General features: G+C 34.1%; 6 protein-coding genes and 1 non-coding gene across 16 annotated transcripts; 3 read left to right on the top strand and 4 right to left on the bottom strand.

Annotated features, from left to right (window-relative positions):
- Positions 1 to 10,302: 10,302 nt before the first annotated feature.
- On the top strand, positions 10,303 to 20,982 carry LOC132294096 (E3 ubiquitin-protein ligase MBR2-like). 7 transcript variants are annotated; one of them, XM_059791822.1, is made up of 9 exons: positions 10,303 to 10,564; positions 13,733 to 13,807; positions 13,953 to 14,099; positions 14,527 to 14,635; positions 14,716 to 16,577; positions 19,040 to 19,090; positions 20,107 to 20,202; positions 20,281 to 20,424; positions 20,535 to 20,982. In XM_059791822.1, the coding sequence occupies exons 5-9, from the start codon at positions 14,814 to 14,816 to the stop codon at positions 20,664 to 20,666; spliced, it is 2,187 nt and encodes a 728-aa protein (XP_059647805.1). In that variant the 5' UTR covers positions 10,303 to 10,564; positions 13,733 to 13,807; positions 13,953 to 14,099; positions 14,527 to 14,635; positions 14,716 to 14,813; the 3' UTR covers positions 20,667 to 20,982. The 7 variants fall into 7 exon arrangements, with proteins under 7 accessions (XP_059647805.1, XP_059647810.1, XP_059647804.1 ...); XM_059791827.1 differs by lacking the exon at positions 13,953 to 14,099; XM_059791821.1 differs by lacking the exon at positions 14,527 to 14,635.
- A 5,443-nt stretch (positions 20,983 to 26,425) lies between these two features.
- On the top strand, positions 26,426 to 29,541 carry LOC132295778 (transcription factor bHLH95). The gene is made up of 4 exons (XM_059794063.1): positions 26,426 to 26,566; positions 26,612 to 26,794; positions 27,782 to 28,237; positions 29,446 to 29,541. The coding sequence occupies exons 1-4, from the start codon at positions 26,426 to 26,428 to the stop codon at positions 29,539 to 29,541; spliced, it is 876 nt and encodes a 291-aa protein (XP_059650046.1).
- Positions 29,542 to 34,960: 5,419 nt separating this feature from the next.
- Positions 34,961 to 36,724, bottom strand: LOC132294094 (U-box domain-containing protein 26-like). Its single transcript, XM_059791819.1, has one exon. It carries the CDS (start codon positions 36,533 to 36,535, stop codon positions 35,288 to 35,290), a length of 1,248 nt encoding a protein of 415 aa, XP_059647802.1. The 5' UTR covers positions 36,536 to 36,724; the 3' UTR covers positions 34,961 to 35,287.
- Positions 36,725 to 45,372: 8,648 nt separating this feature from the next.
- On the top strand, positions 45,373 to 55,507 carry LOC132294093 (probable receptor-like protein kinase At1g49730). 2 transcript variants are annotated; one of them, XM_059791818.1, is made up of 9 exons: positions 45,373 to 45,591; positions 47,661 to 48,212; positions 52,029 to 52,310; positions 52,421 to 52,682; positions 52,769 to 52,821; positions 53,978 to 54,045; positions 54,135 to 54,224; positions 54,580 to 54,664; positions 54,742 to 55,507. In XM_059791818.1, exons 1-9 carry the CDS (start codon positions 45,429 to 45,431, stop codon positions 55,284 to 55,286), a joined length of 2,100 nt encoding a protein of 699 aa, XP_059647801.1. In that variant the 5' UTR covers positions 45,373 to 45,428; the 3' UTR covers positions 55,287 to 55,507. The 2 variants fall into 2 exon arrangements, with proteins under 2 accessions (XP_059647801.1, XP_059647800.1); XM_059791817.1 differs by having other exon boundaries at positions 52,023 to 52,310.
- Positions 55,508 to 57,265: 1,758 nt separating this feature from the next.
- On the bottom strand, positions 57,266 to 64,838 carry LOC132294092 (uncharacterized). 3 transcript variants are annotated; one of them, XR_009477968.1, is made up of 3 exons: positions 64,450 to 64,838; positions 60,870 to 62,539; positions 57,266 to 58,921 (listed from the first exon to the last, which is right to left on the bottom strand). XR_009477968.1 is itself a non-coding variant. In XM_059791816.1 (2 exons), the coding sequence occupies exon 2, from the start codon at positions 62,444 to 62,446 to the stop codon at positions 60,935 to 60,937; it is 1,512 nt and encodes a 503-aa protein (XP_059647799.1). In that variant the 5' UTR covers positions 62,447 to 62,539; positions 64,450 to 64,838; the 3' UTR covers positions 60,605 to 60,934. The 3 variants fall into 3 exon arrangements, 1 of the variants encoding a protein (XP_059647799.1); XR_009477967.1 differs by having other exon boundaries at positions 57,266 to 58,844; XM_059791816.1 differs by lacking the exon at positions 57,266 to 58,921 and having other exon boundaries at positions 60,605 to 62,539.
- On the bottom strand, positions 64,812 to 64,884 carry TRNAR-UCU (transfer RNA arginine (anticodon UCU)). The gene has a single exon. It is a non-coding gene; the product is annotated as a tRNA-Arg (tRNA).
- A 389-nt stretch (positions 64,885 to 65,273) lies between these two features.
- On the bottom strand, positions 65,274 to 71,296 carry LOC132294091 (methylcrotonoyl-CoA carboxylase beta chain, mitochondrial). The gene is made up of 10 exons (XM_059791815.1): positions 70,947 to 71,296; positions 70,750 to 70,869; positions 69,290 to 69,724; positions 68,894 to 68,984; positions 67,875 to 68,116; positions 67,620 to 67,784; positions 67,136 to 67,210; positions 66,693 to 66,824; positions 66,113 to 66,169; positions 65,274 to 66,004 (listed from the first exon to the last, which is right to left on the bottom strand). Exons 1-10 carry the CDS (start codon positions 71,175 to 71,177, stop codon positions 65,801 to 65,803), a joined length of 1,752 nt encoding a protein of 583 aa, XP_059647798.1. The 5' UTR covers positions 71,178 to 71,296; the 3' UTR covers positions 65,274 to 65,800.
- Positions 71,297 to 72,089: the final 793 nt, after the last annotated feature.

The raw sequence follows: 72,089 nt of genomic DNA, 5'->3' as shown, positions 1-72,089 counted from the left end.
AAAATGATATAGTGATAAAATTATTATAATTAAAATAGTTTTTTCAATTTTTTTCCAAACATAATTACTATAATTTCATTTCTTTTTCCTTTCTTAATGACTATAAGTGAATCAAGTGATTCACACTATCTTCTCATTTATTTATTTATTTTTCTCTCTCGTAATTAATGTTATCATTTTTTTTTCTATTCCATAGTACTAAACATAGCCTAAGAGAAGATGGAATTTAAAAAAAAATTACAGCTACAATATCTATCAATATGTATAAAATTAAAGGATTCACAAATTAAAGATTGAATGGCCGATCCTACAAAAGCCTATATATAGATATATTAATCATGAATCAATACATATATTACATGGTGGGCAATCCAAGAATATATATATATATATTTGTTGTAAAAATAAAATACGTATATTTACAATATATATATATATATATATATATATATATATATATTTGGATTGCCCACCATGCCTGTGAAGATAAGGCACGCACCACAATATGACAATTTGTTATGGAAGTTACGTAATGGTTCACCCACCTGCATCATAGGTTACTTACAATTAGGAGTGGAAAATCGTGTTTGTATCGTGTAAATGTAAAAGTATTATATTAAATAAGTAAACTCAAACCCAACTTATTTAATAATGTGTCAAAATTTTTAACACTAACTCAACTCATTTATTAAACAGATAGACGTATTAACCCATTTAATGGCTTGTTTATTAATACGAGACATTTAATATTTAATTAAATATTAAATAATAATAAAAATTTGTCATAATTAACCCAAATATTCAAAATAAAAAGAAAAATCTCAAGGCATAGACATGATTTATGTTGAAATAACTTAAAGTAATTGAGTTTAAACAAGTAATATATTACATAAGTCATATTCACGATTATAACATATTGAGTTAAATGGGTCATAAACGTGTTACACGGGTTGAACTCATCAACCCTAATCCGATACGGTTAAATAAACGGGTTAATCATGTCGACCCTTTTATGATCCAAATCCATTTATGCCAAACTCAAACCCTTTTAACTCGTGTCGTGTTCGTATCGTGTTTTCGTGTCGTGTCTTAATTTGCCACCCCTATTTACAACCAACGACCTTAATTTCTCGCTTGTGACCAAGCCCATGCTACTAAGCTCTGCTTTATAACATATATCAATCGTACAATTTTTATAAATACCACTATAGAGATTAGATTTAAAGTTTTAAACAATTTCAATATAGAGAGGAAACTTTAATCGATAAAAAAAGCAACTTCAAAATATACTTGCTCCGATTAGTAAGTGCCCTGCTACAGTGATTTTACAAAATTTAAAACCAAAAACAAAAGCCACAACTTTGTTTTGACGATGTATAAATTATTAACAAAATGGCAATGTGTTTAGTGCTGCCGTTTCTAAATTTTTTTAAATTGCAACGAAAACACAAAACGAAGACGTTACCAAACAGAGTTTACACGATAACTTTACATTTCTATTGGAACTTGACAACATTTTTCAAAATTGGCTGATTCAATCACAAGACTCATGTAACCCAAGCATCCATCTTTTACATGTACTTAGCATTATCCCAAGCAAATATTGATTTGGGCCCATGAATTCTGATGAAGTATGATTTATGTTTCCAATTTAGCCCAAGCCCAATTATGGTGGGACATCATTGTCTCTTCACACAACAAAATTTTGTTTCGCCAACTTCTTCCCTAGATGTAAGATAAGTCTATACAATAATTAATTCACATAAATTTGCAAAAGAAAGTGATAGTTTACAGTGTTTTTTTTTTTTTTTTTACCAGATCAATTTACAGTGTTGAACATCCTAATCTTTGGCATGAATTGATTGGACAATGCTCTTTAGCTCAACAAAGGTGCTCTGTCTTATTATTTTTTTTCTTTTTGGAAGTGAGCAAATGCGCAAATGATAGTTTCTCATTTTTGGAAATCATTAGAAATTTGGAAGCTAGTCCACCTCATTGAAATTTCATAACCAAAAATCAAATTAAAACAAAATACAAAGATTTCATTCACCTTTAGCCACAAAAAAAACAATTCATAGATAGTGAAGATAAGAACCACATAGTAACTTTTATTTCAACAATTACTCTGTGGAATGAGAGACTGTATGTGCCCAATGTTATATTAAGAGGCCTAATATCACCATCCTTCAGAATCAAAAAAAAAAAACTGCTTTCGATGGTCAAGAAACGTGTAGATGCCTCGATAGCTCAATGAGTTAGTACCTTCACTAAATTTTGGAATGCCAAGTTTTGACTCTCTATATCTACTAATCTAAAAAAAAAGTCAACAATCGCGCCCATACACTTATAATATTGCCACTACCAAGATTATGTTATATTTCTCTTTGGGTAAGAGATCATGCTAATACCCATTGAAAGAAATATTATTAGTGTTAGATATCATGCAAAAATCATTCTTGATATACACTACAAAAACTTATTAGGAATCTAATAAACCAACACACCGCATGAATTTTGAGAATTAAAGCTATTTTTTTATATTTAAAAATGGTTTTGTTTTAAAAAAAAAAAAAATCAAGTTTATACAATTTCCTATAATTTTGCAATTAAAATTTTAGTGCACAAATCAACTTATGAATCATATGATAGCTGGTATCCTAATCTTATTTCAATTAAGGCGGTGTATATACCAAGTTGAGACTCTTAATTTCACAAATGTTATAAACACTTCAAAGATTATGTATTTAATTTTATTGATACACAAAAAGTAATATACCAATAAAATTTATAATATATTCAAGAGTAATTAATGATAGGGGAACCGAAAAGGAATTCCCGAATTAATATCGAATTTGACATAGTTGGTTATACTTATCTCGTGTTAAACAATTATTTTTTGAAAACTGTGTAAATAGATGAAATGGACAAAAACACGTCAGATTCGGGACTTATTCGGGAAAATCATTCGGTGATCCTATCATTTTCATGTAAACTATAATAATTCGTGTTAAGCCATTAATCACAAATTTACATGAATCTCATATCTTAGAACTTCATGATTTTCACATATCTATAATACATAAATAAATACTAGTTAGAAATAAATACCTCGATTTACGATATCAATTATTGTTGAGATTAAGTCCAACGTCCATATCCTTTGGTCACGAACTAATCTGCAACTCTGATCAACAGGAAAAGGTGGAAACTGGTTTCTCTCTCTTGGCCTTTTGCACCCATAAAACTTTTACGTGTTGTTTCATTAATTATACATAATTGATGGAGTATATGCACTTTTATAAAGGCAGAGAGAGAACCAGTACAATTCTACTTTCCATCAAAGTAAAGAATAAGAAAGGAAAACACTTCTCCAATACGTAATTACCAAAAAAGTAATTATAAGTTGACCAAATAATATAATATTAATTTGATACCTATTTACTTAACCATTAATTAATGAAATATATCACATGTCCAAAACATGTGGGCCATACAATTAATAAATAATCTTACATTCTCCCACTTGGCTCATATGATAACTTCTGTAGTGGTTTAGTAAAATAGTCATTAATGTGCACTATAAATCAGATTGACTCATTAAATTGATCATCATAAATACCATGGTAAATAAACTACCAATGCGAGTCATGGCGGTTATATGTCCTTAAATGACACAGTCCCTTCCATGTACCACAATACTAGTAATCTATTCAACATAGTCTATAAATGAGAAGTTTCAATAATTATCTAGCAATAATGTCTTTTCCAAGACTATTCCTATTACCATTTATTAAAGCAATACGTACATGTACATTAATTAATAAGAAATATCATAAACATATTTAATTAGCGCAAAATGTCAAATATATATAAACACTGTTAAACAATCCACAATTACAAATAATCATCATTGATTACATTCAAGATTCTTTCAACATGTTCCATAAATTGGTCTTGGGTGGTAGTTCATTCGTTAATGGATTGCAATCATAAATTCTGTGCTTATATATTCAATAGATATTCGTTGTTTCTGAATATCTTCTTTAATGATAAAGTATTTCAACTTTAGAGTACCTATCATTTTTCATACAAGAAGATCAACAATTGCAGCATAAATTTTTAGCAATTTAAAAATAGTACCCATAATTCCAAGTTCTGAAATAAATTCTGCAACAATAAATTGTAACCTCAAAGCATGCTACAAATTAAAATTTCATAATAGACAAAGTAATCATAAATTACTTTGCACTTTTCATAATATTGTTCCTACAACCAAATCTTCTAGAACTCTCTTAATATATGTTTTATGAGACAATTCTAAAAAAACAATCAATGTGATCTATTATGAAATATTTCTATTCCTATCAAGTATGATGCCTCATCCATATATTTCATTTCAAAGTTCTTAGAAATAACTTTTAGTCTCATATAATAAACTAAGATCACTACTAGCAAATAAAATATCATCAATATATAGAATCAGAAATATGAACTTACTCCCACTAACCTTCTAGTATATACACTGATTAACAGTATTTTTCTTAAAACTAAAAGAAATAATGGTATCATTAAACTTAATATACCATTGTTATAAAGCTTGTTTAAATTCATATATTGGCATCTTAAGTTTATAGACCATGAATTCTTTACCCTCTAATGTGAAGCCTTCAAGTTGTTCTATATGTACTTCCTCTTATAAACTCCTACTCATAAAAATTGTATTCACATCCATTTGATGTAACTCTAAAATTAAGTTACTAATGCCATGATATTTTAAAAGATTCCTTCTTAAATACTAGAGAGAAAGTTTCTTTATAATATTTTTATTCATGACACTAATCCATTTAGTAAAATCATTACTGTTAATGACTTGTGAATATGTAACCGGATCCGTATATATCTCACTATATATCAAAATTAGATTCTTACAGTTATATCACATAGTCATCCGGAATAGCAGATCTCCTTTCTTTTTTAGATCTTCTTAATGTTACTCCTTGTGATTCTTCTACAATCTTTTCATTGGTGACAATCTCATTATGGAGTTGTTGATCATTCAATTGTTTTTCGTTATTATACGGTTCAACAACTGAATGAACAATTATTTCCTTATAAGTTATGGGTAAAGAGATTTGTACCCTAACTTCTGGAATGATCAAATTCTTATTTTTATCACTCCCACTGATTTCACCATTCTCAATGAATCTGACATTACCGATTTCAATAATTATCGTACTATGTTTAGGATAGTAAAACTTATACCCTTTAGATTACTTAACATCCACAACATTATGAGTAATGAGGAATTACTTAACATACTCCTAACAAATTCCATAAGAGTACAATTACGCCTTACAGCTACACGCTTCTGCTGTAGCATGTATAGCAAAGTGTATTGAGCAGAAATGCCATATATTTCAAGGAGTTTAACAAACGGTTAGAGTATTAACCCATTTTATCATACTTTTCATAACATTCACCACCTTTATATGACCTTATGATTTTCACTTTTCTATCTAATTGTTTTTCAACCTCACTTATGTATACTTCAAGAGTACCCACTGCTTGAGATTTTTCATACAACAAATAGATATATCCATAATGTGAAAAATCAACTATAAAGACGATAAAATATTTTTCTCCTCCAAAAGATGGAACATCAGAATGTCTACAAATGTCTGTATGAATAATTTTAAGAACCTATGTACTTATTGTGGCTCATTTCTTTATGTATTTAGTTTATTTACCCTTAATACAATCCACACACACACCAAAATCAATAAAGTTTAGATTCAGAAGAATCACATCCTTTATTAATTTTCTTAACATTTCACTAGATATTGGCATAGTCTTTTATACCACAAGAAAGATAAATTTTTTATTAATTGAGCTATACTTAATTCTAACATTGTGATGTAAGATAAAAAAGTTTTTTTTAATAAATAAACCATCAAGTTTGAATTTACAGAAATCACATATCAACAATAATACCATAACTCACAAATTATAATTTCTTGAATAAATATCATTACTAAATTTAAATGAAAAACCATTAACATAAAGTTTTGAAATAAAATCAAATTATGGGAAATTGAATAAACATAAAAAATTTAAAATAATTTAAATAAAATCCATTGTCTAACATTAAACATAGTGTCACAATGGTTTCAATAAAACTTTTTCCCAATTATCATAAATAAGAAATTCTTATTTGAATTTGTGGTTTAGGCCATAAAAAATTCTTGCATCTATTAGAAATATAAATATTAATACTTAAATCAACCTATCATGTATTAAAAAGAATTTCAACAAGTAATTCGCAATATACAAAAGCCAAAAGCGTACTTTTCTTTTTCGAATCATTCTTTATATGTCATGTAATCTTTCTAAAAATGTTCAATACATTAATGACACTTTTTCATTATTACATTACTTTCTTTTAGTAGATTGACCTAAATCTTTTAATTTTTGGTGTTACTCACTTATTGCCTTTTCTGATTTATTCCCAAATTTCTTTCTAACTTCTTGAGTCATCAGATGAACATAATGATTACCTTACTACTTAAGTTTTGTCTCCTCATAAATTAACATAATGGTCAATTAAATCACTTTCCATTTGTCTTAATAGTGTTAATTCGAAATGACCCATACTGAATAGACAATAAATTGAGAATAAATTGAATAAGAAAATTCCCATTCACAATCATCCATAAGGTTTTCAATTTTACAGCAACAATAGTCATCTAAAAATACGATCATACACAGTACGAGTACCAACAAAAAATCTATAATAGTTATATCAATTAATAATTTTCATTTTAGATATTTATCTACAACACGAAAACATTCTTATAATCAAATATTCCTTAGCACTATCACTATGAGGAACAATTATTCGCATAACTATAATGCTTAATCTGTTCGATCTCTCCCAAGCTTTATAGAGAATCTTTTCTTTTTCACTGTTTTTATCAGTAATAACAGTAAGTTTCTCAATTTAAAATGTTAAATTAAGATTTAACACATCTAAATTTTGAACTCAACTTACTCATTTCATTATGAGAAGTTAGTCATATTGAGAATCAGAACAGATGTAGCATGCGCATTAAGTGATGTAATAAAACAAATATAATAAGATAAAATCTTAACAACAATGCTTTGAGTTAACAACATGTATGTATAACTTAAAAATATAAATACAATGTATAACTATAGTACCCCTTTGGATGACAACTATAAAATACTAATAATGATGCTTACATGTATTTATATGTATACCTTTATTGGTGATGCATTATTTAATTAAACAAATAAGTTACATTTGGATATCCTATATTTACCTAATTAAAAAAAAATACATACGACCCTTTAATTTTTATTTAATCACTTGAAAATCAATTCCCTTTGAGGAATTATTTCTCATAAATAAATAAAATCAATATTCACGAATATCACAAAAAATTATAAGCATCATAATTCATGAAATATTGCAATTATGTTTACTATTAAAATTAATATTCATCAACTATTATGGTTAGGCCACTTTGGTAGCTACCAACCTTTACATAATATGAATATTAAATTAAATAGCAACTAATTTATGATTAATTATATCTATTACAAAAATTAATATTCATCAATCATTATGATTGGGCCACTTTAGTAGCTACCAATCTTCACATAATATGAATATTAAATTAGACAGTAATTAATTCATCATTAAGTTATATTTACTACTAAAATTAATATTCATCGACCATTATGGTTAGACCACTTTGGTAACTACTAACCCACATATAATATGAATATTAAATTAACTAATAATTAATTAATTATTAATTTACCCATTTAACATTATACACACATACTCATAATTGTCGATTAAAGTTTAAGCAACTTCGATTTCAAAAACTTAATAGTCCGAAATTTCATAGAAAATATCTTTTTTATATACATAATAAAATATATTATTTTATTTTCGGACTTAAAGATCATAATTGAATCAATTTAAAATTGATTCTACAATATGTATGTATGTTTGGGTACGAAACAACAAGTTATTTGCATGTCTAATTTATTAGATTAAATTTCTAAACTCACAAATTATTCTAGAAATTCAAATTCCTAAAATAAATAAATCAATACATATATTTTATGTATTCAATAACTTTAATTTTAATTTATTTTAAATTAAAATCAGAATCTTCAAATCATTGGACAAATACTTATAACAATAATTTAAACCTCTTTAATAAAATAAATAAATACACAAACTTAATGTATTTATTAATTTTTAAATAATAATAATAATGCGCCTTTATAATCCTTTCACAACTGACTGTTTCTATAAAACAATAGCAAGACAAATGCTATTATTATTATTATTATTATTATTTTAATTCAATGTTCTTTATTAGTCATGCACAAAAATCAGTAACCTAAAGTATTGAAGTTGTTTGTCTTACACACATTATGCATACGTTTGTACTATTACACATATGTAAACTATGTATCAGTAACCAACTTTCATAATTTAATTTTGGCTCGGAAATTGAGGTACCCATACCCAAAAACCACCCAGACTGATCTAAACATGCGATTCTAAAAGAATGGATTATACAATCATTTAATTTTAAATTTATACATATTATTTTATGCAACTTTAATGAAAAATAATGAGTTCCTAAACCGTTAACTTTGATACCACATGTAAACTATAATAATTCGTGTTGAGCCATTAATCACACATTTATATGAATCCCATATCTTAGAACTTCATGTTTTTCACATATCTGTAATGCATAAATAAATACTAGTTAGATATAAATACCTCGATTCACGATATCAATTCTTGTTGAGATTAAGTCCAACGTCCAGATTCTTTGGCCACGAACTAATCTGCAACTCTGATCAACAGACAAAGGTGGAAACTGGTTTTGCAACTTATTTGGTGTCCAAAACATTAATTAATGAAATATATCACATGTCTAAAATATGTGGGCCATACAATTAATAAATAATCTTACATTTCCTACGTTCAATAAAAAGAATAATACATCATTTTATTCATTGAGATAAAATGAGCAATACATTAATAAAAAATTGAGCAAGATATGAATAAAACAATATGCCGTATAATTTAAACAACACAATAGTCTTAGCCATTGAATAGTCTCAACCATAGAAAATTAATATAATAATAGAAATTAAAAGAAAAAACAATAATAGTAGAATAAGTAAGAAAATACTGGCATGACAGAGAAGGTTTGTTTAAACACATTTACCTAAATCTGATAGTCTTCCTCTCCATGCGAGTATTAGCGATTCAATACAATAGGCCTTTAAGATACAAACCATATCTGCTTATGGTCTTCTCTAATCACATTCAAAAAAAGACACAATTGAACTAGTCTTATCTTCAAAGTTGCCCCAAACACGATATAAAATACTCCCATAGAATCAGAGAAGTGGGTTTCTTAGAACAAACTCACAGTCTTATACACAAAAATGTCACTCTACAAAATTACAATATCCCAAATGAGAGTGGATGATTTTATATATAGAGTATGAATGCGGCAAAAATATAGTAATACTTATGTAATAATTGAAATAATACACTATAAATATAATTTAACTCATATAATAATATTCATTATTATAAATATCGTAAGTAATTCTGTTACATATTATTTATATTTTTACTACTAAAAATCCATCACAGAGACAAAGTGAGCTATGAAAAATCCATTTTTCTAGAAACATTAAAAAGAAAATTCAAAGATATACATTTTTAATACGGGATTAAATTTTTAAAAATGGACATCCTTGACACAAACTTGGATCACTTGATGGGCCAAATTAAACATGGATCACATGGTGGTCCAAAATCCAAATCAAAGAGATTGAGATAATCTTGGTGTAAATGTGTAACTAATGATAAATGCATATACATATAGGAGATATATATATATACACACACTGTATATAATAGCTGCATGTGAAAAAATTTAAGTATGTACTGACTTAACAAAGGTCAGCTAGCATTAGATTTTATCATCATTACTGTACTCAGACTTGTCTTTAAAAGGAGATTCACGTCCGCCAAGTCATCATGATGGACGATCTTGGACCATCTGATTTAACTAATTTAAGCATATCCCCATATTTCTCCAAAATTTAAAAGTGAAAAACAGATTCGAATAATCAGACGGTTCAAAATGGTTCTAGTCCTCATCATCAACGGCTTATGATAGTTGTACAGCATAGAAACTGTTTACACATTTTATACACAAACCCAGAATCTTAATCAGAGATTGCAAAGCTTAATCTCCTCTCAGCCTCTCTCTCTCTCTCTACAATCCTCACCATATTTCATTCATCTGCTCAGTGGCCTTGGTCGTGTATAGATTTTCTCTCAGAACAAAACGAAACCGTCAAATTTGGAGAGAGAAAGAGCTCAGATACTCTGAAACGTTTGTTACTATTCACCAACTGCTCTCCTGAATTTCGACCTTAAAACGATCGGTTGATTATTCGATCCTTATCTTCTGTATCAGTTTTTCAGGTACTTCTCTCAATCTGTTTAATTTACATCTCGAATTTAGTTCTGTGATAATCATTTTCTTGTATATTGTGGTTTGATTTTTTTTTTTTGGGACATATTTTTGATTTTTTGTTGATTCTTTTTCTGCTTGATGCAATTTTGAGACTGGAAATGGGGATCTGTTAATTTGGAGGTTTTGTATAAAAATATGTTTTTTTTTTTTTTTTTTTTTTTTTTTTTGGGTATGAATTTCTATCTGGGTCGGTTGTAGAATATGGTCTTGTTCATCGTTGATATCAAAGGATTTGATTACTGTTAGTGGGTTTTTTTTAGAAACAACACTGTTCAAAGATTGTTACTTCGGTGATTTTCACAAAGTTAGGGTCTTTTTTTAGGTAGTTTAATTTAATTTAATTTATTTTAAAAAGGTATTGGTATCTTAGAGTTTGTGCACCGAATAATGCAAATGTTTGCTCTTACATATATTGATGTTTATTTTTTTTAATTATTTTGTTTTGGGTTTTTAATGTATTCTACTAGGTTTTGGATTTACTTCTAGGGATTTAATATTATGTAAAGAGTTTGTGAAGTGAAAAAATAGCAAATGCTTACACTTTTTTGCGTGATGTGTATCTTCATCTATCATATAAAGTCCTCACCTTTGGATTTTTATGTGGTTTATTTATTGATAGACTAATTGGATTATGGTTTAGTTTCTGAAATTCGATGTTGAGTTTTATTGTTCTTCTAAATTGAGATAATTATACCTGTACAGCTAAGTCTGTGAGCTAGGGGGGGCCATTGCTTGGTGCAATGGTAAAAGCTTGGGCTTATGAGTGTGAGGATACAAAAAAATGTCAAATGTTAATGTGTGTTTCCAGTCTTTCCGATCGAGCACCGTACACAGGCGAAACTAATTCTCTGCAATGGCCTTTTTATGGGTATACCTTTGAGCTGAAGTTATAATTAGAAATATTGGATTCTACTTTGGTGATTTGATTACCGGAAGTGCACATATCTAGTATTGATTTGGCAATGGTCTGAACTTACTGTAGTTAGTTTCCTTGAAGTTGTGCAGTTTTGTATGCAATCTTGTTCCTGTGCAATATAACAGCAAGAGCTAACTTGATAAGCATTTTACTGCAACTATCAAGGCCTAGCCTAACAGTTAACAACTTGTCATGTACTAAAAAAGAGAACATGTAAACAGTTGAGGCAATTTCATTGCAGAGAGAAAGAACTAAGGATGCATTTACTAGAATCATTATAGAGCAGAAGATGCTCATGGTAAAATGAATGCTTGGGTTTGAATTTGAAATAATTGATTAGCTATGATATTTATGGTTACTGGTCAAGCTTAATCAAGTAAAATAGTATTAAGTTGGTACTGCATATGGATGGGTGAATATAATCGGATGGGATGTGGAAGGTTAAGATGTTCACGAATATCTTTTCTTTTTATTATTGTTGCAATAATGGTTGGGACAACAGTGAATTATGGGGTTACTCTTTTAGAGATTTTGCCTGTGGTTGTCTAATTGTTATAGGTATCTATAATGTATCTTCTATCATAAACTTTTTTTAACATCCTTGGATATAGGTAGAGGAAACAGGTTTTACTTTTTAGTCAAATGAAACACAAATATATTGCAAGAATGAAGCATTAGGAAAATGTACAACCAATAACAAAAACTATCTTCACAGGGGTAAGACATGTACTAATTTTATATCCAATAGATTTACTCAAATGAAACATAAATATATTGCAAGAATGAAGCATTAGGCCAATATCCAACTAGTAACAAAAACTATGTTCATAGGGGTAAGACGTACTAATTTTATTATCCAATATATAAAAAGATATGACGAATAAAGATACAATAGATTAAATGGGAAAAAAATGTAAAACATTTCATTGCATTAATATAACCCAAGATCTTCAAGAGAATCAGCATATCACCCCTCATGTTATTTTAAAAACCATGTATTCTAATATATATTTTTAAATTCAAAGATCCAGCTCAGCCCAGTTAAAGTGAATGGTGAACTACAAATATGTAGGCATGCTGGCCTTTGTTATTCCGTGATTTCTTTTTTAATTTCCTTTACTAACATATTAAAAGTTCCCTTCTCATCATGACTTTGGAGTTCTGTTAAAATTTTTATTCATCAAGCTCTCGGTTTTTTCTTGTCGAACCTCTTCCGGATTTTTTTCACTTGTGAGGACATTCTATCAGGTTCAATCTAGGTGGTGTTTTATTTGAATAATGCTACCACAATATTTCTAGCCACGACAGTTATACCTCATTTGCTATCTTGTATATTCACTACCATTGGCATTGTCACATGTGCAACTGTCCCAGATGCGATTGGTCACTCTTCGTTTTTAAGGGCAGAAAAAGAAAACAGTAGAAAACTATCTTAAAAAAATGTGAATTCTACCTCTAATGGCCAACCATGAGGATCTTCAAATTTATATGTCAAATGACTGCACTTTAGATGTAGACAGACATTGAAAGTGGAAACAAATGGGGTCGAATTTGGAATTGTTTTTAAGGGAAAGACCCCAAAAGTTCCTAACTCGTAAACTAGTGGAGGGTCCAAATAATAGTCTTATATTCTTACTCGTTGATAGAAGTACAAAATATAGATTCTTTGTTGTTTTGGGACAGCACCTGCCGTGGTCTACTGGTTTTATATATAAGGTTGGTATCTAGTTATCACAAAGTATTTTAGTATTGTGGGTGTGCGGTCTATCATGCGGTAAGATCGTACCATATGATTCAACGTTATGTGTCAAAATCCACAAAATACTGTTATATGTATGGTGCAGTAAGTATTGTGTATTGCATAGGCTTGACCACACTGCTCACTGACTTTTAATATTCTTGTGGTTTGATGTATGGGATTTTATGTTTATCTGCTAAAACTTGGAGGATTCATACCTTAAGATTTAAAGAAATTTGAGTATGTACCTTAATATAATTTCATTTTTACCCTTTTGGTTTTTTTAATGCATGAAATTCGTGTATGATGTGAAACCTGTTAGGTCTCTCTCTCTCTCTCTCTCTCTCTCTCTACGAATATATTGACGTGTTAAATTTATTTGCATGTTATAAATTGATGCCATTGTAAATGCTAAATATTTTTTTCTTTTCATATATTTTTTTTCCATTTTCTTTTTAATAGTATTTGATGAATAAGGTGAAGAAAAATTTGGAGGATCACAGTTGTGAGTTTATGGTGGATTACTATTGAACTCAGGTAAGACAGTAAACATCCTGGAAAAGTACTCGGAGCTCTTGATTGCATGCCATTTTTCTCCTTGTCATCCTTGCATATCCTTGTCTTATTCATGTTCCAACATTAACACCTAGTGCAACTAAAGATGGTTATTTTGAAGTTTCAGATGTTATTTACAGAGATAGTTTTGATTGAAAAACACATCCCAATCCTGTCAATTCTGTCTCAATTGTTCAAGTTGATTAAAGTGGGAGCTATTCTATTGTTCTAGCATACAAGGCTTGTCTACATTAGTGGGTGGAGTGTATGTCTGGTACGAATGGGCTTCCATCTTTCTTTCATCCTCTTTGTCTGTTTACGGCTTATCAAATTATTTCTAATATTTCTATACCACTTTTAAAAATTATAAACTGTAATTAAATATTTATTTATTATTTATTTTTTACAATAGAAGGCTTAGTATATCACTACTGTAACAGAAGCTTTAAGAAGATTATTTATAAACTTAAAAGGATTTTTCAAAATGCAAGCTTCTAAAAGTAAAGCAAAAATGGGTCCAAATTGAGGATATTTATAGGCTTTTGTGGGTGCCACACATTAAATCTTTGTAATGTTTTGAAACTCACTATTCATAAGAGGCCTATTTCCTAGGGTTTTTCAAAATTTTGGGGGTGCCATGGTTCCCCTTAGCCTGCACATAGTTTTGTCCCTCATCTTTTATGCCAACATCTGAATGACAGGGGCATTGCGAATGCACTGCATATGGAGTGCAGGAAGCAAAGAACGATGCAGATAGCAGGCCCTGTTATTGCTGATTTTATCCTTAATCATATTCGCCATTATCTGAAAGTAAATGACTTTTTTAAATTCTGAATGGCATTGCAGTTTTTCAGCTACCAGCTTGAGCTATTATGTATCCCTTTTTGCAGCTTTTTGTGAAATCAGTTCTGCCTGAACAGCATTCTGCGTGACCAAGTTAAAATATTGTTCAGCACCTTACTTTTCTTTGGGTATTACATTGGGCCTCATGCAACGGCAAAGGAGTGTCGTTGATTCTTTCCCTGAAACTGTTGATCTTAACCAAGGATCTGTTTCTAATAACACTGGTATGAATCAGTCAACTGCCTGGGATAGCATACCAAATCCAACAGAAAGCCGGTTGTTAAATTACATGCTTTCTTCTGGTGAGGGGAACTACACATGCACAAATCCTGTTAGCCATAATGTTCGGAGTTTTAGTGGCTGGGACTCAGGTGAATCTAGTTCTGGTGTGAATCTGAATAATCAAGTCATTGGTGATGGTTTAGAAATGGAACATGGTCGGTCTTCTGTGTTTGGTGCTTGTGCTGGGGTTGATACAAGATCAGTAGAAAGGCGATTTGAACAATCTAATATCCTTCCTCACCAGAGTGTTAATTCTGGGCCTAGTGGCAATCAGGCTGCAGCACCTTCAACTATGCAGTGTTCCAGTTCTAATAATAACAATTTGAATGTAAATTTAAATGCTGGATATGTGGATGTTGGTCATGATGAGCAGGCCATGGGAGCAGGTGCATGCCCAAATCTTTACAAGTTAAGTGGATCAAGGGCAGAGCAGATTTCATCTACTAGGGCATCTTGTGATGATGTTGGGACTTCCTCTGGTACTTCTGGTTACTTGGTGGAGAAAGATGGTGGAACAGATTCTCCTTTGGGCGGTTGGTCATCCTGCAAGAGAAAGGCCCTTGAAGTCAATTCTGGACAGTCTTATACAGGTGGGAGTTCAAGCTGTTTCTCCCAAGCTGAAAACATTGCACGACATTCTGTTCCTGTACGTCATAGTGCATCCAGCAGCTTAAGCATATCTTCACCCCCAATGAACTCTCCCAGTGCTGGTATTACAGAGCAGTTGAACCCAAGAATTGGGGTTGGTACGAGGGGAGCAATTTCTGATGTCTTTCCTCCTCTTAGTGTTGCTGAAAACTCCCCAAGAAATTTTGGTGCAACAGTAAACCAAGGGTATCATGAACCTATTCAGTTTAATATACCACCAGGGAATGCCACAAGGCATTCTAATGTTTGCCCCCCTCACCAATCATCTAGATCTCTCTCATTTACCGATTCTTTGGACTTTAGATCAACAGCTTCAGCGACGAACAATTCAAGCATTCATCGGAATCAGTTTCATTCAATCCATGTCCCTGAACTGTCAAGGAATGCTCTTCCTTTCCCTTGGAATGGGGCCCTTAACTCAAGAGGTGGAACTTCATCAACTTCTCTTATGCTTTCTGGAGAGAGAGGTGCTCCATTACGCGATGAAGCAAACTTCAGAAACAACCCGAGAAACAACACTGACCACCCCATGTTTGTTCCCGCAACTGAGATGAGAAATTTTGTGCAAGAACCAACTAATTGGAGTTTGGCCAGTGGAAATTCAAGCACTTCTAGAGGTGTTCCTTCTAGTTCGCAAATTGGCCCCAGTTCCATTGTATGTCCTCCCTCTACTACTTGGATGCCTCATTCCACTCCCCAAACACAAAATCAGCAAAGAAGATCAGAATTTTCTCCTTGGACTTTGTTTCCAACTTTCGACTCCGAGTCTGGAGGTCAGAGAAATAATTTTCCACCATTGCATGCGGGTCCTTCTTCTTCCTCAGAGGAAATATCGATGTCGCCTGGAGCTAGTAGCCGTGTTCATCATTCACCACATCCAAGGTCCGCATTGTTGATGGAATTACCAGGCGGCGATGATGTTAATGGTTGGCGTGTTTTAGCTGCTGACATTGAGGGGAGACAGAGGCTGGTAACTGAGGTTTGTGTTTTAAATGCTTTATTTATTTAGTTTTTTTTGGTCATATCCAGGTTTACTATTTCTTCATTTTTTAAATTTAAAGTTGAACTACTTTGCATTATATATATATATATATATATATAATGGCAGGTATATAATTTCTTTGTACTTAAAAATGGAATAACAGGATTGCTCATATTTTTGAATTCGAGATAACTGTTCATAGAAATAATCTTTCTGATTGCTCAATTTGAACAGAAGGACACATGGACATTGCTATATATTAAATTATTTTATTTTCTAGAGTAAAGTAATGTTTTTATCCAATATAGTGTTCAATATAGGCATTTAACTCATTTTAAAGTAATAATTTAATATAAATGAATGATTGAATATGCTTTTTAAATACGTGCCCAACCAAAAGTTTCGGACACATATCCCTTACCTCTGTCCGAGCAATATGTGTCCGACACGCCTTGTTGTGTTGATTTATGTCAGGCATCACATGTTCTTTCAAATATTATATGCATGATCAAATATTTCTTTCTTTTATTCGAATGACAAAAAAATATCGACCCATTGCCCTAGTGGTGCCGACCTGTCCACCATTGTGGGAGATTATGGCATTGAATTTTTTGGAGGCACTTCCCTTATGCTTAGTGGATGCTAATAGCTTCCTTACTTCACTGCTTTGAGATGCACTAAAATGAAAGGAGATTGAGAAGAAAGATTTAGCGTTAGATAAATTCAATTACGAGAAACTTAATCTACTGGAATTTATTCTTAACCTGACTCTCAAGTAAAGTTTTGAACTCAAATGCCTACAGGTGGCATTTTGTATGTGTATAAGATCCACTAATAGAGAAACTTAATCTACTGGAATTTATTCTTAACCTGACTCTCAAGTAAAGTTTTGAACTCAAATGCCTACAGGTGGCATTTTGTATGTGTATAAGATCCACTAATAGATGGGTAACCTAGGAATTTCTTTATGGTTAGTTCAGTGATGTGGACCATGCGACTGAAAATATCTTTGTCCTGAAATCCTTGAAAAGTTTACCCTTAGAATGGATTCAAATCAAATTGTACGAAACTTTTTGATGGTTTTCTGCAAAGAAAATTATTATTAGCCAGAAACCTATGTTTATTTCCTAGATTAGCCTAAGAAGAGAAATTGCCATTTGGAGGGATTTAACCTACTGATTTTAAGATAGAATAAAACTAAAAGAACATTTTTTATTAGCAAAATGTGTTCTGTTGATGGCTCAGTTTTTATTTTTTATCCCATTACTGTTATTATATCTGATGGGATGAAAGCTCTCAGCCTGTCGTTGCTCGATTGTTATATGTTTTTAGTGTTACAAGCATTACTTATTCAGAGGATTTACATCCCTGACAAGATCTAACATTTTGTACAAAGTAAAAATCACAGCAACAAAATTTTAACGCAACTTCTGGTTTTGAGAGTTTGCGTAGGTGTTTATTTGCTTGAGCGTGCTATGCACATGCATACCCCTCATTCCACGAGGATTCTGTTTGAGATTAAATAAACGAGCAGACTCTGGTCTACTTTTCTATAGAACGTGCAACTTTCATTTCAAGATGCTGAATTCTCCTGAAAGTACCAATTCCACTAAAACACAAACTTTTGTACTCTTTTGTTAGATTCCATACCATATTGGCTTTCCTTAGTGATTGACTGAATAGATCATGGTTATAGGTCACATTGTTGGTGTAACTGTTGCTACATAACAGTATCGGGTGCCCTGATATAGTTATAGGTCGCTTCACATATGTCATTATTGCCCACTACACCTTGAGATTGCATATAACTGATTGCAGTCAGCTCATGGTTATAGGTCACATTGTTGTGAGGTGTAACTGTTGCTACATAACAGTATCGAGTGCCCCTGATATAGTTATAGGACGCTTCACATATGTATTGAGTTGTATGACCAATATTTCCCACTTCACATTGTGATTGCATGCAACTGATTGTATATATAAAATAAAATCTACTAAAATCTGTTGGAATTCTATATATTTATATATTCAATTCTTCCCAAGTTTATTCTCAGGTTAGATGATTCATTTTTAACCTAAATCTACTCACATAAAGGTAGGAAATGAAGTACAGTTTTGTCCTGGGTTTGATTGGTGAACTAAGTTTGTAATATTCTTATTTGGGATGGATCATAATTACATGTACTTAAAAAATACTGAACTATCAATGAAAAAAATATTTATGTTTCTTTTTATAAAAATTGTATTCAGTTTTGAAATTTTAAGATAACTATAACATATATATTATACACAAATAACTGTGGAAGTGTAATAGCATTCACACAAGAACAAAAACCATTAATTATGTATTTATGTTGTTTTTTTTTTTTACAACAAAATTCTATTTCTGTTTGCATTTGTCTCAGTACTGAGAGATCTGTCACTTGTAAACTAATAATATTTGTCCTTCTATGTAACAGATACGTCAAGTTTTGAATGCCATGCGTAGAGGCGAGAATTTACGAGCTGAGGTTTGATTTTGACTTATAGCATGATTTACGATCAATTTGATGAAACTTAGGGTACCAGAAACAATTCTGGCCTGTTAATTGCAATAATGGAATACCTTACATATGTTGATATGGAGTCATTTGTTCTCGGTTGTTTGTGTGCACAAGCAACTGAAATCTTTTAAGATGGCAAAAAATTAGTAAACACTGTAAACTTGACTGCAAGTCTTCATATATTCTGTCACTAAAACCTTGGTTGAGTGGTCTGCCCTCCACCTTTCTAAAGGAGAGGATGAGGGTTCAATCCATAGTGAGGCCATGTGTTGAGAGTAAATTTACTAATGGGGGACGTGTTCATACATCTAGTTTTTGAAGAAAATTTTCCATTCACAAGATTTTTACTAAAATATCTTTTTACAAGATCGTTTACTTATCTTATATTGATAGCTTTGGCCAAAATTCAATGTGGCTCTTTGTTTTCTTCAAAATAAATGCCTCAAAAGATTTCAAATATTTTGTTGACATATGGTAGGTCATTTCTATATATTATCTGATTTATGGAGGCCATCCCTGCTGCTTGATTTAATAGCTAAAGCTTTGTATTGGTTACATTACGCTGCTTTTTGTGGGCTGTTTTTCCAAGTGTAGTCCATATTGGCACACCTTTATGTCTAGGGACCTCTCTGGGAGAAACTTATGGTTTGGATAGTCACGTTGTATTAACACGCACTGTGTTAAGGAGATTGCCAACATCCTGTTCCCCTAACTCCCACGTTTACAGACTGACTCGCTGCATTAACGTGGACTCTTTGTGATAACTGGGACTGTATGGTAAATGAAACCTCCACTCTCCTACAGTCCTACCTCAAAATGGAACCATCTTTTATTTTTTTGTTAGTGCAAAATTGAATAGCTCTCTTGGACAGGCACCTTGTTAGGCTGATGAAATGTTTTGTTCATCAAGAAACTGGAACTTGCTTATTCACATTAATGGTATGATTGTATGACATATTAACCTGGATTTGGTGATATGTCAGGATTATATGCTCTTTGATCCATTTATAAATGGTGTTGCCGAGTTGCATGATAGACACCGAGATATGAGGCTTGATGTTGATAACATGTCTTATGAGGTAAGTTGGGCAATTCTTTTCCTATCATCAGATTAACATTGGAGGTTATTCCCCTGACAGCATAGTTGGGATCCTCAGGAACTGTTGGCCTTGGAAGAACGCATAGGAAACGTGAACACAGGATTGAGTGAGGAAACCATCTTCCAGGCTATTCCACAGCGAAAACATCTCTCTATCGCAGAAGGACCCGTCCCAAATTTGGAGCCATGCTGTATATGTCGGGTAAGAGCCATCTCTCTCGATTTCATGGGGGGACAATGGTAGAATTGCTTTGTTTGGCAGTTTATTTTCCTATTTACCATCTTGACTTGTTTTCGTTACTGGAATGGCAGGAGGACTATTGTCTCGGAGATGATATTGGGACATTGGATTGCAACCACGACTTCCATGTCAATTGCATTAAACAGTGGCTAATACAGAAGAATCTATGCCCCATTTGCAAAATGAAGGCACTGGATGCTTGAGAGGGAACACCTCTAATCTCAGAGACCAAAAATATTTAAATTGTGAATGGACATTAAACCCGTTGATTCGGTTGATAATATAGTACTGTATCTCAATCCTTCTCTGAAACCACTTTTTTCTTACTTCTTCATGAACACTGCATGGGTTCATGAAAAGAAGAAAGAATTGTAAGTTACAGGAGATTGGAGCATGAGTATGGGATACTGTATACCCTCAATGGATAATTTAAAAGCTATCGAAATAATAGTACTGATGCTATCAAACTTTCAGAAATGCATTCTATGATAGTAATGTCGACAATTTCAAATTTTTTTATTTTCTTTCTCAAAACAAAAGTTGTATGCTTAGTTCTTGGATGATTTGGTGGGTAATAGGATTATAAATTTGTGGTGCATGCCACCATTTAGCCATGAAATCTTATTTTTGAAAAGATATAAACTGATATAAATTTATGTCAGTTGAGCATGTTTGGGAGTTTTTGACATGTGAATGGTAGATGTTGGCAATGTCTATCCTTCTGTTATCAGATTGGGTGGTGGATTTCAACACTTCTATTTTCTTTTATCACTGTACACACTTGAAAATAGCTAGCTCAATGGTGGTCAGTTTTGTTCTTTGAGCATTAAGAGTGGCTATGTACCACTCGTGGCGATGGTTATCTTCCTAACATATTTAGAGGGCCTCCAGATGGTTACTAAGAGTTAGCTTTCTTATTTCGAGTCCGGCCACAATAGAGTAATCTTATTGTTGTACCAGTAGATTGTTTAGTGAATAAAAATTATTATATAATCTGAAACGACATGGTTCTAGCCAATCACAAGACGACAGTTAAACAAATAAGTCTACTTTGTCAACTGGTGATTGGTCGGAACCGGATCGATCGATTGTTCAGTGTACTAGAGAGGATTGGAGTGGGGGAGTAAGGAAGAAGGAGACACCGCGTATGGACAGGAAATTGGCTGGAGGGAGATGAAAACGGAAACGCCAGCCTCAGCATAAGCTCAAGACTCAAGAGATATATGTGAGTATGTTTTGTATGTATGTATATATATATATATATATATATGTAAGTGTGGGGCAGTCTTAGCAAAGAAAGATTCTGGCAACGACAACATCAAAACTAAAAGCCATAACGTCACGACAACGACTCCTAATGATTTTTACTCAACACAAAAGGTCCGATAACGCATCCTTCTGGAACACTAATACCATCATTACTCCTCTTATCTCTATCTCAACTTTGTCTTTGTGATGCAGTCGTATATATGTGTTTATATATATATATATATATATATATATATTAACCAACTTGGCTGCATCAATTATATGAGTCAGATGTTGTTTTTCTCTTCTTATTTTCCTAAGAAAGTGTCACCAAATCAATTTTTGTACTATGTAGAAGCTTTTGAACAAATAAATTGTTAAGATGGACAGGAATTTCATAATTCATGGCAATTAGTGTACTGTGCTAGACTAATGTGGCTATTATCAATTTATCACACACCCAAAAAATCGAAACACCACACCTCTATATATTATACATATGTATATATATTATATTATATTGTGTATAAATGTAGAGAGAGAGAGAGAGAGAGAGAGAGAGAGAGAGGAAAATGATAATTAATTTAAAAAGCAAAAATGGACAAGGCAAGCCGCAGTTATGAGTGGGAGATTTTTTTTGTTGATAAATAACGGACGTTTCCTGCCTTGTACTGCTAATTTGATGACGTTTTTTCTTTGTTGAGTAATGGGTCTATGAGTCCCAGCCGCTTCTATGCCACGTGACCAATACTCATCTTTCTTTTCTGTGTCTCCAACTTTAAACCTCAACCAATTTACATAATACTACCATTAGCTTGAATAAAACATACACAATAAGACATTAATTACCAATGCAGCATATATATATCTTTCTTTTGGAACAACCACAAATTAATTAAGCAACAAACGCTTTAAAAGTGGGTTATAAATTGTTAAAATCAATAAATTGATATGAACCAAACTAAACCAAACATGCACTTTGGTTCAGTTTTAATTCTAAAATTTTGAAATTATTATCAAACAGTAAATATATATATATAGAAAAATTTTAAATTTGTCGAAAGTCCACAGTGGACCGAGAGACATAAAGAGTGGAATGCTGTGGTGAGTCCCACACCCAATAGCATAGTCACTTGTCATCAATCAACGCGAGGCACCATTCATAATAATAATATAATTATATAATACTTACAGTTATATAACACAAAGTTACATTTAATACTTTGTTTATACAACATTTAATTATAGCGCAAAACACAAAATTACTCTATTTTTTTTCAGAAGACATTTAAAATTAACAAAGTCAATTTCTTTGGAGAAACAATCTAAATGAATTTGAAGTTTAATTTTTTTTTTAATTACTTATTAATTATTATACAATGTTTCATGTCTGTTTGAGGAGTAAAATATTATTATATTATTGCATCGACAAGAAATAAATTATAAATTTGTATTTGCTTTCGTATTAGTATATGCCTATATGGCGAGTTTGTTTTCACTATATATGTATATATATATATTCAAAAAGTAAAAAAAATCGTGATTCGGATACAAATATGTGCCAATATTTTTAATTTTTGTTTCAATTTTCAAGAAACCGTCATAAAAAATTATTCAATTCTAATTTAGAGTGAAATGGACTAAACCGAATTGTATACACCATGGTAAAATTCTTGACTAACTGCATGGTCATAAACTTTGTAATATATATGGTACACTAAATATTCATAATCGAACAATTATTCCACAAACTTGACATGAGGCATTATATAATGAATTTTGGGTATATATATATATATATATATATATATATATATATATTTTTTTTTCTAAATAAATCTACCTCATTCACTTTCTAAGTTTCTACCTCATAAATAAAAGTAGTACTGTAGAGGAAGGTGATTATACAGATCAAACTTTCATCTAATGAGTAATGACTTATTTTATCCATGTTAGAAGTAATGTGCATAATGTATATTAAGGAGGTTTGCTTAATTTTGAAATGTAAAGAAAAAAAAATTTTATATTTTAAGGAAAATGATAAGAGAATCGAACCAAACAACTGAATAAAAGGTCGAATTTAACGTGGCCCAGTCACGTCAGATTATTTTCTAAAAAGATAACTCCTACCTCTTCCCTTCTCTCTCCTCTCTTCCTCCTGATTTTTCTTTTGTATTCAATCTTATCTTTGATTTTGGTTTTGTCTCTCTTTTGATTTCGTAAAATTGAAGATAAAATAAAAAAAAATTAAATTTCTTCATGTTTTGCAAATACAGAATCACAAAACCAAAACAGAACAAAAAAGAAAAAGAAAAAGAAAATAAAAGCTATAACTGTTGTTTTTCTCATTCAAATTTTGTATCCATAAAAATCAAATAGAAACTTTGAGAAGATTCATCCGTTTCTCTTCTCTGGATTAATGACAACTCTTGTGTGGATATATACTTACCAAAAAAAAAAAAAAAATTCTGCATAGTTTTCGTCTGGAATTGAAAAGATTTATTCTTGGAAGATTTATGAATAGAGAAAAGTAAGTAATCTTGAAAAAGGAGCCGAGGATAAAGAATTTTGGATCTTGTTTTTAGAATACTTCGGATATGTGTATCTTAAAAGAGGAGATGTATAAGAAGAATTGGTGAAGAACTAGACACAGAGAGGAGAAAGAACGAAGAGGAAGAGAAAGAAAAAGAAAAAACTGGGAAAGAAAAGATCGATGATAAGGAGTTCGTAATAAATTATTTGACGTGGACAAAGCCACGTAAGATTCGATGTTTATTTCGGTAGAAACGTTCGATTTCTCTATCACTGCTTATATTTTAATATAACATTTTATAATATCATATCTTTATTTTCATGAATGAATTTGATATATTATTCTAATTAAATGACTAGAATATTGGAAGAACTAAATAACTAGGAGTATTAATTTACGTTAATCTATTTATCATTTTTCTCAATTCTTGATAATCCATAAATGAACAATATAAATATCAAGATAACTACAATTTCAAAAACAACAACAACAACAGTAACAATTTAATTTTAACAATTTAATTTTTATTCTGTATTGTCTTCACAAAGTATCTGTTTGTGTTTGGGTTGATGGTACTGCATTTGAAATGATAGGAGGATAATATATTAATTATAAAAAATGTCACGTGATTAACCGACAAATTATAACAATCGAGCTGTCACGGTCTCGCGATTGTGGTTAACATCCCTCTTAAATAGAAAAATGACATATGTCACCTCCCGCCAAAAGAGGTACGGTACTTAGGCGACATGCGTTGGGTGGCATGTGTTTTGCATGAGAAGTGTAGAGAGGTATCGTATAGAGTTTTTCTGAATTGTGTGGAGGATTCTAGACTACTATAGAAGTGTGAAAAGTAGCGAATGACAGAGGTTGTATAGATTTTGGTAGAAAATACCATAGATTTACGATATAACTTAGCGATATATCAAATTAGATGTCTATAAATTGAATAGATGCGTCTTTTGTAACCAACAATTCCTAGAATTGCTAATAGAGTAGTGCTATAGCACCGCAAAAGTTGTAAAAGGTAAAACAAATTTATTCAAAAGAAGAAGAATGTAGAGGAGCGATCCAAATAATTGAGCCTAATAGGAGTAAAACCGAGCGGCACATAGAAGATGGGTGAGTGCTCTACTTGGATCAGATAGGAACATAATCAATGTTCCATTTTGCTTCCATTGAACACAAAATAATTTACCGTAACAATTCTACCATGCAATCTGAGTGAAAATTATACAGGTAAATTGCAGTAAAAATTGAAATTATATATGTTGTTTAATCCAAAAACTATTTATAAATGGTGAGAGATATATTTACATTATATTAGAAGGCCCAAATATCATTTATAAAATTTATGAATTATCCCGTTCAATTTGGACAAAAACCAAATCCATTCATAAGTGACAGAAACTACTACTAAAATGAAGACAAGACTGACTTTTGCACAAGAGATCTGCCATCCAAATAATATATAACACACTGGATTAGCACTCTTTCGAACCAAATACATGCACTTTATACATAGATGGTGATAAAGACATCTGTGACAACTAATCATTACATATGCATGTAACGCTCGCATATTACCCCTTAATAAATAGACAGTTAGCATAAGTCACAAGATAAGAACATATTTAATAAGGGAAACACTGTTCACTTCATAAAGCAAAAAAAAAAAACAATATTTTATAAGTATGAGAGAAAGAGAGCGCAAGAGAGAATGGTGACTGTAGTATCCATCCTCGTGAAGGACGAATATAGTTTTGACAACTGGCATTGTCAAATTCACATTTTGGAGCAGTCAATCTAAAGAATGACCACTGCATTTGGTATAATAGAGAATGGGCATTATGGTAAATTGGACACAAATGGTGTATTGTTTAGCCAGGTGGGACCATCATTATCGAGTGGGACCCAATTTTTGTACCACGCGCTTTGGCTATCCGTTTTTGTTTTGAAGCCAGTAACGGCATTTTGGCTTATGATTGTATTTTGGGTTCTTCCTAAGCCAAAGCGAATCATCTTTCTCTCTCACCATAACTTTGCCACCTTTATAAACGCCTCCAAAGTCCTAAGTCCTCCTCACCCTTCTCCCCCCTCTTCTTAATTCCCTCACATACACACACACACACTCTCTCTCTCTATATATAAATATATCTATCTTTCTCTTTCTAGCCAGCCATGTCTGATCAATTTGGAGGCATCCATGAAAGCTGCTTCTTGTGGGAAAATCAACCATGGGATTTCTCGAATTCGGATAACTCGGGCGGGAGCAATGAAAATTTGGTTAAAAAACTAGCCGATTCGAGTTCAAACAGCCCGGTGCTGACGCCAAAGGGGAAGGAAGTGATGGTGGCCTCCGGGAAGAAGCGAAGCAAGAATGGAAAGGGAATTAGTACTGGTGAGATGAATGAAGAAGGAAAGGGTGGTGGTGGTGGTGGTGGTGAGTCAGATCACGAGATACATATATGGACAGAGAGAGAGAGGAGGAAGAAGATGAGAAACATGTTCTCTAATCTTCATGCTTTGCTTCCTCAACTCCCTCCTAAGGTAATCCACAGATTCAAGATCGAGTTTGACATATATATGAGTGTGTTTATATATATAGATATGGTGCAGTAGTTGCTCATGCAAGGGAATTTTATATTTCTATCTGTTTATGTCCACCTTTCCTTTTTCCCTCCTTTTTGTTTGTCTTAGCATAATCACTCTCTTTCATATATATGACAGTTTTGGTAGACAAGTCACTTCTTCAAAAGAAAAAGGCATACCTTTTTATGAAAATGCCAAGGTTTTTTTAGCATCTCATTTTGTTGGTGATATTGATTTTTTATTTTTTTAAAAGGTTTTTTAGGGTTTTCTAAATTAAGTATGTAGACAAGGAGATTATCAGCTAATACAACTGATACGACACTTGGTTTTCCATGAAAATCAAGAATCTGACCTAGATTTATCATTTATATATTTCTATCAGTATATATATATATATAAATATATGAAGGTCTTACAAATATTAATTACTTACCAAGTTATGAGCCACCAAAGTCTCGTATTTAAGTGATGACATATTTAACAATTTTGTGCTTCTTTTGGAGGGTATATATGATTGACTACTACTAGTTGTATATATAAGAAATTCAACTAATATGCCGAAACCCTCTCTAGCTTCTCCTAGTGAGGGTTATGTGTGTCTTCAAGTATATATATCCTTTTATTTTACTCCCACCATTCACCAAGATTTCATTTGATTTCAGAATGCCAAAATGAGTATTCCATATAGTATTCCATATATATATATATATATATAAACACATATGTGATTTCAGCTCACATATGGTAACTATATTTGAGTTTCCAAATCTTATACTACATTTTGGACAATTTGACACAAGTTCCTTAATTAAAATCTACTTTTTAATAGCAATTTCACATTTATTATATTTTTAATCAACACAAACACACACACCCATTGCAGAAAAGTAAATGGTTTTACATACTTTTAATTAGTATATATCTTGAACAAAGAATATTGTACAGGCGGACAAATCCACAATTGTGGATGAAGCAGTGAACTACATAAAAACCCTACAACACACTCTACAGAAGCTTCAAAAACAAAAGCTAGAGAGACTCCAAGGTGTTGCGACTATGAATAATTTCGATACATCTATGATCACCCAACCAAAGCTTGCTATGGAGGTCACAAGGGAAGCATTCTTAGCTGATCAGGTATCTTCCAGCTGTGACAATATGGCTATGACTACAACAAACTCACTTTCGTTCTCTCGATTCGCTACCACCTTTCAAACATGGACTTCTTCCAATGTCATCCTGAATGTTTGTGGCGATCAAGCTCAAATTAGCGTGTGCTCGACGAAGAAGCCTGGCCTCCTAACCAGAATTTGCTTTGTGTTGGAGAAGTACAAACTAGAGGTGGTATCTGCTCATGTTTCATCAGATTATAATCGGTGTATGTACATGATTCAAGCCCGTGTAAGTTCATTACTCTTTGTTCTTCTTGGTCTCCATTAATTCTGATCATCAACACTTCTACTAATACTATATATACCTGTTTAATTATGTCATATACTTGTACCTAGAACATTGAACTATTTTTTTTTTTTTTTTTTTTTCGATAACTGAGATGCCTGGGGCTTTTGTCCCAACTAATCCACGGACCGTGCAAGGTGTCCACATGGATCGGGTAAAAGCTTGAACTAAACTAATGGTTCAACTAATGTTGGATGAATTTAAGTGGGTTTTTATTAGGGTTGCAAATGAACCAACCTGAGAGGAGATAAACTCTAGATGGGCTCGGTTTGAGGTCATGACGAGTTCAAACGTTAAGCTTGAAATTGGCTAGTTATGAATTTGAAAAGCTCAAGCACAGTTTGATCTCATATTTGTTCAGGCTCGGTTCAATCTCGATTTGAGCCCATAATCATAAAGTTGCTAATGAAAATTTTCAATTAGTTCACTTGCCAAGTTTGTTTATGAGTCTTTATTAGTACAGTCCCCTTCCATGGAACTTAAAGTACTGAATATACAATATATTTAATATTCCCATCGAATATATATAAGCCTTGAAAAATCATGTAAGGAACCACAACATATATGAGCTAGGCTCAATATTATTTGAGATCAGTTTGTTTGTTAAATGATCTAAAAAAATTGAGGTCGAGTTTGGCTTGTTTGATTAACAAATGAATCCAAACCAAATTTTAAATAAGCCGTATTCGCGTTGTTTATCACTTTAGCAGCTAGCCTAATTCATGCATGTCATTTAGATAGGTTCTCTAAAAAGAGGAATGTTGAATTAGGGTGACAACAATAGAAAATGCACATAGAGGGCCACTCCAAGTGTGACAATTTATGCATAAAATAAGTGCAGTTACTCGAGTTAACGTACTAATAAAGTCTTATATAATTAAATAAATACATATGTATTGATATAAATTCCAAACTTATATTTGGGGGAAAAAAAAAATTCTAAGATATAGTTTGTGTCTGCAATTTTGTGTATGCATGTTAAACTATTTCCGCTATGATAAAAATTAGGAAGAAATTAATATAAGAATAGAAAAGCACAATTAACTAGTACATCAATACACACACACACACACACACATGCTCATTGCAAATTATGTATTCTTTTCCTTAAATTAATTCTACATGGGATCGATGCATGTATTAATCTGCAGGCAAGTGGAGTTCCAGATCAGTTCCCGGAGACATTTCCAGTGGAAGAAATATACAAGCAAGCTGCAACAGATATAATGGCGTGGGTTTCTTGCTGATGATTCTGGAAATTCAATCCCAAAAATGCTGCTCTTGTGATGGAGAAAGCATGCTGAAGTTATTCCCCGAGCATAAATTCACAAAAAATTGTACTCGCTGTCACTGCCTATCGATTTTAGGATGGAAAGATCTCCTGTCCATCATCATTGCCTAGCTAGATTTCTTCTTCATAGTTTTGGCTATATAGTTTATGATTGCAATGGCAAACATATATATAGATCATGTGTTTTAGCCAGCCATAGCTGCCTGCGAGCTGAAACTTGTGAGTTCAATCATGTGCTTTTCAAAATATATAAGGTTTAGTAATTCAAGTATCTATATATGGTAGAGAAAGTGTCAAATATTACTACATACAAACCCTCTATATATCTTCAAGAATCTCTCTCTCCCTCTCTGCATGCATTCTTCTACCTTGCGTTGTAATTACTATGAACTAAGTTATTATTATTATTTTTGCTTTGTGTTCATTTATGATTTTATCTTTGGGAAATTGAAAAAAGAAAAATAAAATTCAAGAATAGAGAATAAAACAGTCTCTACAATAATCTTACAGGTTTTAGAAAATGAAGTGAATTTATTTGGAAGTGAACATCTGTATTAATTAAACTGACTGCCCGATCTCAATGTTGAGGGAATAATTGGACATCCTTCATATACCCTCGGCATAATCACAATTGTCTTCATAATTCATATATATATATATATATATATATATATATATACACTGATGTTTATGAGTGAGAAGAGGGTAAATCAAGATTTTCATCATTGAATTTTCGTACACTACCAACACAAGAAGCATGGATTGTCCAGTGATTTTTTAATTGCAATAGATAATTATATTACTAATAATGCTCTTCATTTGATTAAGATGAAGCTTGCCATTGGTTGAAGGAGCTAGCAAGAGTAGGGTTTTCTTAGTGTTCTTCCTCACTCACACCAATCATGTTTCACAATTGTTAGGGCCTGCTTTATTTAGTTTTCTAATTAAGAATAATTTTTTTATTTTTTGGGAACTGAAGTGCTTGATTGATAATTTCTGATCATACCTATTATTTGCAAAATAAGTGATAAAAAAATATATATATTTTCAAATAACTGTCTTCTATAATTTTCTAAAATCTTTTAATTGTCACATGCACACTTTAACTTATTTTTCTTAAAAAGGGGGAATAAAGTTATTTCTCATCCTTATTTAATGGAAAACTAATTGCTTTGATCAACCATCAACGATATGATAATCTGTTTTTTTGTCACTAATTTTATCTAAGCTTAAGCTCTCCGGAATAATGGTTGTAAACCGCTTTATTTATAATCAGTCACCAATGATATTGATAACTCTCTGCATAATTGTTGTAACTTGTAAACATATTTATCTATAATCAACCATTAATAATAAGATAACCTAACATTTACCAAAAACCAACCACCAATGATACGATAATCTGAACTGTTAATTGTCGCGATAACTGTACTGTTAATTTGTTCAGCCACCAATGATATGATAATCAGTTGCGGTAATTGTAGTAAAGAGCATGGGCTATTGTGCAATCTAGATGCCAAAACATAGTTTAAGAGGATTATGCATCGCATATATTAGCATGGGAAGGTTGGTTAATTATAAAGTTCAATTGAGTGAAAAGAAAAAAAGGTTTTTTATCATATTTTTCTTAGGCTCTAGAGATTGGAAGTTGAATTTTCCCCGAAATAGTTTATGGGAACCAAAAAGTAGTAAAAAGAAAAGAAAATGACTTGTAAATTTAAATAATACTCCTCTACTACTCAATTTTGTTAGAATAATTTCATTTGCACTAATAAGAGACACCGAAGTGCCAGAGTGGAGCTCATACATCCATTGGATGGTTGAGGTGGGATCCACAAACTTGCTCTCACTTGAAGCATCCAAGGAACCACAAACCAAATCCACAAATCAAATGGAGCATCCAGATTTTTGTGGGCCTTATGGCCTCCTAAGTGGCCCACTTAATGAGAAATTAGTGCCTGCCAGAGTAGCTGTCGTCTGTGCAGCAACACATATGGGCCCTCATATTCTATCAAATCAATAGGGCTGAGTGCCAAGCTCATCAACCGTGCACCAGCAGAAGACCCTTATTAAGCCCAATCCATTTATCACATGTCAGTATCCTGGCCCAAGAGTATCTGTTGGAAGGCCTTTACTAACCCAATATAGAAAGTGATTTATGCTCTTACAAGCAATACAAAATTCAATAGAGAGTGGAATATCTCATTTGTAAATTGTGGAGGGGAAATTTTTCTAATAATTTCCTGATGCACATGGAACATAAGTATTGGATGTGTCTGGTGGTGGATTGCTCGATAGTACAATATCGAGATAAAAAATTTAAAATATTCATGCATCACATTTCCCATGGCCCCATTTCATTAAGTTGTTCTAGCATTAGATAAGATTATAATATAAAAAAAAATCGAAAATTGAAGCGTGACATAATGGATAGACAAAACACCCATTGATATTTGAAGGAGTGATTGGTGGCATCCAAAGAATTCAACTATCCAAATATTCAAAAAAGTTGAAGACACACATCAATTGTTGGGTCCCAAATTGAAGCAATAATAGGGTTTGAAAAGAGGAATGGGGATTCCTATTTGGTCCAAATTGTGACCAATGAAGAGTTGAAACAGAGTTAGTGTTGGGGGCATGTGAGCACTAAATAGTAATAGCCATCACAATTCACACAACAAAAGCAAAATTAAGATTGTGACCAATGAAGAAGAGTTGGAATAGAGTTTGTGTTGGGCAAGTGAGCACTAAATAGCAGCCATCACAAATCTTGACACCACCAGAAGGAAAATTCTAAAATGGATAATGTATGATTCCATGAGTCACATTCCATAACCATGTGAATGTCTCAACACAAGTAGCTCTTTTTGGCTCACAATCTCCTTTTCCATTATGGGGTGGAAGCTTTGAGACCCCACTAGTGTTGGTAAACAAACATATCCCCCATTTTTCATTTCAACCATATGCATTTCATGTGCATGCGCCCACTTTACCTTCTTTTTTGGTCAAAGCAGTTGAACCATCAATTCACACCCAATATGACGCTCTATTCTCTCTCTCCAACCTTCTCATGGAGTAATCAACATAAATTATTACTGTAAAAATAATAGTAATAATAATGAACTTTTTAAAAATTAGGATATAGTACAGTAACACTTGTTGAAATTTGTCAAAAGAATACCCATATACAAGTTACCTACTTTTGGATAATAACACCCCCTTATAAGATTTGCAAGTCAAAAGTCTTAAAACATATAAAAAGTCAACTTTACCTTTCACTATTTTATTAATTTTAATTATAAAATATCAAAATAATTAAATGACCAAATTACCTTTTTCATCTTTCTCACTCTGTATATATATCCATATACACACACACACAACAGCTCTGTCACAGTGCCTATATACATATACACACACACACAACAACTCTGCCACAGTGCCACCGCCACCGCCACCGCCCATCTTCCCCTCCACAACCACCGCCCACCAATCTAAAACTACCAATATAGTACGAAAAAGAGAATACGAATTAGAGATGCACACCAAAGAAGAGCCGAAGAGGAGCTCTCTACCACCGCCACCGCCACCGCCACCTTCTCGTCGTTCCATTCGAGTCGCTCAGAGTTCATCGATTTAGGTTTGTTGATTTAGATCTCCTCGCCAGAATAGTACATCGATTTGGGTATGTTAAACTTTGTTTGTTTGGCCAACGATGATAAAGGTGTGATGATGATGTCGAGAGGTTGTCGGTGAGCATTAGGTCGAGAACTGGGGGTGTTGATGATGCGACGGCGGCGGGGGAGGCTGAGGTGTGGTAGAGGCGGTATATGTAGTGTGTGTAATATATATACATACATATATACATACAGAGAGAAATGAAGAGAGACTGAGGTATGATGATGATGATGATACGAAGGCGGTTGCGGCGACTGAGGTGTGATGATGATGCAGTGACGGTGGCGGAGGCAGAGGTAGTATATGTAGTGTGTGTGTTGCTCATATATATAAATATTTACATACAGAGAGAAAGGGAGAGAGGCTGGTTTGGGTTTGGGTTTGGGTTTGAATTAATCCAAGGATATTTAAGTTAATAAAATGTCAATTTGATATGGAAGGGTAATAAAGTCAATTCATTATTCTTGGAGTTTGTCCCAGAATAGGATAACTTGTATCTGGACAAACTCAAGTGGTTACTGTACTTTTCCCAAAAATTTAATAACATAATAAATAAACCATAGTTCACCATTAGGGATAGCAATGGAGCGGGGTGGGGCGGGGATCTCCTTCCCCATCTCCATCCTCGGTTAAATTTTTTACCCACATCCCCGCCCTCATACCCGTTTAAATTTCAACTCCCTCCCCCGTCCCTACTCCGCCCCGCCCCGCCCGCCACATTAACCCCTGTCCCCGCCCCACATAAATTTTTTTAAATTCCAATTTACGTTCAACAAAATCAACACAACTATAATATTTTTCAACAATAATTTAATAAAGTTTCAGCACAATTATAACAATTTAAAACTTATCATTTCAACCTGATCAAACTTATAGCAAAACTACATATAACATTTTTTGGAATAGTCTGAAAATTTTCAACATGATCAATCAAAACAAACAACGATTATGCTGTGAGGGAATAGATCTTGGGTTTCAGAAGTAAATATTATATATATATATATATATATATATATATATATATATATATATAGTTATGTAATTTAGTAATATTTTATAACAAGTAAGGAAAGTTTTGTAAAAATGCACTATTAACAGGGCAAGGAAGGGCGGGGTTATCCTCTCCCAGCCCCACCCTGTCCCCCGAGGGTTTCAAATACAATCCCCATTCCCTCCCCCATTTACATAAATAGGTCCCCAAACCCATCATAACAGGGGCGGGGACCCGCCGAGTACGGAGATTTTACCATCCGTATTCACCATCATCTAAAAATTTATGTATAACAAACTATGTTGGCAATCATGCCATAAGTTCTCAATAGTACACCAAATCCAAATAACAACACAAACACCTTAAAATAATAAGGTGAAGTAATAACAAATCGCCTAATTTGGAGGATATGAATGTACTCTTATTTTTTTTCCAAAAATGTGTATGATAGTGTATCTCACACATATTCATAATTATTTGTATTAAATAATTTTCAAATATTTGGTTGCACATAGTAGTATACATTTTCAAATATAATCTGATAAATAGAAAGAGATATACATCATGACTAATTTGATCCCTATATATATATATATATATATATATATAATTAGTATTAACTTGAGAAGAAATTATTATTATTTTTTATAAAAAAGAGAAACAAATTGAATAGTCACTTTTTTTTTTTTTACACAAAACACAGCTCTAAAAAGGCTAGCAAAACCCTTACTTTTCTCTCCAGTCCTTTCGCTCCTCATGTTTAAAACTAAATAGGAGATGAGGTCCTCATTATTATTATTATTATTGTTGTTATTTAAACTTAGTTTAAGTTTTTTTTTTTTCCACACAAATATCAAAAGTAATCCTTTTCCAAAGCTTTCCAACTTTCCTTAATTCCTTTTTTCAACAAAATTACATTATAATAATTCTCTATGTACCATTCTAAATTCTTAATTTATCCTTGTTCTTTTTCTATTTTTCTTCTCTTTCCCTACAATTACAAAAATAGAAATTCCAAGAAGATAATCAATGATCAAAACGGAACGACGTCGCTGAAAGCAAAATCATCAGAATATGCAATCGAATCCTCTGGCCATGAATCCCGCAGCAGCTTCAGCAACAACTGCGCTTTTCGCTTCGCTCGCTCCGTGCAATCGCTCTGAACCAGCAGAAGCAGCTGAGTCAACACGCCCGCCGCCACCGCGTCGCGCTGAGTCTGCTCCGAATCCGAGCAGAGCGAGAGGAGAGCTCCGGCGGCGTACTCCGTTGCTCGATCTGAGATCTTCAGTATTATCTTCACCAGGAGCGGGACGGTGAGCGCGTGGCCCGCAAACGCCGCGCATCCAGACGGAATCCGGCAGAGCAGCTCCACAGTCGCCAGCGTCCTCTCCGCGTCGCATTTCTCAAAATCCGCCAATCTGTCGATTAAAGCCTCCACGGCTCCGGCGGCAACCGCCTTTTGACGGTTCTGCTTCACCAAGCATAAAGCGAACAGCGCTTTGATTCCGACTTTCAGAGCTCGCGGATACGCCAATGGACAGTTGAGAATTTCGACTATTCCTTGAAAGATTTCATCGGCATTGGTGATTTTCGCTCGGATATCCGGCGATCTCGTTCCGGTAACGACGGTCTCAATCAGCGCCGCCGAGTTAACTCGGACCTCGATTGAAGAATGGAATAGAAGATCCACGAGGTAACCGAATCGTTCCGGATCGGAGGTAACAAACACACACTCCGATTCAGAAAGCGGAAACAAGGATAGAATAGCGAGAGACTCGTGATTCAACTCGGACGAGTCAGAACTTGTATTGGAGAAGATTATAGACAATAGGATTTCACGAGCATTGTGACCGGAGATCACGGATCGATTCTTCTCCGATTCACGAGCGAGTCCTTTCAGTCGTCGAAGCGCGGCGAGACGCGAGTGATTCGGAGTTGTCACGGACGAGGCTTGACTCAGTAGGGTCCGAACCGTGGCCGGGTCGGCGGGTTGTTTCGGAGTGGGAATGCGTTCGACGCCGAACGAGCGGTTGGCGACGCACCATTCCTGGATGAGCCGTCGGAGGGTGTGGTTCGGGATGAGGGTGAAGTCGGTGAGTGGCGCGCGCGTGACCGGGCACGTGACATTCCCCATGGCTACCCACGACTCGATGCTGGCCCGGTCGTAGGTCTGGCCGGTGCTGACCGTGACCGGATCGCGCATGAGCTCGAGCGAGATCGGACACCTGAAGTGGTATGGGATCTGAACCCCAACATCCAATGGCTCTAAGCTCCCAGGCATGTTTGCTTTCTCTCTCTCTATATGTATCTGTTTCTCTCTCTAGAAGTATACCATATCTAAGGTGTCTGCAAATTCTCTTACCACTCTGTTCCGCTTTGCTTTCTCTTATACGAATTGGAACAGAGGGATATACCAACAGGGCCATGGGATAGGACGACTCTCTCTGCCCTTATCTGACTATCCTCCACACGTGTGCTATTTGCTTAACCCATAACCCTTTACACATTATTCATAGTATAGTATGGTGGTCCTATGGTCGAGAGTGTTGAGCGACTAGCGGGTCCCACTTTTAGGTTACAAACTAATGACTGTTCACATCTAATTATTAATTGGTTGATTAATTGTTTGTAACAGTTTGAGGTTGATTGTTGCATTATAAATGAATTTGTTTAATGCTAATTTTGAATCAAATCAATTTTTATTGACTTCTTACAATCAAAATCCAAATTTAATTTCGATGCACGTACTACACTGAGTTCAAATGCACTCTTAAATTAACATTATTATTAAAATTTGGATTCGGAACATAGGACACATAATCTTTTAGTAAAAACTTCTCAAATTGATCCGGATTACATAAAAAAATCACAAAGTAGAGATAAAATTGTTTTAGCATAAAAAAATTCTGATAATTTGTTTCTTTTTTTATTATATTTGAAAGTATTTGTAAAATGTAATAAAACTGTTGGTTGTTATCATTATGAATTAATATTTAGTAGATTATGTTGCAATTTTTTCTTGGTTTATTTCATTAAACAGCAATTTGTTATTATAAAACATAAATTTTATACGAAAAATGAATATACAAGAATTTTCTTCTACCTCTTCGGCTATATTAATTATCTTATTTACTTTCTCAAACTTGTTTATAAAATGCATGTTATATGTTTGTAATAGTATCTACTTTAAGAATATTTATAAATATGTATTGAGTTCAAATGATACTTAATTTACATTTATTTTTATAAGCACAAAATCCAAGTTCTTTATCAAAATAATAAAATTCAAGGGAAAAAATTATATAAATTCATTCCTGAGTTAAACAAAAAAGAACGTAACAATGCAAATTGTATAGGTGGATTGTTGTTTATGACAATCAACGACATAAATATCTTAAAGAAGAGATTATATATCGTATACTTATTTGACATTTTGCTGTAAGGAAGAAAATTTTAAAAAATTTAAAATCTTGTGGTCTAATTTTAAAGTGAATGGTGAAAATTTGAGTACCCGTGAATATATGTTTTTTGTCAATAAAAAAACATAAAAAAAGAAAGAAAGTTCTAAAACCAGTCCAATTGACACTTCTTATAAAAATCAATTATTAGCGGTCTAAATAGTCTATAGATATGGTTTACATCACTTTCTTTTGTTATAGAATCTTACTTATCCGTGACACAAAATATATAGCTCAAAAATATATTAGTATAATGAATAATTCAGAGCCACGTGTAATTTTTATTCTAATAAGTCCAAAAACACCAGAAAATTGTATAGTAAGCTCAAAGATCTCACAGTTATCGCAAACTGGTACATACTCGTAGTACTTTACTGTTTTATCCTAAATCTCTTGTGATTAGGGGAGTAGAGTTTCAGGCGAGAAGTTTCGAGGAAACTTAAGGGCACGAGCGATGCCAAAACCCCCCACACACTACACACACATAGTCACACACACAAATTCTCTCTCAAACAAAACAACAGTACCAACATGCACACACTACTCTCTATATTAAATACTTACTACTAGTAATTAGTGTATGGGTGGGTAGACTGGCTTGATTTACAGAGGTATTGGTGGGTGGTCAATGGTCAAAGATGAACATAGGAATGTGCGGGGCCAGGTTGTTTCACAACCTCATTATTCGAGCCAAAAAGCTATTCTATGGGTGGATAACACAGACAGGGTGGCCATTTGACTAGTGGGGCCCTTCTCGAGTGGACGATGTTGATTATGTTAGACCCTAATCTCTGGAGATTATTAGTTTATTTTGCATCATACGCAGCTTAGTGGTGCAATCAAATTAAAACTGGAGTTGTGAATGTGGGACACCGGTGACACTAGTTATTATTTTCAGTTTCAAAATAAATGTTTACTTTATTTTTTATTTTTGAATAGAATATTTTATTTACTTTCTTTATTTTATTATTATTATTTAATTCTTTTCATAAAACCCCTAACTTTTTACTTTAATTGTCAAAAGAATTGGGATTTTATTTATCATCAAGTAGATGGTAAACTTAAATATTCAAATAAATTTTAAATTAATTCTTAAAAATCACATCTAAAAAAGAAAAAAAAAATCAAACTAAACTCAAAACATAAAATAAAAAAAAATAAAAAATAAAAAATTACCATTCCCATCACCATTCAAATTAATTTTACAAATCACATCAGAAAAAAAAAAAAAAATCCAAACGTAAACTCAAAACATAAAATAGAAAAGAAAATTAAAATAAACAAATTACCATTCTCATCACTAGTAATGATATTCAAGCCACTTGTTAAGTATATTCCTCATGGTGAAAGAATCAAGGATTGGCCGCTGAAGTGGGACTTCGTTTTAGGAATAAAAATTGCTCACCCAATATCTACTCTACCATGAGTTTAATTTTTTTACTTTGAGAAGTAGGGCTAACAAGTGCCTTTGAGAGTCATTTTTCTTTATAATATATTACCGCATATAAGTTACTCCATATTATTGACTTATTAGACACATTTGATTATATTTATGTGAGTTGAGAAAGTCTATAATACTCCACGGGAGGTGAGCGGGCCATATCCCCGGAGTCTCTCAATTGATGAATCATTCATCTAATGGGTTCTACCACCACATCTAACGAATAGAAATCTCAAGGGTACGGTACAGATATTGTAGACTTTCACTTTTTTCTTGTCAGTTCACTTTTTTAATTAAAGAGTTTCTATTAAATTGAACCATTAAATGTGAATAGGCGAGAACTTCAACAGCCTCCTCACGTGTGATTTTCTTTTAGTCCAACACGAACAAATCATATTATATGAAGAGCCTCCTAATATTATTACATGTGAATACAACACAAATCATATTATACGAAGAGTCTACTAATATTATTACTTGCGAATATGTTGTATTTTCAAAACAAAATTGTTACGTTATAATATTTTAATATAATTTATTGAATGGGATTGTCACATTTTCAAACTAAAACGGTTGCATGATTGCTACATTTGTGATGTTTTTATGCTATATCTTGTTCAGTTTTTAATTTAAAATGCACATAACAATGTATGATCTTTGTAATCAAGCACTAATAAAATTCAATGAAAATAAACACCTTAAGAAGGCGGTGTCGTTTAGCGGCGCACGCCCGCGTCTGCACTTGGAGTGGAAGTGAGAGACAGTGCGCTCAAACGAACCAGATGTCTGTGGTCAACCGGGCAACATTGACTGACCATTAGCTTGAGCCTTGGTTCCCCCGATGCACGTGTTGGAAAATACCCTTGCACGTGTTCCCAGTTTTTTTTTTTTTTTTTTTTTTTTTTTTTTTTTTTTTTTTTTTTTTTTAGCATTATCCACTATATTATATACTACCATAATTCTTTTATTTTAAGTGTTGGCAAAGCCTTAATCTGTCTATAATCTTCTTCTAAGCAAAACTCACGATATAATCCAATATTTTCAAATTAAATGCATGGCGGTTTTTGATAGTGTCAGAATCTTTATTATATCTCATAATTTATCACTGAATATATATAATCCCTCCGTTTTACATGATTGATTGTTTAAAATAAATTTAGTATTCATTATTTAATATTACTTGCTCTTGGTCTAATTTCTTCTTTCTCATGTCTTTCAAATATATGCATACATATATTTGGATCATTCACATTAATTGACAAACCTTTGAGTTGTTTACCGGATTAGACTATTAGAGCCGGAGGTTGAAACTTTTCCCTTTTGGCACAAGGAATTCGTTTAATTTATAAATGAATACTATAGTTTATCCATATTGGTTTCTGTAAATTACAAAGTTGCTAAAGTTGCATTATAATATAATATTAGTTGGAACATTAAAATAATTAAGCTGGATATTAGTAGTTACTAGAAAGTAAAAGGAGTAGTTGGGGCCGAAGGACTTTTCTACGCCATCTTTTAGTAGCAAAAAGTGTGTGTGTCCTGGCTTTCGGGCAATTTTCCATTCCCCTCTTGGCGGGGCACTCGTGTAAGTAGCATCTTCAGGGCATTATTAAGTGGTAAAGCTTTCCGAACAGGTTTGTTCGTATTCGAGTTCCTATCTTCCTAATTTATCGGGATATAGAAAAAAAAGTAACATCTTTAGGTAAATTAACCTATAAAAAATTCAAAATTGTTTTAGATTTGGTGACATCTATGATTCCAACAAAGATGAATTATTACATGATCCCAAGACTACATATAATAATTTTTCTCCAGCGAATCAAACATATACTTCTTGAATATCCTAAATCAACTTCATTTTTATTTCTAAATGTATATAACTTAAATCTTTATATATATATATATATAATAAAAAAAAAAAATAAAAATGATCAGAATTTTCCATCCTTATGTTGTATTGTTTAGTACTAGCCATTAGACATGCTTTTGTCGGATTCCTCCTACCAACTTACAAACTGTGATAATCCGTTTCTTAATCCATCTATTTGGTTAATTAATCGAGCAATTTGTTTCGATCCTAGTGCTTGATCACAAGTATTTGAGTCGAGCTTGCTGCAGGTTAATGCATCATTTCTCGTGAACTACTTTATTTAATGAAAGGACGGTGTCTTGAGCCTTGCACATAATTAATTTTATAACGTTTGTTTCTAGATTAATTGTCCATAATTTAAACAATTAACAAGGCCTGTCGTATGATGCTATCTACTTATTCGGAATAAAATGTTGAGGGTTTAAGTTTCCCGTGGGAGTTCTTTACTAGAAAAAAGAAAAAGAAAATTTAAGGGACTTAACTTAAAGCACCTATGTCAGGCATCTCTTGGTGCTTAACAAATTAAAGCTAGTGGTTGTGTGATTGAATGATGAAACCAGAAAGTTTGAAGTGGTTGTGTGATTGAATAATTAAACCAGAAAGTCAGAAATTAAAGGACAAGGATATATACAGATTTATCACCAAATAATTTGATTACAAGAATTTAAGCATTCGATTATTGAAAGCTTAGTTTACTCAAGAAAGAGTTGGCGAGGTTGAGATGTATTGGATTTCATGATGTAATGGTTGTTGACTTTTGATGACACTTTTTTTCTTGGTAGGTACTAGGTAGTGTAATTTTATTGTCAAAAGAAAGAAATATTACATCATAGACGACAATATTTGCCCACCATGAAAACAATGTGCGAGGCTTAGATCTTCTGCACACCTTTTATGATATAAATTTTGTTTAAGGGTAAAATTGTATTGTTGAGATTGAAATAAAAATTAGAGTCGGCTCGTTTGTTTGGACGTAAAATATTTTTTAAAATGTATTTTTATTTTTTGGTATTTAGTTATCGTAAAATATTTACGAAAAAATAAAATATTAAAATATAACAATAATAAAAAATACAGAAAAAGAAAAAATAAAAAATATATTTTACCTGAAAAAAAAATTATAAGAAAAATATTTTACGTTGAAACAAAAGAAAAGTCAAAGAGAAAGCAAGAGTGGAAGTTTGAAAGCGATAAAATTTAAATTACATAAATAAAATGGGAGCAGCATGAAAGTGAAAATGCATACGGAACTCGAGAGTAACATCCATTTAAAGAATTGTGTGACTTATAGTAGGCTTGTGGCAATTCAAGGACTGAGTTTGAGTATTTTCATTAGTTCACCATATTGGTATTTCATTGGCTGAGATAGCCTGATATCCTCCTCTTCGGCCCAAAAATTACGGGCTGGGCTGAATTTGAGCACAGGCTCTTTGAAATGCGGCCGAAATTTTTGGGCTCAAGTTCAAGGCTGTTCTCTGTGAAATTAGACCAAATCCTGGCGAGGCCCAAATTGTAATTTGGGTTTCATGTCTGTCTAGAGATTGTCAGATAGGAGAACCAATTTTTATTTATTTATTAGAATAACAAATTCAAGGATGAACTTGTAAATTAAACAATTATGTTTCTCTTAGTGCATCTTAGCATCCAGACTCCAGAGTGATAAATAGCCAATAGGTCTTTGGACTTGAAATTTATATTATTTTTGGGTTGAATTTTAATCTTGAATTATAAGATTAATATCAAATTTTGATTTTTTAAATATTAAACACCTGATAGATTACCAAACAAATAAGACTGTATTACTAAAGAAAACCTTAAAAAATCCATTATATTCGGGAAAACAAATAAATTTGACTGATACAAAGAAAATATAAGAGTGATGTTATAAACTCGTAAGTATAAACCATCTTAAAGTATTCAAACCCATATGTCTCATACAAACACAAATGGATATGGGCCTATGGCGAAAACTATAAAAAAAAACATGGTTGGAAAATACAGCTTTACAGAACTACAAGAATTAAAAATAAATAAAAGAATCTTAATTTGAAAATAAGATAATGACTGAAAAAATTAATAATAAATAAATAAGAGAGAGAGAGAAAATAATAATAAATAACATAGAATTCGATGCAATAACAGCAATGTATTGTACTGCATCAAACTACTGTATAAATTATTTATACGTGTGAACGCTTATCTCGTATGATACATGTGAATTTGGAAAGATTGGACTCCCTGATTCCATAAGAAGTGGGCTACTACTGAAAGTAATGTTGAAGTTGAATGCAGAAAAGGAAGATTGTCCTAGGGGTCGAGAGAGAGTGTCAGTATCTTTCTCTCTGAAGCACTTGAAAGCCTTGACTTCACCCAAAATTTCCATGACAGAACAATACATTTATCGTTGGACAAAGATGGTGCGACGTACTACTGCACCATAATAAATGCTTTTTAATTCAGTGAAAATGATCCCATAGCCCACCGTATCTGGCACAAAATAAAAGTATTTGAATCAAAATTTACCAAAGGCTTAGTCTAGCTCGTCTTTCAAAGTGGAATCTGAATCACAAGTCCGATTTATGATGTAAGTTTTGATCAAAACTTGAGATTTCTTCGGATCAATTGCTGATCATGAAAACTTTGATAACACGTTATTAAAAAACTCTGAATTTGTTACGTTATTGGAGTTTTCTTAACCTAAAAGTGATTACATATAAATACTAAGTCTTGTATCAACCCTAGTATGTGTGGGGGATAGCCAAAGAGAGAAAAAGAGCATGAGGGCTTTTCAATGTTAACATCCATCATTGTTAATATTGGAATTTTCTGGCGCGTTCCGCAGATGTAGGCATTTTGTCAAAGCATGTGTCAACTTGTGCGATTGTTTTATTTGGATTGCTTGTTTTGTTCAATTCCTCACAACCACCGCAACAATTGCACCGTGTAGGGCGCATGCCGCCACTCTCATTTGGCACAAACATTGGTAGCGGATGGGAAGGGCGTTGGACATATAGGGCGGGTAAGACATCAGAGACATGACAAACAATATCAAATGAGGTCAATTTCAGTGTCACGCTAAGCACCCACACAAAGATATCTGGTTTATTATCAATTCCCTCCCCATTAGCGTGGATAGATAAGTTCTCACACCGTGGTTTAGGCCGCTACCGAATTCCTTGCCGCTAGGGTGAATGGGTATACAAGGTGGCCGGACCAACAACAATAAGAATTTAAATAGTAGAAAATGTCAATAGTTATTGTCTCACGTTAAATTGCATATGGAAGATCTTAGGCACGTAAGGGCAATAATAACATCACCTAATAACTAAGGGTTGGTGTGGGAAAAGTGATGGTGATGTGAGTACGGACAAAACATTGGGTCATGCTTATTTTGGACGAACAGAATACGTGACAAAATGGACAGCACATATAGCAAACGCACCTAAACCAAACCAATTTTTAAAGGTATAAAATAGGCACTAATAAAGTCCCTACAAAACACCCGTGCCCAGCCCCACACAGACATGCTTCGTCACCCTCATTTGGTGCCACTTGCAGCCTTTGTTTAGGGTTTATATATATATATATATATATATATTGTATGGAGGCCCCTATTACCCAAGTGAATTTTTTTCTATATTCATATCGTCACCCGATCATTCTTCTTTTTTCTTATTTGATCGTGACGTAGCTTAAGTTGGTGGAAAATAACTTCCGAGGTGTAAATTCTACTTAGCTTTGACTCGACAAAAATTTAATATTTCTTATATTTATTGTGATCAATTATAATTAACCATTATTTTAAATAGAGCTAAGTCAAATTTTAAGTTTTTCGGCCAATCAAACTCGAAATCAAGTTAAACCCAAATTTGGATCTTCATGTTCAATTAAGACGTTACTTTTTTGAACTTAACATGATCTAAATTTGGATTTTCAAGTTCAATTAAGACATTACTTTATTGAACTTCACTTGTTTAGTTGAGTTAGATATTTTCGAACTTAAATTTCAACAGAACTATTTTATAAACACCTATTATAGAACTTGTTATAAATTTAACAAATTGAGTTAACAATTATTTGGTTATTAAACAAATTTACAAGATAAAGTTGTTTTAGGTTCGAGATATTTGTGAGTCTTGTGACTAATTTAATTAATAGTGTTTTATAAAAAAATAAAAATAAAAAATCGAAAAATTAGTGTTTTACAAATTTTTAAAAACTAAAGATTTCTTGTTTCTCTATCTTTTAGTATTTAATTATTTATTTACTATTATTATTTCTAATTAAAATGATTTTTCCTAATTAAAATGATTGGAATATATGAGGAAGAGGATAGTCAAAGCCGCACGCACATCGGTCACACCTTGCCTTGCCTAGTAGTTCCCCAATATGGACTAACGTGCGCATGTGCCATCATTTCACCCCCTTCCTCCCTCCCTCTTTCACTCTCTCTCTCTCTAGGAGCATTGTACTTCTTCGTCTTGACATGATGTTCAACGGAGTGGCCATCTTCCTGGGTTTACTTCTTCTTCTTGAAATGCAGCAAACTCTAACAATGGCAATCACAGGTAATCACTTTCTGTAAATTTCCCTCACTTTCTCGCGAAGCTTTACTTTACCTTTCTTTTGTTTCTTAGGCTTTGCTTGGAGCGACGGAAAATCAATATTGTATTTCAAACTTATTTTGTATATTCGTCTCTCATTTGCTTTTCCCTCTCTTTTGATGTGCCTTTTGGGGGTAATTCTTGGATGAAATCGTTAATTATGGTTGTGTGTTTGATCTGTTCTCTACTTCTCTCAATTTTTCTGTTTTTATTTCAGTGGCCATTCACATAATTTATGATTTTTTGATCTTTGGGAGTTATGAGGTTTACATTTGGTGATTCTTGAACTGGACATTGTTTGTCAGTTGCACTTTTGAAGCAAATAATTTGTAATGTTGTGTGTGCATGACTGTATGTATGTATATATCTATAAGGATAATTTTAGCTTAACAAAAGTTTAGGGCGCTTCTTTTGTGTCTTTAGGTTGTGCTTGTGTTCTAAATTCTATTGTATTGAAGGCTATGCTTCTGGTTAATGTTGGTTAAGTAACTTACTTTGATTGTTTGTTATTTAATAGCATTGCTGATAGTATTGTTTCTTTTTTCTATTGTTTATATGTCAAATTCCTACGTTTTTCTAGTTACAAATCTGGTTTCATTCTTATCTCGAAAGAAAAACTTTATATTACACCATCATGTTCAGCTACTGGGCTTTTATCCTGTCCCCAATCTAAGACTGTCATTATAAAGAAAGAAAAAAAAGAAGAAGAGATCACTGATTGATAAACATATTTAATTTCTGGGTGATTAGGTCTTGCTGATACTTCTTGCATTATTGAGCAGGGTATGAAATTAAAAAGAAATAGAGTTGAGCCTTGCGTTCACCATCAATCTCAATTCAATGATTTATAAGTTCACTTGTTACATTGCTAAGAGAAAACTAAAACTTCCTTCTATAGCTGCACCACTGAATAGTCTCTTCTTTGTTTTGACAAGGGGTGTTGGGTTTGATGTTCAAATCTTTATGTTATTAGAAAGAATTTGATATGGTTCTCTAGTGTAGCTGATAAAACAGAAAGTGAAACCTTAGAAGGGAATCAACCCTTTGCACTCCGCACCCTATGGTATGAGCTCACCCAAAACTTTCTAGTCTTATCAACCTTCCACCTTAAACCCTACTTTGTTCCCTCTAACACCATTTCCTTTGTCAAAATCCGCCTTCTCTAACTCCCTGCCCTGTAGTAATAAACCAGGCTCCCAATAATTTTTAAAGTTTTTATTTGAAGCATTGAACAAACTGCTTCTGATTATCAATTCGACCAATTAAATAAACCCAATTTCCTATACTTATCCATGCTTCAATTGATACGACTCACCTACCAATAAAAAATGATACTACTCTTATAATTTTCCTGTATGAAATGTGCAATGGAGACCAAGAAGTGCACTTGTGAGAAAGAGTAATGTGGTCCATGTTGATGGGTGCCAGAGGAAGGGAAATATCAAGTGTAACATGAGCTGAGATAGCAAGGAAATATATGATATTTTGTGGATTGAGATTTTGGCCTTGGAGAGAGTGGAATGGCAAAGTAGGATTATGTAGCCAACTCCAAATAGTTGGAAAAAGACTATGTTGATTTTAGTTAATACAGTTGCGTTATTCTACATATATACTAGGCATTCTTTATATTGATTTCAGAACAAACTCCTTTATAACAATAGTGGATTACAGTCTGACACTCATACAGTGATGTTGCTTTACATGCATACATGGCAAAGCATGCTAAGCTTGTATGTGTTTGACACTCCAACACGGTAAAAGGAGCGCTAAATTTGGATTTTCCTTTTACAGTGCATTTCCTCTTATATTTCCTGGCCACAACTAGTACTGGAATTACTGAATGTCTTTAACATAATTATCATTATAAAGTTGAAGAAAAGTCAGTCTGATTATTACATAAACCTTTATTATTAACATTTATCATGTGCGCTTGTTAATTGGGTAATTAACCAGTTTCCATGTTGCTAATGATGTCTTTTTAGGGGGAAAATTGTCAATCTCATAACTGATATTTTTGTCGTCTATTTGTGCAGATTGCCCCTTAGATTTGAGTGGGACAAATTTTACTCTAGCTGCCTCTGCCTGCGCCAATAAAGAAGACAGAGGGAAGTGTTGTCGGTACATTAATGCCTTCATTGCAGTTTCTATTGCTCGCTATACAAATGCAACAAGCAATCTGGGGGTTAATTCAGATTTATCTGAGATATGCCTCCGTTCTATATCAAAAACCTTAGAACTGTATGGAGTATCACGAAACGCAACAGTTTTCTGTGGGTTTGGAACGAAAATTACTGTTAATTATGAGTGTAAGGGTAGAACAACTGTTACACAGATGCTGCACTCTCCAAAATTTGGCAATGTCTCCAAAAATTGTAAAGTGCCATTGTCAGTAGAAAGTAATTGCAGAAAATGTTTAAATGCTGGTATTGTATATCTTCGCAATCTAATAGGAGCAGGAAATAATGCAACATTGAGTTCTTGCAGGGATGCAACCTTTGCTACACTTGCCAGCCAAGTTGACAATGTGTCAGCTGTTGACATTGCAAGCTGCTTCTTTGGGGTTCAAGAACTTATTACTCTTCCAGGTATGACTGGATCTGAAAAATTATGGGATTATTTCGTATTAAGCGTTCCATACATCAGGCTCTTACCCTTAGTAATTCTCTCTCTTCTGTGAGTTACTTATTGTCTTCATATTTTATATCTCAATTGTACTTGTAGCATTGAATTTTCTATATAAGAAAGTAAGACACATTCTGAAATTTGTAGAAGAATCAACTGCAATCTACATATTTTTTGTTTTGTGGGTCTGATGGACATGATTTTGGTTGTTTCTACACAATGAACTTTGTACTCAGTATAAGGGTAATAGAAAATAGTGTTAAAAAGACAATAGACTGTGTAGAAAGTGGGGCTGTCGTCTAATCTTGATGAGATGAGAGCAAAGTCTTCAGGAGCATGGTGTAGTTAGATTGGCTGTTACCTTTATCACTCGATGTTTCTTGTTTGTCAATTTTTTTACTGCTATTATTTACAACAACAACAACAACAACAACACAAAAACCAAGCCTTTTCCCAATTACTTGGGGACCTTGGGGTCAACTACATGAATCCCATGTTTATATTCCACTCTATATAAGGCCATAGTTTCAGTCCAATCCACATGACATCTTTCTTTACTAACTCTACCCAGGTTAACTTTGGTCTTCCTCTTCTCCTAGTATTACCCTCAATGTGGACTATGTCACTTTTCCTAACTGGAGCACTTAAAGGTATTCTTTGCACATGTCCAAACTATTGTCCTCTCATTTTATCTCCAATTGGTGCTACTCCAACCATCTCCCGGATGTGATCATTTCTAATTATGTCCTTTCTAGTCTTACCACACATTCATCTCAACATTCGCATTTCTGCCACACGCACTTAATGCAAATGTTGTTTCCTAGCTGCCCAACATTCGGTACCACAATAATAATAAATAAACTATTATTATTGTTATTATTATTATTATTATTTAGTGTGCTGGTTGCTTAGCACCTTAGCCTCTTGTCTTCTCATTTATTGATGAAATAGGGAGGAAATCTTCGAAGATTGATCAATGTGCATATGTTCTTAGGGAAATTTTGAGAAGTTTAAAACAAAAAGAAGTCAGAGTTGACAGATACAGAGATACTAAACGCTAGAAGTTTGACGTTGAGTTATTCTCGAGCAAACCTCAGTCTCCTAGGGAAGATGTTGGATTGAGGAAATCTCTATGATCAATTTCTTATGAGTTCCACCAATGCCCTCATTCCCACTTGAAGAGGATATTCAATGGGGACATCACTTTATATACCATCCTAAATAGAAGAATTAAGTATTACAATCTTAAATATAGGTATCGTACATACGAGCAGAGGAACTAAAATTGAAATGTCAGTTGTCGCACCTGTTGTGTAAGTGATGACCATACTATATACTGAGTGACTGATCATTAGTAGCTTAAAACCACATAACCTCTGGGGAATCCATGTTATGAGTGTCTAGACAACACTGCCCTTGTCCAGTAACCATTCTGAGGAGAGCCCAGGAAGGAAGGGAAAGTGATCAAATGAATTACCAGAAAAAGTCCTCAGTACAAGACGCGGTTATTGACGGCAACAAATTGGTGGCACGGAAATGTCATATGAGCTTAAAAATGGTTGGACCATGTGTAAGCAGCTGTTTGCTGACATGTACAAAAATATAATGGATACCTTCGGCTCCTCTCTCAACCTGCTAAAGTTCTCCCTATTCAGAACCTCTTATTTGTAGCTTTCACTGCATAGAAATGAAGGTTGTGATATTCCCTTTGTTGGTGCTGGCATACATAAAACTATTGTAGAGCTCATGCAGATTTAGTTCTTGGGGTTTGTTTCATGTCTGCTAACATGAACAACACATTGTCTTTATACTGGGTGAGAGTCCCTAACATTCTTCTATGGGCTAGGTTTCTGAATAGATGGCAATATCTTCAATCCATTTGTTTTTGAAAGGTATCTTCAGTCTATTTTGCTACTCCCTCCATCCCACAAAAAGTGTCCACCTTTCAATTTTTGGCTGGCCCAAAATAATTGTTCCAATTAAAAAATGTACTATTTTTTAAATATTTATATTCCTAATTTACCCTCCTTGCCTTGAAGTTATAAAAGCAATGACGTCATGTGGACCCACCATAGAAGGGTACATTTGGAAATTCATTCCCTACCACAATAATAAGAAAACATTATTTTAAAAATTAGGTTCCCAAGAAGGGACACTTTTTTGTGGGACGGAGGGAGTATTTGATAATTTTTGGGTGGCGTTACATCATAAGATGTTGGAGCTTTGTATTGGTGCGGCTTGTTCTCGTGCTTCCTAAAACTGGCTGTTGAAACCACGTGCCAATTTATTATTTTAGCTTGCTAAGAAGAACGGGTAAGGAGGAGTCGTGTCCATGTTAGACACGTGTCGAACACTGATACTTCTCGGAAAACTCCAAACTAAGCGTCCGACACATGGTGAACGTATTCATAATATAAAAACTAAGTTCTTAATTTTGGACACATGAGACTCTTCTTGGACATATGGAAACACATTGCTAATGAATCTTGAATATTGGATAAAACTTTCTTTTACCGTGGAAAAAACTATAATTTTTAGAAAAATCAAATTAAATATTCATATAAATTTCTATAAAGTTTGATTGTGCTTTAACAGATAAAAGATGTAGAAAAGTTTTATTGGATGAGTGGGTACAATAGTGGGAGAGGAAAAATTATATTACGTGTATGGATACCTAAATACACAAACAAGTGTATACATATATATAATTTTGTCCTTTTGTCATTCTTTCTGTGACGGGTAACTATATGGTATATAAGTTACAAATTTCATGTCACATCCATTTTTTTATTTATTTTTCATATATAATATAACTTTTATACAAAAAATATTTCAAGTTCGGCTATCAAGCGTGAGTATGCGGATTCATGCATGTGGGCGACCACTTTATGAAATACCCAGTTCACCCCTCCCAACAGCCTTGATTAACAAAGTCTAATACTAATGGCCTTTGGCCCTCATTCATGGGCTACCAGGTCTTTTAGGTCTGGGGTAGTTGACATGCTTAGTTTGGGCCTTGAGGCTCACTCACATCATGTTATGCCATTTGCTATCATTTCTCATTTGCCGAAGTCGTAAGGGACATCTCTGCCTCTTAAATTTTGCAATGTATCCCTTCAGATCAAGCCATGTGTCATGTTGGATCTATCATCCATATCTCCTTGTTGTATTGAAGTCCCTTCTATCGTTCTGTCTTTATGATATATATAATTTCCTTAAATAATACTCTTAGGAAGTTGTTTCAGCATCAATAGACCAGTCTACTTCCTCAAATTCTGTTCCTCTTTTCTTGCAGAAAGTACTTTGAAGTCTTTTGGTTTTAGATATCTTGCCAGAAGGATTGGTCAATGCCCTCTTTTTGTGATGACAAATTATTTGGAAAATTTATTCGTCATAAGATTGGTGAATGACTGATTAGGGCCCATTCAGTATGCCAACTTTTTCTTGCTAAGAAACAAAAGATGTTCCTATTCCACCATTTGTTTGCCCTGGTTTTCTTTCAACCTGACTTGGAAATTTTTATTTATTTATTTATTTATTTTGTTTCAAATGCACTAAGTTTATATATTAGGATATATGATGGAATAATCATTTTCATTACTTTTCTGAAACTCTTTTGTTAGTTACTGCATTTTACCTGTCTTGTTTGTCTTGTGGTCGTCATAATAGATATTCGTGAATAACACTAAAAAAAAAAAATAGATATTCGTGAATAACATTAATTATTCTATAAACTTATATGGTGAACTGTTTTGTTGCATTTGTGATGCTAGTTTCAGAGCCACCCCCAGCTTTGCTTTCACCTAAGGCATCACCAAGTCCATTGGTTGCGGATAGCCCCAGCCAGCTCACCTTGAGTGCACCCCTTAGTAAAAGTCACCATCACTACCATCTCACATTGATTCCAGTCATTGGTATAGCAGTTACAGCAGTTGCTGTTATGATGCTGGTAGTCTTGATATTTCTTATCCATAGGAAAAGCAGGGAGCTAGAGGGTTCTGAGACCATTGACAAGAGCTCTTCAAAAGCCTTCCCTCAGCCTAGTAGAAAATTTCAGGAAGGTACAATTCTGATAACTTTCTGGTTATGTGCTCTCTTGGTTCTGGCATACAAAAGGTGTAATGTTTTGCCTTGTACATCTTTTGGGGTGGGAAATTTGAACTGTATGCAGGTCCTTCGTTTATGTTCCAAAAATTCAGCTATAAGGAGACGAAGAAGGCTACAAACAACTTCAACACTATCATTGGACAAGGGGGATTTGGAACTGTATACAAAGCTCAGTTTAGTGATGGTTTATTGGCAGCAGTGAAGCGAATGAACAAAGTTTCAGAGCAGGCAGAGGATGAATTCTGTAGAGAAATAGAACTTCTTGCTAGACTGCATCATCGTCATCTTGTTGCACTGCGTGGCTTTTGCATTGCAAAACATGAGAGGTGGTTTATTCATGCATGCATAATGTGTGTATGTGACTAACTTAATGTGCTGGCAAAACCAAATACTTTTGCTTGTTTAATGGCAGGTTTCTCATGTATGAGTATATGGCAAATGGAAGCTTAAAGGATCATCTTCACAGTATGTATCCCATCTTTTATTTCACTTTTTCTGGAGTTCAATCCTTAATAGGTAAGAAAAGATTTGGGGTTGGAAACACAACATGGAAATGGAATGCTTCTTTGCTATTGATTTCATATGGAATCAGCCTATCTAGTTTTCAGTCACCAAAGTTCCTCCGGAACTCTCTCTCATAATTTATGCATTAATTGAAAGCCTATAGAACTTTTGCTAATGACAACATATAAAACATTAGTGATGAAGATTACTGGAGCAGAGTGAGAGTGACGATATTCAAATATATATATATATATATATATATATATATATATATATATATATTATATACACACATCTTCATGTATGCACATATATATTATGTATGTCTTATATATAAACATCAGTAACTGATAAATGTAATATGGTGCATTCAAGTTACATCTAACAAGCTATGGCCCATTGGCTGTTCCCTTTGAGAAGAACATTTATAGCACAATTTGGTTTTCCTCTCTGACATTGATTGAATTTTGAACAAATGTTTCGCACCCGAACAAGGAATTAAAGTTAAAGACACTCCATCTATCTGGTGCCCTAACAGGGCACAATTCCATCATATCTGGTGCCTCAGCAAGGGATGTAAAATATTAAACTGTGCTAATGACGTGGGTGCTATTTGATAAAACTGAAAATTAAGTACTAAAAATTTCAAGAGTTGAATCTAAGTGCTGGATTTCTAAGTGGTAATTGCAGATTGAGATTTTTTTGGATTACAAGTGTTACGCATTTAGTGATAAGTGATTCCACTCTCACTTAATGACCTCATTTTGTGTAACTTTATTTTTTAAGTAATATTCCACTCACTTATTTATCTCATTTTATGTAACTTTATTTTTTAAGTAATATTCCACTCTCACTTATTTACCTCATTTTATGTAGCTTTATTTTTTTAAGTAATATTCAAATTGTGTTATCAAATGGCACCGTAGTCAAGAACTCAAATCCCTTCAATTCTACCAGATCTGCAATTTCGGAAGATTTTTCGTGCAACCTTTTGTAGAATTTGCATCCTAGGTATCTGGTGTGATGCTTGTGCACTTCGAAACCGGAAAAAGAAAAGGAATAAATAAATCAAATTGGCTTGTCTATATTGTGTTCTTTATTGCCGCAATCTGTGCAGCTCCAGGCAGAACTCCTCTGAGTTGGCGTAGCAGAATTCAAATTGCCATTGATGTGGCAAATGCTTTGGTAACATACAGAACTTTCAATGTACTTATTATTTATCTACTAATTTCTGAAATTACCTATTCTTCCTAATTTGATATCTCCATATGCAGGAGTACCTCCATTTCTATTGTGATCCTCCTCTGTGCCATAGAGACATCAAGTCCAGCAACATTTTACTGGATGATAATTTCGTTGCAAAGGTAATTTACGCAATTGGATGCACTTCTTGCCTGTTTGGTGGTGTTCTAATTGCCTAGAAATTTGGTTTTGAATGCCAAATTAGTACCATGTCACTGGAAGCAGTTTCTTATTATTTGGCCTGAAACACATTTTGAAAAGTAATGACATTATGAGATTCACATATTAGAAATAGTCTTCACCTTTTGCTTCTTTAACCAAACAAAACTAGCTGAGTTGAACTGATTTCTTTCTTGCGACCGTTTGATAAAAGCTGCACATCCAAGTACCCGAGCAATACTTTGAAGCAATTCCTGTGTCTCACCTTTAATTTTTTTTTTTTCCCCTAAATTTCTCACCTTTAATTTGTCTTTCCAGGTTGCAGATTTTGGCCTTGCACATGCTTCAAAAAATGGTTCCATTTGCTTTGAACCGGTTAGCACTGATATCAGAGGCACTCCAGGTTAGTAACGGAATTTTACCATAAAAATAGTTCAACGTACTTCTTCTGAAGAGAGAGAAACTTTGCATGACTTTCAGGTTACATGGATCCCGAGTATGTGATCACTCAAGAGCTTACTGAGAAAAGCGATGTGTACAGTTATGGTGTGGTACTCTTAGAGCTGGTGACTGCAAGACGAGCAATACAAGATAACAAGAATTTGGTAGAGTGGTCTCAAGTTTTCATGACATCAGAATCAAGACTACATGAGCTTGTGGACCCCAGTATTGGTGACTCCTATGACTTGGATCAGCTTCAAACAGTAGTGACAATTGTGAGATGGTGCACCCAGAGAGAAGGAAAGGCAAGACCTTCAATTAAGCAGGTCCTCAGGCTTTTGTACGAATGTTCGGACCCAATGCACAGTGGGTTTGTTGAAGCTGTGCAAGATGAAGAGTACGAAGGAACTGAAGGGAGCAGGAGGACAAGTAAAGGGAAAATGCATAGGAGTGAGGTGATTTTTCACAGTGGGGATGGAAGATGTCTTGCTTCGTCTTCAAGTACATCTAGGTCATATTGCAGTAGGAGTTTTCTACTTGAAACCGGCTCTCCTCAATCTCCTTCTGGTATACCCTCCATTTAGGTCCAACATTCACCTACTTCACAGACGTACTGTAAGTTTTTGCAAGGGAGACTTGGATTAAGCAATGGTCTCGAGAGGCATGTGATCGCCTTGATTCCATTTCACGGACGTGTGGTTATAAATCCTTATCAAGTATGAACCTTCTTTCTATAGAGCTGATTAATGACTTCGCGTCGTTGCTGACATGCTGCTGGGAGCAAAGGGAGAAAAAAAAAAAAGAAGCTGCAAAAATAGCAATGCTTTGAGATTTTTTCGATGTTCTGTTAAAATTTTGGGAAAATGAGGTTTAACCATATTTCTTGGCTTGTATTTTTTATGCTGGACAATATAGAACTGTAATAATTTTCTTACCAGCGCTATTGAAATTTCAAGTCTGGAATTAGTTGTGATTTTTTAAAATGATATCTACTTCGTCCAATTCCAAAAATATTTAATATTGGTGGTCGTCATGATGCTTATTTGTTAATAATACTTATACCAAAATATTATGTTTGAAATATTATTGCGAAGGACCGGTTTAATGTTTTGAAACTTTGATGGTCTGTGGTACCATTTCATTCCCCATTTGGCTGGTATGTCTCTTATTTGTTGGAAGCATGAATGATAGTTTTGAACTAGAAATCTGAAATACCATAATTAACATGTTTGTTGTAATGGTAAAAGTTCGTGATGACAAGAATGTAAATTTAAGTCGACTTCCTACAAAATATTGTCACATTTTGGCTCCGTTTAAAATATTTTTTTTAGAAAATATTTTTATTTTTTAGGCAAAATATATATTTTTTTATTTGTATTTTTCGGTGTTTGACAAAGGTTTAGGTCGAGGTTGAGGTCGACTCCTTCGAGCGGGACGTATAAAATAACTTACCAAAAATTGATGAATAAATTATTTTTGTAAAATTTTAATATTTATTTTCTTCGTAAATATTTTACTGACAACCAAACACCAGAAAATAAAAAAATATTTTCTGAAAAATATTTTACATTCGGCTACAAATAAAGCTCAAATTCAAGCAAAAACACGCATACTTACAATATTGTCTTTTGCACCACGTACTAGAAGTAGAAGTAGAAGTAGAAGTAGAAGTAGAAAACCAGACATTCGCTGGGACCAAAAAAAAAAAAAAATATGGTAGACATTTGCTAAAAATATTTTACATTTAAACAAATAGAGCCACTATAAAAAAATATTAGCAAATGTCTACCTTTTTTTTTTTTTGTCCGAGCGAATGTCTGGTTTTTTACTTCTACTTCTAGTACGTGGTGCAAAAGACAATATTGTAAGTATGCGTGCTTTTGCTTGGATTTGAGCTTTATTTGTAGCCCAGCCTGGCATCGCCATTGACAAATTCAATCCCCTAGGTCGTTCCACCTGCTAACTTGTGTTGCTATTTTCTCTTCCAAAGCCAAAGTTGTTTTGGGATATGTGTTCAAAGTCAGGAGTAAAGAACTTGTAATATTATCAGTTGGTTTGAGTGTAGAATATTTTTTGATTTTATTTTTATTTTTAATTGTTGTAAAATATTTACGAAGAAAAAAAATATTAAAACCCAACAAAATAACCTATTCAGTAATTATTTGCAAGCTATGTTACACGCTTCTCACCCGATGGACTCAACTTCAACCTCAACCTCAACCTCAACCTCAACCAAAGCTTTTGCCAAATACCAAAAATTTTAGATAAAAGCAAATATTTTACCTGAAATATATATATATATATATATATATATATATATATATATATATATATTACGTTTAAACAAATGAAGCCTAACAAGTGTGTAGTTAAGAAAATGTTGGGTGACGCGGAGCAGCATTCATTTTTTATTTGGGATGTGAAGGCGAACTGAGAATTTATGATCTCATTTCACCCATTTTCCCTAGAAACAACACTTGGCAATCAAAGAAGAGAGCACTAAGAGAACGTAGCTCAAAGCAATCCATTATGCCAAATTGCCAGTCAATGAAACAGATTGCTCTTTCTTCTTTACTGTAGTATCTAGTATTTAATTAATGTCCAACCTAATTAAATAAATAAATAAAATTTGAGAGCCATTATGCACATATATCATACTTCTACACTGTTACACACACACACAATATCATCTTTGAATCTCCATCTTAATGCCATCCTGCATATGCAATCGATAACTTTGGCACCAGATCATCCACATCAATATTTATGCATCTTTTGAAAGTGACTGTGAATATAATACATGTAGTAAATTATAATCATACGACACTTGCACTTGACTGAAGAAGCAACAGGAGCGACCATAAACAACTGCGCAACCACAAGCGAGCAGTCATCTCCAACAACCGCAAGTTCTACAACGGTAGCCCATGCAGGCAAAATATCAATCCAAAGAGAAAAACTTGGTGCCTATCACTGTTATCCAAAAGTTTTGTATTACCAGTTGCATTCTCCGATTTCGTTGATCAAATCTCCATCTTTTGAGGCTATTGCCATGTATGGCAAAGAGAAATGACATGGCCAAAGAGGATTAGTAGTCTCTGTACTAAAAATAGCTCCTTAATAACCTCTGCCCTATTTTAGATGGCCGGACTCCTGCATATTCATCAGGTCATGGAACCCAAACTTCCATGCAACATCCTGTCAGAAGAAGTGTCTTATTGGAGTCCGTTGCTTCCATTTCCATGCCCAAAGTACACATAGGAACACTAAAGACTGACAAGTTTTCTGGGTAGATAGATTTTCCTCTAAAGGTGAGGATACCATCATCAAGCATCATGTAAGCAGCACGATCTAGGTCAATTGTCGTGGCACCAGAAGTTGTAACCCAAGGCGCTCTCTTTTGAGGACACTAAAATCACGAGGATGACAATAGCAGCTGAACAAGCCCAAAAAATCCCTTTCATCAGTGCAAACTCCACCAATTCAACTGGGTTTTTTCATAAAATGGTGTCTCAATAAAAACCCAATGACAATAACACTGGATCGCTTCATCAGCTATGGCTAGTCCACTCCAGCTGATGTGTCTGGCGGTGGAATCACGTGTTGTTAACGAAAAGCAATTTGTGAATGGAAAGACAGGTCTTTAGTGCAACCCCAGTTGTTTCGTTCACATAACCACAGCAATTATCATCTTCTGCAAGGCTACCGACTGCAGTCAATGAAGTGTGTTCCATGTCGAAGGAAGTCCTTAGTAGATTTTTAGTCAGTAGTTCTTCTGCTTCATTCCTTCACTGAAAGAGTGAATCTAAGAGCTAGTAGTTCATGCGGCAGGTGTCGCTAAATATGAAATAGCGGATCAAGCGGATGGTGCGAAGAATGCCTCTTTTTATTATTCGAGGCTTGTTGAGTCTTGCTCCTATGCTTGGCTTACGTGACCGGGTGAACAGACACCAGGGGCATGCCATCATTTTTGAAACTTTCACATTGCGGCCAAATGCCAATGCCAAATATACCAATAATCATGTCATCGCCAGAATTGGCTTAATTTTCAGACCAAAACTGTTCACATGCACCAATTATGATGATCTGAGAAGGAGCGGATATCGTTTTGTTGTCCATGTGGAATTATCATCCGCTGGAAGCTGACAAAGCCAGTTGGAAGGAGAAATCAGAATAATGAAAACAAATTCTGTAGATCAGTTCACTGTAGTTCGGACACCTACAAAAAAAAAATTGTTTGTGGGGAATTTTCTCCATGCTAGTTGAAAACTGTAATTGACAAAACCAACTGAATGAGTCAGAATGAGAAGCAATAGGTTATTGGGATTCATATAGTTATGGCCATATCTGAGTTGCAGTTCCTGCCATGAGGCCAGCCAGATTTATACATGTAGTTATGATCGTTACGTATCTCAAAATACCTCCCATCTTGGGAGTGAATTAGGTAAGGTTACCAAAATAAGAATAATAAATTAGTACAGTGTTGTCCAAAAGATCATAACTATGTGTATAAGATGGGAGTCCCATCTTAGTACAATGTTGTTCCAAAATAGCAAGACTTAGGCAAGGTTACCAACATAAGAATAATTAATTCATAGTATATGATAGCAGGGTCATTGACAACTGTAAGAACCTAAAGTGTCATTCTTGATATCAAATGATTCAGCTCTTCCCCAACAGAACACCCTTGGTAGGATCCTATCGCTGACAACGCCACACTAAGATTATATCATGAGTCTGCTACCATGCTAACTAGCTTGCTAGTAATTTATTGCCACATTAAAAGATGCTTAACATCAGTGTAAAAGAAACATATCTTACTATGGGCAATATTGAGGAGAAAAAACACCCAGTCATGGAAAAGAAATCAAAAAAGGGTTTCCTATCTGATCTTATAAGACCCAAAAAAGAGGATAGTACTTGTTATGAAGAGACCATTGAATAATGACTTCACAATTTTCATTATGGCTGCAAAACAGCAACTTCATGTGAAAATAATATCATCATCATCAATCTTGCATTTGTCCCATGTGGACGCAGTTGGTTACATGAATTCTCTTTTTCCATTTTTCCTATTATAAACCACGTCCCCACTAATATTTTGTTTTAAATAATTTTTTTTACTTCATTCCTGCAAGTTTTGTCAAACTCTTTATCGCTCACCTTCTAAACAAACAACCCATCTTCTGACTAAAGCATTTTTGGATCTACATTGTATGTCACCAAACCATTTAAGTCTGTTTTCTCTAATTTTAAAATCAGAAATCATTCAAGAATAATTTATGGCGTGATTTCTGGAAACACATTAATTAAGATCTATGTTTATTTTTCTAGAGTACAACTAGTTAGAAATTATCAGAATAATGAGGCTTTAGCCCCCCTTTAGGAAGGGCTTAAAAAATGACCGACACAAATGGAAATCACATTGATCCATACAGGATGCCTTTACTACAAAAACTAAACTGGAAGATGACCAGATGAAGTCAATTTATAAGATTATTCAAAACGAAGAATTTAAATTGGCAACTACTCATGCACAATGTGACGCCTTGTGCATGTATGAGAATCAATTCACAAAATCAAACAGCCCAGGTTTCTAATGTGGTGAGAAGACTTCAGGGAGAAAAGAAGTAGCAGTACTAATAGAAGGGTGATTGTTGAAACAGACAAATCAGGACTAATTATGAACATTTATGTGTCAGGTGTGGAACCTGGAGGAAAGGTGGTTGAATAAATAAATTTCCAGTGAGTCAGTAAAGAGCCTATAGTTCGTGATGCTGAAGCTAATCGACTTCTTCAGCTTCATTTTAATAAAATGAAAAAATAAAAATAAAAATAAAATAAAATAAATGTAATCACTGTTTCTTTGAGTATACTATGCAAACCAACAAATAAGAGAAGATTGCAAAGAAAAGGGTAGTTTTTAAAATGAAATGTAATAATTGAAATGGAAGTCAATTTACAAATGGATCTACAATGACTCAGGTGTGAGTCTTACACGGAACTTTTGAGATTAACCTTCAAATCCATGTCAGATGCACAAGAAACCAAAAAAAATAAAAATAAAAATAAAAATTGCTCCTACCTTCTCCTATCATCTTCTATGAAACTGGAAGAAAATGAGAAAGAAATAAAAGTACAATGTAGTGACAAGCAATCAAGCATACCTCAGCCAAAAGATCCTAAGTTACAAGAGTAAAAAATCCCAAAATATTGCAGCTGTCCAATAATTCTAGCCACCAACAGCAGCCAGGAACTTCCTCTTGCTTGCAGGTTCCTCGAGCAAAACCACGACATCTCTCACCTTGTCCAACAGCTCCTCCAGCTCATTCACACCAAACTGCTGATAGTCCACTTGTTTCTTGTACCTTTGCAGATATATTGCGTCAAAAAAACCCAAGTAAATTTGACAAGAATAGCTCACAAGAATCTCTTGAAGCTCGTGTTTGAACTGTTCGAGACTTTTGCATGGAGCAGCCATTTCCAAATAAGTGTTGTCTCCACCCCTCCTCTTATCATGTTCTTCTACAACCACCCTTTCATCATCTGATAATTCATCTGAAGATCGACAGTCTATGATGATATCAATGTTATCGTCTCGTGTTGCCTTCCCTTTCTTATCCCTTTTTGCCAGAACTAGCGGAGGAGCACTTGGGTCGGCTTGCAAGTTCCGCAAGTAGACAAACTTCTTATGTCCTTTTCCCTCTACAGCCATCGTGTCCGACATCTTCTTGAGAAGATTCACAAGCTTGAATGACCCATACTCTGAAACATAAAGAGGCCTCCCAAAAATTTTCTGGTACTCAGCAGGAACACAGGTAAGGGGCATACACCCTCCAGACAATTCAAGCAGCTTCTCCAGCTGCCCCTTCAAACAATTTAGGCCTCCAGGCTGTACCCACATCAAGTCATTCTGGTCACAGGAAGCAACAGCACCTCCTGAAACTTCATTCAAACCAGATGGAAGACTATGTGATCTCGTGGTTGTAGGAAAACAAGGCATGGAGATTGAAGTACTATTGTATTGAGATAGAGACTGAGATATCATTGAAAAATCCCTTGAGTTGTAAAAGCTTTGTGAGATCCCCCTATATACTATTGCTTCTTCTTCGTTCTGACCATCTGGGTTGTCATTGATTTGGCACCCTATCAGATACCCAGCAATGTCAGCTCGACCTCCACGAGGGGGAATAAAGACCTTAGTAGGGGGCACAAAGCCTTCCCCACGAGCCACACTAGGCCAGTCCCAAACAAATCTACCTGCATTACTAAGTGCAGATGAAACACCCACCCCAGAAGGAATGACAAGAATCACGCTATATCCACGTTGACCAAGTATGTGAAGTGCTGGAGCAAAATCAACGTCCCCCGAGATCAGCACTATGGAAGAAGGTGAAGGATTGTCAAGAGCAAAGAGGAACATGTCAACCAAGATGGCCTTGTCAGCAGCATCCTTCCTCACATTCGGGACATCAATGAGTTTGACACCAGTTCTCTGGCAGCCCTCTCTTAGTCGCCGGGGGAAGGCATTAAAATCCCCATAAGCAGAAAACATTGTAACAGCTCCCTTAATTACAGGATGGACCCGCAACGCCATTCTGATGTTGCCAGCCACATCTTCTGGCCGCACATCACTTGGGACAGGACAGTTCTCAATGTCCCAGAAAATAGCGACAGAACCGTGTGAGGAGCACCTGCTCTGCTGTGAAGGAGGCTGAGGTGAACTCGTGGATAAATTTGCCATGTGTGACCCACCTTGTTTCTAGGATTTAAGAGAACATTGAAACTGATGTATTTGGATTAGCCTTCATGTTTTCATTTTTAAATCTCAAGACTCCTGCAAGTGTCCAATAGATGAAAACAATTTAAGCAGCATACAACAATGTGCTTTTCATAACATTTTCAAAGTATAGACCCAATATCCATTAAATAAATCAAAAAAGAGGGGGTGGGGGATGGTGAAATTACTAAAGCTCTATGTCAAAGGAAGGGAAGCCTGAATTTGATCAGCCACAAAGCAATGATAAAGTAATTGGCGTTAATTCCTCGCATTGGTAACCAAGTGTACCCCCACAAATATGGTGAAACAATCAGAGGCTCAGTAGAGACAACTAAAGACGAGTTTCACTGTTTCCCATTAAGGTAATCATAATCTCCACCCACGTACATCGTACACATATTGGTAGATCAACGGGCCTCCAGAAGTACAGACTCTAGACCAACATCTCTCAATTCTATATGCATCTGTAACTCTCAGCCCAACCAGATATTATAGATAGATAAAGAACTTAAAAGTTACAGCTTAATTGAACTCTACCCTCAAACCCATAGCCCAAAAAGTTGTTGGAGCCAGACAAGTCCTAAACCTAACATATTTCACCTCAAACTGAACAAAGAACAACTTCAAATCCTAAAAATGAAAAACAAAAGATGGAAACTTCCCCTAAGTTGACCTTGAGAATTTCTCATTGGATTAAGTCCTGTGCAATGTTATAATTGTAACCAAAAGGCAAAAGAATAACCCAGAAAACAATAAGTATGTGAATGAAATTAAGATCAAGGATGGCATGCATAATGGAAGGAGATGGAAATTATGAACTTTGGGGCACAAAATACTATGGGACCCTCAGGCAGTACGACGGCAAGCATTCATATGATTATAATCTCTAATTGACAAATAAGATTACATTAAAATGATCCTACGATAATTATACTAACTTGACCTAAGATTGGTACTTCAACTCAGGACCGAGCAGGGGACTGAGGTCAGAATAAGGAGAAAGCAACATAATTAGACAGGATAATGGCTGACCACGGGGATGATGGCGACGATGATCAGGCTGTATGTGGGCTCGGAGACAACATATATGATTTAACTACAAGTAATTTACATTTCACAGTTTTCAAAATCCTTCAAAACAACTCAAAATCTCTTACTAAACAAATTATGGTTACAAGGAAGATGCATGCTGCCCTATTGCAAATTACTTGATATTGGCAGGAGGATGTCTATACACATCACAGGTAGAGCCAAGAAGAACATCACAAAGGGATAAACACCGAAACAGGATTCGAACTTGGGTGAATCTAAGGTAATAGAATAATTACCAAATAGACATTTGTAACCTACTGGTCTTTTCTTTTTCTCTCTTTTGGAATATTGTTAAGAACATTATATATCACATTCATATTGTTAGTAAAAACTTGGAAGAGCTTGAATCCCCCTCCTTCTTGGATAGAGAGCTTTTGGGTGCAACTTGGAGCCGCGAGATGCATTACACTAGTAATCAAAATCACGCACAACTGTCATTTGCAAAACAGTAATATCAAAACAGAAAATTCACAATTATTGTCTTTGGACAAAACAACATTGCTCAAAAAGTAAACCTTCGTCTTGCCGGGAAAATACATCTATAAGGATGTGATCTATAATTCGTAGCAGCAACTAAAGATTGTATTGTAACTCAATCAGTAAATTAAATCTACACATAATTTTAGAAAGATTACTCCTAAATTCACTCTAACATATTGGGGAGCAGAATACATTGTATGAGCAACATAGTCCTAATATGAGTGACTTAATTCAGATAAAGACTTCCAAAGAAGATTGTTAACATACACACACAGATAATTAGATACAAACACAAATTTCAGCCTTCAGTTCTTCTAATTTTCGTTTAACATATCAATGAATAATGAAAATTATGAAACCAAATAAAAAAGAACCCAACGAGAGAGAGAGAGTACCTGAGAGAGAGACAATTCTATCTATATCGAGCTCCAATAGAGATTGTGCACCCCATCCCTAAAAGAAATATAATATAAATCAATTGAAAATGAAATGATCAACAAATCTAAGAAGATTTGTGTGATCGTTATGTTATTGAACAGACATATATACAGAAGAAATATACAATGTCAAAATATGACAAAACCTAGGTTAAAAATAATTAGAACAAACAGGTGAATGGGAGGGCCAGTGGAGGATCTAACGCTTCTTCGAGGGGGGAGAGATCTTTTAACTGACCAAGATGCATAAATGGGCGTGTTTTAAAAGTTGTCGTGAATGGGCGTTTGAAACGTAAAAAGTAACAAAAAGTTACTTTTTACACGCCCGGTGGGACTCGAACCCACAATCGCCTGATTAGAAGTCAGACGCCTTATCCGTTAGGCCACGGGCGCCTTCGTTGCTAAAGAAACCATCTTATTATATTTATATAAAACAGCCTTTTTTTTTTCCATCGAATCCCTTTCGTTCTGGTTACTTTGGATCATGTTACCGTTTCGTGTTTTATGTTTGTGGCCGTAAGTTTATAAAAAAAGACCATGCTTGTGGTGCATGTTATTGTTTTAATTTTAAAAATGTTGGAAAACAACTGATCAGAACAGGGGAAGAAGAAACCATGTATGCTAGGCTTGCTACCTTTAAACCTTCTCAAAAACTGTTGTGCATGGAATTTAATAAATGTCAACACAAACCTCTCAAGTACCCTTTCAGTCACACTTTGGCACCTGCTCAAATGCTATTTTCTCCATTTAACAGTAATGCGACCATCTTAGAACAAAGTTGATGGTTTTTAAATGCTCATAACATTCAATAATTTCAATAGAGTTCAAACATGCACCAATAATACAATAATTTGACTCAACAAACATATGGAGGAAGGCTTGTCATCATATCCATAGAGGCACTTAGGTTTTCTGAAAATGAAGAGTGTCAAATTCACATCTCAATTTCCTGCTCATACAATAACTTCAATCTAGGCCATGCTTAGCATCAAAGTAATCAAACTATATAGGTAAGCTGTAATTGCCTTACATTATGTTTGTACCACCACTATCAACTGATGTGCGTTGAGGAAATGAGAAGACTTGGTGTTGATTAGAGATGGCATTGAATCGATTTAGGGACAAGGAAGCAAGTATGGCGCACCATATGCATCACCCACAAAAGAGATGGGACATTCACACTCATTCAACATGTAAATGCAGCGGAGCAACATTAAAGTTTAAGAGAACTTAGTTTGGCCATCAAGCAGCAAGCATTTGGCTGCCAATGCCTTTTTTTTATTATTTATGAAATATAAATCATGCAGTGTTACATTCTAAATACACCATACTTCGTACTTTCTGGGGCACGGTTGATGGAAGCAGAGATGCAGAAACCTATGATTTTTCTTGTGTCTGCCGGATCAATGATGCCATCATCCCAGAGTCTTGCTGTGGAGTAATAAGCACTACTTTCTCTATCATATGCCTCCACAACTTTTGCCTTGAATTTTTCCTCCTCTTCCTTCGCCCACTGCAAAGTGTGCACACAGGAGTTCAAACCAACAGGCGGAGGCAAATCATGGTGCTTTAACTCAAAATAACATTATTTTTCTCAGAAACACAGGGAAGGGAGTCGTACCTGAATTCCTTGTTTTTTCTTGTTGCTCTTTTCTATTTGGGAGAGCACACCAGCAGCCTGAATCATGCCACCAATACAAAGTAAATAAGTCTATACAAACTAATTTTCACAGGAGCTTTTCATGCCTAAGCACACAGATAAATTCAGATCTCAAAAAGATAGTACTCTAAATGTGTATAGTATGAAATCAGGAAGTTAACATCACCGTGTAAAATCAGGAAACCAGGAGATTGATAACGTTTGGCAAAAGATCCATAAATGAAATGCAAAATGTTAAAGATTGTCTTAGTGGAAAAAAAAGTATTGAATGGTGAAGAAATTTTCCAAGAAAAAGAAATAAATGGGCCATTAAAAAAATGTGTGTGAATGTTGAGCATAACTTAAAAAGTTACACCTATTATTCATCAATATAAAAGCATAATTACTGAATTAAGCAGGACATGTTTGGGTTGCATACACGTAACAAAAATATTGCATATAGTTCAAAATTAATGAATCAGGTACACTTAGAGCGGAGGAAAACACAAAATACAGATTTTTGACATCTGGGTTATATGCACAAGTGTAGTTGAGTAAACACCTGAGCACCCCCCATCACCGATATTTTGGCATTTGGCCAGAAGAACATGAAATTGGGACTATATGCACGGCCACACATCGCATAGTTTCCAGCACCAAAGCTTCCACCAACAATAATGGTAACTTTAGGAACCTGTACCAACATTGATCATAAGAAGAGCGGAAGTATTTTTCTTATTTTTGATTTTTGACTTTTTTTTTTTTGATTTTTTTTTTTTTTTTGGTGACTTAAAACTGTTATTAAAGAACAATGTAAAAATATGTACTTGTGACTTGAAAACTTTTTATTTCTATAACATATAAACGCTTTCAAGTTACATTTAGAAATAAGAAGGTTAGCGATTAGAAATTGTTATTATATCTGAAAGATTAACATAATTAGATGGGAAACTGTGGCACATAAATTGATTGAATTAGCTATAGAGAGAAGTGGACAAAACTAACCTTGGCACACGAAACCGCCATCACCATTTTTGCTCCTGATTTTGCTATACCATTTGCCTCAGATTTTGAGCCAACCTACCATACACATAAACGTCATAAATCCGTGGTAACTAAATTCAAATGAACTTCCAATCTCAAGAAATATGATTTCATCGAAAAGGAACAACAGGAACAAACAGTTGTCCAAACATGCTCATCAAATGCCAAAGATCATAATTTCAGCGACAAGCAAAAAATGGATGACGTTCAAACTCAGTTTTGACCCAGTTTATCCTTCTATTTGATCATCTAGAAAATTAATCCCCAACTGCTAATTGGCATACTTCTATTCATCATCACCTCCTAATTTTGAAATATTCATAAAGCCAGGAACCTAAAAATTTTATCGCATTCATTTGATGGGCATCCTTACTTTACAAATTTGATGTCACAATTGATGGAAAGCTTCAATGAGTAATCAATAGAAAACTTGAGAATTTTTTACCATAAAGCCTGTGATGTTTTGAAGGAAGACCAAAGGAATGTTACGTTGAGCACATAATTCAATGAAGTGGGCCCCTTTCAGAGCAGATTCGTTAAATAGTATCCCATTGTTCCCAATAATTCCCACTGGCTGTCCCAAAATTCTAGCAAAGCCGGTTACAAGGGTCTGCATAAAGGCAACTGTAATTAGCAAACTATAAAATAGCATTAGTAAAAACAAAATGACATAGCATTCCAGTGATCCAAATGCCCTCACAGTGCCATACAATTTCTTGAATTCATCAAATTCACTTCCATCAACAATGCGAGCGATAACTGATCGAATATCAAAAGACTGCTTGAGGTCTGTTGGTGCAATGGAACGAAGCTCCTTTACATCATACAATGGCTCTTTATAGTCAGGGCTGTTATTTTGCCATCCATTTATCAACCCTTGATTCCCAGCCATGTGCAAGTTCTTAATGATATTCCTCCCTATAGCTAGTCCATGCAGTTCATCTACAAAAATAGACATAAAATCTCACTATGTCATCGCTATGATAGGAAGCAATAGGTTCAGATTCCTGTTTGGCAAATTGTCCTGGAGGGGGAGAAAGAGAGAGAGAAAGAATGGAACTTCTTTTTCATATCTATTTATAAAGGTCTGACAAGCGTGAGATTTAACATTTCATACTTCCTCTTTTTTTCCTTTTCTCTGGTCAGAGAAGAATGTACTTATGACATCAGATTTAAATCTTCAGCACTTGAATATGTAAGTGCCCCATCTGGACAATGATTCACAAAATTTGCATTTTTCAATGTTTTACAACGGAGTTAAATTTCCCTAATCTTTCTCATTTTCAGGACCCGCAAACTCTGTCAATTAGATGTGTTCATTATAATCATATAATATGCCTAAAAAGGTGCAAAAGCAGAGTGTTGTAACATGTCTTCTATAAAGGTAAGTTCCCAAATGCTTATATAGCTGCTGCTTCAACAAAACAAATTATTGGGTATTCATTACCCTTCAAGTTATCTAATAAAACTTGGGGCCAAGTGTGCACCCCAGAACTAAGTAATCCTGCATATGCCGCCGAGACACGGGTGCAGGATATTGTTAACAACAGCAACCAACTGGCTTAATGGTTAAAATGAAATAAAACAAAATAACGTCCTTTTGACTCTTAGTTCATAAATGCCAATGTCAGACTTCAATGTCAAAATTACATTACTTTGCCACCTAATTCTTCACATAGTCTATGATCCATAAATCATGAGATAAAGAAACAGGAATACCTTGAGCAAAATAATCTGAAACACCTGATGTCTTGCAATGCACAATTGCGCCCCCCAAATCCTCAGCAGAAACTTCCTCTCCAGTAGCAGCCTGCCAAAACTTCGCCTTTAGATACATCTAACCCATGGTATTTGATACATGTGCACATGCGGATGTCCTATACACACTTCAGTTTGCATATATTTAAAAAGCCCATGAACAGATGCATATAAGCATACTTAACTTTCTTTTATCTGTGAGATGCATATTTACATAACTTTTAATCTAAGGGATGTATATATCATTTATGTCTATAATAAACCATAATATATCCATATTATGCAAAGTGATTATGAAATGGATCTAAAGGTTATGACGTGAGGTATTTCTGGAAAATCAGAACACCCTGCACTAACCTTCACAAGTGGAGGGCCAGCTAGAAATATAGTGCCATTCCCTTTCACCATTACACTTTCATCAGCCATTGCAGGAATATAAGCACCGCCTGCAGTACAAGAACCTAATACCAGTGCAATTTGTGGAATTCCTTCTGCAGACATATTAGCTTGATTGTAGAAAATTCTACCAAAATTATCCTTGTCAGGAAATACATCTGCCTGCTTTGGAAGGAAAGCACCTCCACTATCAACAAGATATAAACATGGTAGTTTGCATTGAGCTGCAATCTCTTGTGCCCTAAGATGTTTTTTGACAGTGATGGGATAATAAGTTCCTCCCTTCACTGTGGGGTCATTTGCTACAAACATACAAAGTCTTCCATGCACTGGTCCAATTCCGGTAATTATCCCAGCAGACGGTAAGGGTTCGTCATATAGTTCATGGCCTGCAAGCTTAACCCATGAAACATGAATTAGGAGCAGAAACATCACAAAATAACTCAAACAAAAAATAATATGAATGCAATCGACAGTAAGAGTTTGTTTTAATCTGAATACTAGAATTCATGAATGTTTCTCAGGTAGAGCTGTCTGTGTATGTTTGTGTGGGTGTATTGGAGGTCAATCTTCTAATGTTATGGGAACATTTAATTGACCAAGAATGAGCTCCGCCAAGAATTGTGCTGTCTGAGGAACAAGTGCTTCTGAAATCTACACTGGCCGGGTGTGATCCTTATTGTTGGACGAACGATGTAGCTCGTAGTTCTATTTTTAATCATGAATAAATCAATTTTACGGCCAGTGCATGCTCGGCAATCCCGAGAATAAAGCCACAAACTAGTTGGTCCCCTCCACGCACATTGCGACAAAAGGTTTGCAACAACGTAGTTTAGCCCCTATTCCTCGGAAAATTCTATTTCTCATAGAAAGCAAACCAATGTGCCTAATCAACCTTTCATTAAAAGCAAAATAAATGTCAACGCTTGGTCATCCAACCAACCATTGAATGTTCAGTTTTAAACCTTGTAATTTATGAGTGAACTATCGGGTTGAGTGATTTCCTTATGTTTAAATAACCAAATGGTCCGAATTGCAAACCAATTGCACTGTCTCCTATAATTCGACATCATAGTAAAAAATTTATCATTCAAGGCAGTATAGACATACACCCCATTCTTCATCTTCTTCTTATTTTTATTTTATTTTCTCTATTATTTTCTCTATCTATTATAAACCTAGAGAAGGCAATATCATTGAGATTATTCCATAACATCCTCTTCTCTATTAGTTTCCAATTAATTTGGGACTACTGAGTAAGTTATCAACCAATTTGTTTTATTTTTTATTTTTATTTTTAATTATATATTCTGTCTACATGATTCTTATGGTTAAGCTTAACAGTGATTCAACTTCCAACAGCAAAAGAGAAATGACGGTATATAAACAACAAAAAGTTAACAGCAAAAAATCTATATAACCTGAGAAAGCTCAATGAAAGAAGAGCCAGGATCAATGAGGCGATCGATTCTCTCTCTGGGTAGAAGCTTATTCCTACTTCTATTTCTCTTCACAGATTCAGGTCCTCCTCCAGCCAAAACCTATAAAAAACAAAAACCCAATTCGTCACACTATATACACACAAAGATATATAAAGAGAGAGAGAGGTAAAGGGGACCTTGTCGATGTGAGAGTGAAGTTGGGATATGATGGTGTCCATGAGCTTTGAATTATGAGCGAATGCGTCGGAGCTCCGGTCGACGCCGTCGGGAAGGACACCCAAACAGAGATGTCTTGTGCTCTGGAGAAATGGATGGATTGAGTTGTTGTTCCTCCTCCATGAAATTGGATTTGAAGTAGCTGATGCTTTCACTGCTGAAGTTATTCTTCTTGCCAATGCCCTACTCATTTCGAGTTTCTCTATCTCTCCTCTGCTTTTGCCGAGGGATGGATTACTCTCTTCTTCCTTTATCGTTGTCGCTAGCTTGCCTGTAACACATATCCATTTCAGTTGTGGCACAAATATTAAGTAATAATAAATATTAAAATAATAAAACGAGATAGGTATGGACACTCATCTTTAGAATGAAATGACATAATTGCCTTCAAAAATAAGCACTCTACAATATTATCCCATATGCTTTTGAGTAGAATTTTGAATTTTCGTTGCTAAAATTCTTAAATGGAGTACAAATGAAAAAAAAAAAAATGTGAATATTATTTTCAATAATAAAATACCTTATATGGAGAACACAATTAAATAATTAGGCTCATAAGTTGGAATTAAAAAAACAAATAGAATTCATGTAACCACACTACAAGAATTCAGGGTATTAGGGACAAAAAAATTTATTCTTAAAGATGGCGAAGCTGTCCCTAATACCTTTTGGAAACCTTCGATGCAATCGTCTTAATATGTAAATCGTTTCAAATACTTATTCGGGACAGATAATTGTCCTGTTCCAAATACCTATTGGGGACAGATAATTGTCTTCCCCAAATAACATACAATGACTATTTCATTTAGGCATTGATGACTGACTGACTTAATATGAAAATGAATTTCTTGTACAAGCTTTTCAATATTAAGTCAAAGTTATGACAACCAAACGCGCGAATAAGGGAAGTTCAAATTTTATTATTATTATTATTTTGGTTGGTAAAACGAGTACCTATTATTTCTGCTATTTTCATTTATGTGTTTCATTCATTAAAAATATTAAGAAACTGAATTTCATGTGAACACAAGTAAAGAAGCTAAATTTTAATGGCCATTACTTAAAAAACAATGTACAAATCCCACTTACATCAATTCCACTCA

This window comes from Cornus florida, unplaced genomic scaffold, assembly GCF_030987335.1.
Source record: "Cornus florida cultivar Cherokee Brave unplaced genomic scaffold, ASM3098733v1 CherokeeBrave_3.0.0_Hap2_Chr02, whole genome shotgun sequence".
In the NCBI taxonomy this organism is placed as follows: Eukaryota; Viridiplantae; Streptophyta; class Magnoliopsida; order Cornales; family Cornaceae; genus Cornus; species Cornus florida.
The sequence above is the reverse complement of the archived record's forward strand: the minus strand, read 5'-3'. Positions and strand labels throughout refer to the sequence as shown.

Coding starts and splice junctions, on each gene's coding strand:
- LOC132294096 (XM_059791826.1), top strand. CDS start 14,814: ATGCAACGGCAAAGGAGTGTCGTTGATTCTTTCCCTGAAACTGTTGAT. Junction 19,091..20,106: donor GCGAGAATTTACGAGCTGAG/GTTTGATTTTGA, acceptor GTGATATGTCAG/GATTATATGCTCTTTGATCC. Junction 20,203..20,280: donor TTGATAACATGTCTTATGAG/GTAAGTTGGGCA, acceptor TGGGATCCTCAG/GAACTGTTGGCCTTGGAAGA.
- LOC132295778 (XM_059794063.1), top strand. CDS start 26,426: ATGTCTGATCAATTTGGAGGCATCCATGAAAGCTGCTTCTTGTGGGAA. Junction 26,567..26,611: donor ATTCGAGTTCAAACAGCCCG/GTGCTGACGCCA, acceptor GCCTCCGGGAAG/AAGCGAAGCAAGAATGGAAA. Junction 26,795..27,781: donor TTCCTCAACTCCCTCCTAAG/GTAATCCACAGA, acceptor AATATTGTACAG/GCGGACAAATCCACAATTGT.
- LOC132294092 (XM_059791816.1), bottom strand. CDS start 62,446: ATGGCAAATTTATCCACGAGTTCACCTCAGCCTCCTTCACAGCAGAGC.
- LOC132294091 (XM_059791815.1), bottom strand. CDS start 71,177: ATGAGTAGGGCATTGGCAAGAAGAATAACTTCAGCAGTGAAAGCATCA. Junction 67,785..67,874: donor TCAAGAAATTGTATGGCACT/GTGAGGGCATTT, acceptor GCCTTTATGCAG/ACCCTTGTAACCGGCTTTGC. Junction 66,825..67,135: donor TGGCGGTTTCGTGTGCCAAG/GTTAGTTTTGTC, acceptor ATGTTGGTACAG/GTTCCTAAAGTTACCATTAT.
- LOC132294093 (XM_059791817.1), top strand. CDS start 45,429: ATGTGCCATCATTTCACCCCCTTCCTCCCTCCCTCTTTCACTCTCTCT. Junction 45,592..47,660: donor TCTAACAATGGCAATCACAG/GTAATCACTTTC, acceptor CTATTTGTGCAG/ATTGCCCCTTAGATTTGAGT. Junction 48,213..52,022: donor AGAACTTATTACTCTTCCAG/GTATGACTGGAT, acceptor TTGTGATGCTAG/TTTCAGAGCCACCCCCAGCT.
- LOC132294094 (XM_059791819.1), bottom strand. CDS start 36,535: ATGCCTGGGAGCTTAGAGCCATTGGATGTTGGGGTTCAGATCCCATAC.